This window comes from Styela clava, chromosome 6, assembly GCF_964204865.1.
Source record: "Styela clava chromosome 6, kaStyClav1.hap1.2, whole genome shotgun sequence".
Taxonomy (NCBI): Eukaryota; Metazoa; Chordata; class Ascidiacea; order Stolidobranchia; family Styelidae; genus Styela; species Styela clava.
Genome location: NC_135255.1, coordinates 16,160,626 through 16,221,232, shown reverse-complemented (window position 1 = coordinate 16,221,232; position 60,607 = coordinate 16,160,626). Strand labels below are relative to the sequence as shown.

The 60,607-nt window shown below is 35.2% G+C and overlaps 3 protein-coding genes across 4 annotated transcripts; 1 reads left to right on the top strand and 2 right to left on the bottom strand.

The window, feature by feature from the left end:
- The first annotated feature begins 20,451 nt into the window (after positions 1-20,451).
- Positions 20,452-30,205, top strand: LOC120331032 (kremen protein 1-like). 2 transcript variants are annotated; one of them, XM_039398053.2, is made up of 9 exons: positions 20,452-20,610; positions 22,325-22,496; positions 22,965-23,053; positions 23,848-24,036; positions 24,762-24,926; positions 25,576-25,962; positions 26,341-26,406; positions 27,665-27,859; positions 28,790-30,205. In XM_039398053.2, exons 1-9 carry the CDS (start codon positions 20,517-20,519, stop codon positions 28,993-28,995), a joined length of 1,563 nt encoding a protein of 520 aa, XP_039253987.2. In that variant the 5' UTR covers positions 20,452-20,516; the 3' UTR covers positions 28,996-30,205. The 2 variants fall into 2 exon arrangements, with proteins under 2 accessions (XP_039253987.2, XP_039253988.2); XM_039398054.2 differs by having other exon boundaries at positions 20,471-20,610; positions 22,329-22,496.
- Positions 30,206-32,124: 1,919 nt separating this feature from the next.
- LOC120331946 (uncharacterized) lies at positions 32,125-34,794 on the bottom strand. The gene is made up of 4 exons (XM_039399131.2): positions 34,636-34,794; positions 33,702-33,844; positions 33,164-33,287; positions 32,125-32,539 (listed from the first exon to the last, which is right to left on the bottom strand). The coding sequence occupies exons 1-4, from the start codon at positions 34,700-34,702 to the stop codon at positions 32,334-32,336; spliced, it is 540 nt and encodes a 179-aa protein (XP_039255065.1). The 5' UTR covers positions 34,703-34,794; the 3' UTR covers positions 32,125-32,333.
- Positions 34,795-46,597: 11,803 nt separating this feature from the next.
- On the bottom strand, positions 46,598-54,192 carry LOC120331776 (uncharacterized). The gene is made up of 4 exons (XM_039398922.2): positions 54,064-54,192; positions 50,352-50,455; positions 48,752-49,537; positions 46,598-46,930 (listed from the first exon to the last, which is right to left on the bottom strand). The coding sequence occupies exons 2-4, from the start codon at positions 50,407-50,409 to the stop codon at positions 46,755-46,757; spliced, it is 1,020 nt and encodes a 339-aa protein (XP_039254856.2). The 5' UTR covers positions 50,410-50,455; positions 54,064-54,192; the 3' UTR covers positions 46,598-46,754.
- Between the last annotated feature and the right edge of the window lie 6,415 nt (positions 54,193-60,607).

Below are 60,607 nucleotides of genomic sequence, written 5' to 3'. Positions count from 1 at the left end.
CGATTTGTTTTATCTAGTGGTGATCACGGACAAGCCTGTATATACGAGCAAATTTTTCTCTTATGGCTGATAGTAAATATACACACTGAAAGATGAAATAAATTTATTACTGTATAACATCTTAGATGCATGATTTAAAACGGGGCAAGTTATCTATTTTAAAATTTGCGAATTGTAAACAAATTCTGCAAGTAGCCTTTGTCCTGTAATATGTAAATTTATTGTTATATTGAGTAGTATTTAAAACTCAAGTTATTTTATTTAAAACTAAGTTAATGAAGCTAGTTGTAATGCATAATTAGATTTGTTCACAAATTGACAAAAACATATTTATGGTACCAACACATGAAGCCTATAAAATTGAAGCAATAATTTTTTGTCAATATCCATCAACCTTTCCCTCAAAATAAGAGGAAAACAAAAGTTGTTTATCAACCTTTCCAGACACCTTTCATTACAACTCGTTAGAGACTTTCGCCGTCGTTTCATTGTTTATAATCAAAATTAGCAATGCTTTATATATATTTAGTTTTTTAAACAATTTTCCTATGTATATTTCTCACTATTTTGAACTAATTGTGATATTGTTATCGAAAACTCTTTGAAAGCTTTTTGAAGAAATGCTAAAAATCCGCTTTTCATTATTGACCAACTATGCAGATAAACTATTCCGGAGGTGGGGTCTAGTTTAAACAGACAGATTTGAAAATATATTTCTAAAAATTATCGAAATATCTCATACCCGGTTTTTTTACGAGAAAGACTCATTTCATAATCTGCGGAATAGAAATTAATCGTCTTTGTGTTTATTGTACATAAGTATGCTCAAATACGCATCAAACTGATTTCATCGTTGAATTACGGCGGATTATGTATATATGTTAGACTGTTGAATTTTGATTCCGTCATAAATAAACCACACCCAAAAAAACTTGTTTGGCGTCTTTGAAAAATCGAAATTTTTCAAATTCGAAAAACATGCACATGCTCTATGCACAAGGCTGAACATAAGCAACCTCTTGTGGCTATCTTAGTAACTTTACAGCCGCTGTAATTTGTTCTTACCACCAACATATATATTTCAATAAATTTATTATGGGCAATAATGTCTGAAAGTAAGTTATGAGTCAATAAGATTATGTGAAAGTTGTATTTATTTATTGTTCATATCGTGCAATGATTTTTAAAATTCAGATAAAAACATCGTACAGGATTTAGGAAAAGTGTTACGTTACAATAAACTTTTTTGATTTCTACAAATATTCACATATGATTCAAAAAACGCCTCAGCTCTGCTTCAAACTTGAATGAAATAAAACATTTTATTGCCTATATTAGTTTATATGCGAGCTCCACGTATGGGCGACAAACGCCGAAAGAAGACGGTGTCATAACAAGTCATTGTCGCGTCATAATCTGTGATTTTGTTTACGATTTAATTTTTGCACGAACGAGATGACGGTGTCATATTTATTTGAACTGAAATAGAAAGTTTATTTATTCCTAATCAATTTGTTTTCTGTTTTTAAAATGATTTTCTCTGGTAGTTGAATGTCATATATCAAATGGGCGCATTATTATCATAAATTTATACAAGGTAAGTATATGGGGTATCCATCAAGTCTTAAGAAATTTTACACTTTCAAAGGGAATTTATCGATATTATATATTGTTTTGGCCCCCACAGATGTATTGAATGAGGTATATATATTTAAACAATTACGGATTAGTAAACAACAAACCTGGTTAAGATATATTGAGAACTGACTTCACAACAAAGCTGAAATTGTAAAGGGACTTTACTTATAGTTAGGGAATTAACTCTATGAGAAAGTCTTTATCAGATTAAACACATACCAAAGTGACAAAGCAACTTTCATCACAGCGGAAGAATTGATCAACAAACTCGAAAACGGAGGCTTAAACTTGTAACTTATATGCATTTTCAATGAAAAATGAAATGATAAAGGCCACAGGAACATTTCGTGGACATTGCGACAGTGGAAATATAAGAACTCGCATATAAGCACAAGGAAAATAAAGGAATCTCGCTGCGCACTAACACAAATGTCTTTCTGTAGGGTTTCGTCTGACCGAGATCAGACTTCTTCAGACAAATATATTGCTAGTTGAAATATGCTTGTCCGAAGTCAAACGAGACGTTATACAAATACATTTGTGCTAGTCTGCGGCAAGACTCCTGAATCAAATATAGTGTTCTTATTTATTCGTGTTACAGCGCCCTTGTAGTATACGCATACGAACCCACTTGTGCAAAGACATTGAGCAAAGAAAGGTTGTTAGTCTCGCTTAATCTACCACATTTTTCAGATGAATATACTTAGCCCCATGTTTTAAACTAAACTGATTTACCCATGCAAGAATCTACCTAGTAAAATTGAAATCAAAACAAAGAATTATGAATAAACTAGGACTCTTAGTCATCCCAGATTCACTGGAATCGTAATCAGGGCTAACGATGGTTCAATGCCTTCGTGCAAAAAGAAAGGAACAATTACCCAACGTTTCCCGATGATTTTGCCGTTTGTGGGGGAGGAATTTTAATCCTTATTCAGTACTCCCGAAGTATGTGAACCAAGATGGCGGACACCGGAACGTAGTATGTATACCGGGTTAGGGTTAGGCCATAATTTCAGGTACAAATACTACGGGAGTCACTTGCCCAGTCTCTAAACTTGTAATAGAACTAAAATGGAAAAAATTGGAATAAAATTATAGCCTAACTCTAACCTGGTACACATACTACGTTCCGGTGTCCGCCATCTTGGTTCACATACTTCGGGGGTACCCTTTATTTGCTGTAGTATTACTAATATTCTTTGTTTTTTTATTATTAATATTCATATAATACTTATTCATATGCAAATAATTAACTACAGTAGGGCGACTTATTATATCACTAGCAAAAGATACATTAAAGATTGAGCAAATAAAATATATTTACGCAAAGGGAGGGAGTAGTAATGGGGGGGGGGTCTTAAATAGGCAAAGTGAGAAATTTATCAAAAAAGGTTGGGAACCACTGGTCTAATTAATAGTAAAACAGTACCAAATTTGCCGAATTTTATTAAAAACGCACTTTTTTAAAAATGCCCGGAGGCGAATAAATTCGTGCAAACGATTTGACTTCATTACAAAAGGATTATCGTTACGTCAATAGAATGTGCCAGTCATCGTGAAAATCTAGTTTTGATTTTGCATAAACATATCGTGACCATATTGTACCCTTTTCGCAGAATTTATTCCAGTTTCATGTTGATTAATTCATTGATATAAGGAATAAGACATGATATTAGATGACTCGACATCTTCAGTTAGAATTGAACGAACTTTTGATACTCAGCCCTAACGCCCCTCGAGCAAAGATACTGTCATTTTTTTAAACCACGCTACGCAATTACGCTAACATGAGCTCAAGTATTCAATATTTGTTCCAAAAATATAATTGAAGGGCGAACATTTCTGGACAAAACACTGCGTAACTACCTTATAGTTTTCTGTTTTCTTAAAATGAATAATTTCAATCGGACCGTGAATAAAAAAAAGTTGTAATGCAATAAATGCGATAATTCAAATGTCGTTTAAAAATATTATTTTTATCAATATTTCGTATACCAACTTGTATTAATTTTATATAAGTATGCAACAGAATTTACGAATGTACTGGAAGTGTGCGTGCTATATGCTCATCTCCATCATTTTTTTATATTCAAAATAGACAATGTTGCATGTTTTTGTTATAAAATATTCGGCATAATCATAAATACTTCATGGTTATTGTTAGCGCTGTTAAAAATAATAACATTGGATTGTTATTGCTATTTTTTTCAGTATCTCAGTCTTTTGTGCGACAACAAATGAATCATAGAAAATGAAAATGTAGCATTAATCTTAGCCCAACGTGTATGGCCTACCTTTGCAGTTCAAAGTCTAAAAAGAATAGTATTTTACATTTTCGAAACAACGTTTTTTATGAGGTAACTTTGCTATCCTTTTGTCCAATCAGCATTATTGTACAATTGGATACAACCTTAATTTATTTGGAAATTCGTATGCAAATTATGTGGTATGGGATTTACTGATTCGTGTTGTAATCGCTATAAACCGGCGTTCTAGACTTACAATAATAACACAAAGACCACAATAAGTGAGCAGTTATTTTCTCTCAAAAAGAAATTAATATTAGAAAATGATAATTCAGAAATGATTCAACAATTGGTCGATTTAACTAAACTTCAAAAAGCAATTAAATATAAAGGTTTTCAATAGAAACTCGAAGCTCCAACACAATGAGTTGGAGTTACATGTGAATAACTAACTGCCTAGCCTTCTTTTATGCCTTTATTCTAGCGAAATAGTATGTATGTAATACAAAAATGTTGTAGCAATATGAACATGCTACGTAGTTCAATAGTCTTGCTCACAATGACACAAATCCATTTCTGTCCACGTTTGTATTTGTGTGCTGCAGAACTTGTGAATTACGTACTTGGCGTAGTGTTGCAAATAATGCTCACAGGCAATGATGTTAAAAATGGCAAAACAAATTCCTAAACTTTTTGAGCTCAGAAAAACAGGATTTGTTGTCTGATTATTATTGCTCAAAAGATGATTTAATCACATCAAAGTCGAGTTGTTTGTCATAACTGTCATATTGAGCACAAAATTTCTCTATCATGAATTTTGGATTTTTAGAGAACTATTTTTTTTTGAAGAACGATATAAAACGATGTTTTATATTATATCACATGAAATGTGATATATTATTGCTTCACAAGATTTTTCGTTGCTAGTAAAAAAATTGTTGTTAATAAAAAATTGTATGTCAAGCTAGAGAGTAAATCCAAGAATATCTATAAAAATGCACAGTCATCCAATTTCGTTAGGTTTTATTACTATTTTATAAAGTATATCTAAGTATTACTGTCTACTTATACGCAAATACAGTTTATTACTTATCGATCTTAAGATCGGTAAGTATGTTGATAGGTATTTGTCTGTATGTATGTCTGTCTGTCTGTCTGTTATATGCACGCGATATCTCAGGAAGGCGTGGTTGAATCTGCTCCAAATTTTGCATGTGCATTCATCATACCTCAGACCAGTAGCCTATTGATTTTGGATGAATTATGTCGTATAATTAGCGAGTTATTAATTAATCAGTGATGAAGAGATCTGGAATTTTACAAAGCGAGAGATTTTCGAGAAGCGCTGAATGTGTGTGTGCGTGTGTGATGCGCAAGTTTTCACGCTAGTGAGTCAGGATACACACCGCTAGATCGTATCTCGTAATTAATCTTTGAGCATTGTCCATATCTCTCTTGTAACTTGATGTCGTCGCGATGCGCAAGTTTCCTTCGAGAAATTTTCCACGCTATTGAGTCAGAGCGAAGGATACACGCCGCGAGATCGTATCTCGTTACTTATAATTACTCTTTAAAGTTTAAGCAATGTCCATATCCCTCTATCAGGTTCGGGGTTGCAGAATTCCTCACCAAAATATCGCTAGGCTGAGTTTGAATAGCCGCCGCAACCCGGGTTAGCCCCGTTGTATTTGACACAAAATATAGGATTGGTAAATAGGCTATTGGCTGGAAACTAATCGAAACAATCCAGTTCGGATTTGCAGAATTCTTCATATAAGTATTTCCTCGAGTAGTATTTCGACGACGACATGGGGAGTTGGCTATTGTTTCCTACATTTTTGATATTGGCTGAAAACTATTCAAAGTAATCCAGTTCGGGTTTGCAGACCGCAGTTTCTGTTTTGGGGGATCCCCTAACTTTCGATCGATAAGTCTTCGGTCTCTGACCGATATTCTCGTTTTATGTCTTTGTGCTTTATCCATAAAGTATCTTAACCAGCAATATATATATATATATATATATATATATATATATATATATATATGCTAGCCTGATTTTAATACATATGTAGAACTATATATTCCTATCGGCTACCTTTTTATGATTCAAATTTCATGTCAATATTCCTATTAAAATACGAAAAAAGTGTGTGCGTACTAAACAAAATGTATTCAGAGTAAGCACAATGATTTTGCAAAAATAAAATAGCTAAACTATGATTCAGCAGATATTGCTGCTCCGGCATTTATATATATTGTCGAGTTTCGATAGAAAATAAATAAGCAAATTCAAAGTTTTCCTCAGGCTAGAAAAGAAATGTTATTTTAAGTTAAAAATTCCGCGCTTACTTTTGATTACATCAGAGTTTTTCAGACGGTGGAATTTTATTGTTTTGGGAAAATAAATTTTACTTTTTTTCGTTGTCCAATATCAACAATATTTCTTTTTTAGTATTTTTGAAATACATATTTATGAACACACTATTAACGAGTCGTCTCTCCCGTAGTATGTGAACCAAGATGGCGGAGACCTGAACATAGTATGTGTACCAGGTTACGGGTTAGGCCATAATTTTATTGCAATTTCCTTATTTTAGTTCTATTACGAGTTCGGGGACTAGCCAAGTGACTCCCGTAGTGTTTGTACCTGAAATGATGGCCTAACCCTAATCTGGTAAACATACTACGTTCCGGTGTCCGCCATCTTTGTTCACATACTGCGGGAGTGCCAACTTGTCAATCCGTGCAAAGGTCATAGTACAAATTACGCGTATCACTTGCTAACTAACCAATTAGGATTGAAAAAAAGAGTATTTGTGTGTAGTACGCGGGGAATGAAAGTTTCAAAATAGGCAAAAAAAATGTATCAAAAAGGTTGGGGAACTCTGGAATGAAAAAATTGATTGGGTAACACTGAAATCGTCTCCATTTTCTGATTCTTATGTAAGACAGTGTTTGCCAATCTATGGGTCGCGATCCAATACTAGGTCGCTTGAAAATATTATTGTGTCGCTTTTTTCTTTCAAAAAAAGTTATTAATTTTATTTTCTTGTAAATTTCATTGTTTATTTTATATTTGATATTGAAGTGTTACTAATTAGTAATTGTATACGTGGGAAGTATAAGAGCATAAAAACAGCATTTAATTTATTTTGTTTAGCTGAGCGAAGCTTTCTCACATTGTTTCAGTTTAGTCATTCAATTCTGCGGTCATAAAAGTACTACATGCCATTTAATATTTGAGCATATCCTTGAATCGCAAATTTTAAAAATTAATTTTTTAGAAAATTTGGATTGTCTACGAAAAAGGCTGGAAACCGATGGTCCAAGAGACGATTAAATAGACATCACATAAAACTCCACGTAACGATAATAATCAGATTCTTATAGAACATCCATCTTAAAAGCGCTACATTAACATTAACATAAAAAGTGACTCTACTTTCGATTCAGAAATTGACACTCCATCGTTCCTATTCACTTTCATTCCGCGTTGAAAAATTCGATCCCATATACTTTACATTACGTAAGTATGTGAACTCTAACATCGTGAATTATAAGCAAGACACGAGAAATTGGAGCGCCATTAAAAATCACGAAAACACGACTTAGCCTAAGTTATATATTGTGATATTCACGCGAGTTATTTCTGAACCATATAGTTTCGAGTCTGTTTGCTGCGACAGAATGAATCAGCGACTCTATTTTTATTTTGAAAATTTACATCAACGAGGTGAACAAATGAATATAGCCTTTCTCGTCAAAAATAACACATAATAATTCAATTTGCAAGAATATGCTTTAGCTAGGGCATTCACTTTGTCCATAATTTTAACAATTTTCCATTCCTATGCAATATTAATCAATTTTCGAAACTGATCAATAGTAGTCAAAATGGCTTACAGTAATTTGATGCAACTAAAAAAAAAGTTAAAGTTATCCATTCCATGTGTGATCATATAAAAAAAAACTCGAATCATTTTTTCTCAAACAAAATGACACTTTTTTATGGAAGATTGTGAAACGCGTTGGATCGATAAAAATTGATTTCATAATATCAATATTGGTTGACGTCATCATGTGATACGTGGACCTACGTGGCAAACAATGTTGCCATGTTTTGGGATGGTTTTAGCACAGCTATTAGCTTTTATGTACAACAAATGTAAACTGAATGAATGGTTTGGAATGGCTTCAAAAGGGTGTGAAAAACGAGCAATGTTACAATATGTGAAGACAAGTTCGGCCGGTACGGTTAGGCGTTAAAGAGCTGATTTTTCTGAATATTCAGGATACGAAAAAAAACAGTATTCATCTTTAATTTAACAGCAAAATTTTGAATAGGAAATTGCGTTTAATATGACTCAAAGTAAATTCAAAAATAAAAGTGATTGCCCTCAAGCAACTGCTTTCATCATCAGGTACTGAATTTTTGAATTAGATTGATCCATTAGTTTCGGAAATATGATTTTCCACACGGGCAAAAATCACCCCAGCAACGATAATAATGAAGCAAAGCAGTTCACAGGCCCAACAACAGCCATTCACTGATGTGGTAATTGTCAATTATTTATCTCTATGGTCACTTATCTCAAATATTTTGGTGCCTTTCAATGCACTGTTTTATTTATTATTAATCTTACAATTTATCACGAATTTAGAAGAATAGGCCTCAAACAGTGAACCAACCGGATTGCTTTGCATTCATGCGTTCATAATCAGGGTAATTAACGACGTAGGAACCACAACTACACGTCAATTTTTAAAATTGATTGATTCGTTTGTTAAGGAGAAGCGTGACAATTAATGGTTCTTCAATATTGTTGTGTAGCGCCGCATGCCGGTAGAGAGTCTGCATCGAGAACTTAATATGTGGCCGTAGCCGATTGCAAACGAGATACCAAACCATGAGTTTCAACACGAAGTGGACATGTGGATCGTTTTGTTGTTATGTTGTTCTTGTTCCTGTTCTTATTGTTCTTTGACACTTTTTGGACACCTAGTGGAAATATTAAAAAACCGCTTTTCTCTTTGATCACTGGACCAATTGCTTTGAAATTTTTAGTGGTTAAAGATTAAATTTTTCTCCAGAAGGCTGTTACTTTTATATATTTCAAATATTTCTGTTAGCTCTGTGAGATTTGTTTTTGTTTTCTATGACGTCACCGAACGTTCTGCGGACATCGGACGCCATTTTGTGTCCTACTGTACTGCTTCGCTTAGGGTGAATATATTTGTAGACTGTGGTCTGACGGTACGGTAAAGCGTACTGTACTGCGAACAGACGTGTCCATATATTTGGGCGTAGCTCTCTTGTATTGTTGTTGTTGATTTTTATTTAAATACTGTACCGATTGCTATAAAGTTTTAATGGTTAAATATTGTTGTTGTCGCTAGAATGCAATTACATTAATTGTTTTAAAATGGGTATTATGGAATTCGTTTTTCACCATCAAAATTGAAAATTGCGCACCGTGTGGCGGTTCCGCAATCGTATTCATAAATCTGGTGGTCATGGAAGTCGGTGGTTTTTTGATAAGGAAGGCTGTAAAAGACTGTACTATAAAAGATTTGATACTATATCCCTTTGACTTTCGTGCCCATATATTTGAGCATTGTACTCTGTTTTTTTTATATTGATACAACATGTATGTGTTTGAAAGTGCCTGAATATTTTGTGTGTTCAAAGTGAAGCAAATAAAAAAAAAATTTTGAAAAACAAAAAATGCTAAAGTTTAAGTTTAGATTTTCGTCTGAAGCAACGGACACCAAAATGATCCCTTCTACTTTTTACATTTGGCAGTTTTTAAAAGGCATTAAATAAAACTATGATTGAAGCATATTTAAAACTTATCAAACATATTAACATTCAATATACTGGTCTACACAATGGCTCTGACATTAACTATAACATTCATTTTGAATGAAATAAACAAAATGAGGAATTACAAATTTACATGAAACCAAAAATATAGGCAAAACAGAAAAACAGTTTTCAAATATAAGGACAACTACGCAGAATCACCACCTTAAGCGTTCGTACACGTTAAGGCAGCATTGCGAAGCATTCAAATTGAAAAATAAGAGAATATAAAAATTTGTCATGAAGCCTACAAGTAAGATGGAATAATAGAGATGTGGGTGAAAAAGTCTAATTTGTGACCTCTAAGAGTATAGTTATCATATATGTTGGATTGGTGCAAGAAATTCTATAAGGCATCTTGAATACATAACCGACCTACAATGAAGCCATCTATATTTGGATTCAAATTCATTGACTTGAATGGCAGAAGTATCTGCGACCAACAATCGGTTTTTTGAATCAATCTGCGATGACGAAGAGTGCAGCATCATACATAATCAAATGTATGGTTCCGCGTTCCAGTCAAGTTCTTGAGATGGAGAGGATTGAGGATGTTGTTGATTAGGTAAAACAAACCGACCAAATTCATCGGAAATTTTCAAAAAAACTTTCAAGGACATTCATTCCGATATGAACCATCTTAGTTTAAAACTCATCCCACGCGTATAAATGTAAATTGATAAAACAAAAAATGTGCTTCCGTAGTATCTAAACCAAGATGGCGGAACCTGAACATAGTATGTGTACCAGGTTGGAGTTAGGCCATAATTTGATTCCAATTTTGCTTATTTTAGTTCTATTACGAGTTCGGGGACTAGCCAAGTGACTCCCGTAGTATTTCTACCTGAAATTATGGACTAACCCTGACCTGGTACACATACTACGTTCCGCTGTCCGCCATCTTGGTTCACATACTACGGGAGTACCACAAAAAAACACTGGTTCTCATGTTCATAAGTGCGTAAAATTGCATTATTTGTACTTTCGGGCTAATGGTTCATTGTGAACGAGGGCAATTTCACTAGCGATTCTTGATACTTTTAATGTTTTTAACTATATAAACATGGTCAAGTATTTCAAAAAAAAATTTTCAAAACTTTACCGGCCTCGGTGTTTCCGGTTGGAATTATTACAAATGGCACATTTCATTTTTCGCGTGGGATGGTTTAATTCATCCCTTCGCCCATTTTGCAACACTTTATTTCTCCCCAACGATGCCTAAAACTACATCCTTAGCTGGTGTTACACCCTTTTGTGCAGTTTAAGTAATTTCTAATATGCACATAAATAGGTATAATAGTAATAATAGTAACGAAAAAATTTCTGCTCTACGAGACATTCTGCCTTTCTTAAGAACTGAATTCAAACATTCCAGTCATAATACAACTAAACTCTATTTGACGTTGGTTGGAAAAATGTTAGAGATCAACTACAACACTCATCGAATATGAATTGAATGCATATGCAACAAACTTGTTCACTTTTCTAATCCCACTGATTGCACATGGGCCGGAAATAGTCAAATGATTAATAAACTAAAGCTTTTACATTTTATTTCACATATCGTCACGCTAATAACCGAATTGCGTAAGTCATTTTTAGCAGTTTTGAGAAAAACGTAAAAAACTTCCTAATGATATTGTTATGCCATTGAGAGTCAATAATTTGCCATAATTCAATTTTTTGATCATAGCCGGATTTAAGTTAATTTGTATGGCGCAGTTATATGACGTAAGAATGGCGCACTGTGACTTTGGCAGAAATGTGTCTATGACTTGAGGATATTCGCAATTTTGCAACTTGACTATATGTACCAGTCCTGAAAACCAAACAATCCAAAAACGAATGTAATTCTTAGTATCTACGATGTCTAATCCCCAAAATAGCTAATCTGTTTTAATTACATTATTTTTTATGTTTAAAAATATTTCATCAATATAACACGTTCCGCACACCCACCGAAATAGGACTAAGATTAAATATACAGAATAATTACATGTCCACTGGGACCGGTCCAGCAGACCACATATTGGAACTATTTCACGCTTCAGTGATTCGCCTGCGATTCAAATCCGTGCTATCGGTCAACAACATTATACCATAGGTTCTCAAAGAGCTCCGTAAGGAGCCCCAGGGCTCCGCGAGAGAAACCCAGGGGCTCCGCGAACTCCTCAAAATACTCACTCAAAATTTTGTAACTGTTCAAAGAAGCAATAACAGCTTTGATGAAATCTGACCACAATATAGCCTCGAAATATGGTAAAGAGGCGGAAATAAAATATGACATTATTTATAAGCAGGAGCGCAGCCAGGAATCTTAAGAGGGAGGTGGTTCAAAATTGGAATAGGAAATTTTCGCGCCACATTATTCGCGATTAAGAAAACGAATAACGAGATTTCTGTTGCGTAAAATATTCAATCCATGACCGATGCGAGCATTTTAACGTCCCCGTTGTTATAATGTAGTTGTGCTCATCGTTACTCACGTTTGGTTCGAGATTACTATTAGGATTACTAAAATGAGAGAATACTATTCTAAAATAACATAAAATATGTGATAAACAACCAACTATAAAATAAATTGGAGTCGTATTTTTGCGATCTTGGGATTTGTCAAACTTGACTTGATCTTTCGCACTTGGGATTATTTTTAAGCAAAATATCGCCGTTTAATAAATCACAATATCTGGGCAAAATACAAACAATTGAAATTTATTTTATTGCATTCGGCTCCGTCGGTAGTTTCAGAAAGAAAAAAGGTACATCGCGGATCGCGCACACAATTGATTGCGTGCGGCTCCGTCGGTAGTTTCAGAATGGGGAAAAAGGTACTTCGCGCTCACAATTGACTGTGTTTCGATTTCGCAGTTACTACGATGAAAACCTAACATAACACCAAATTTTGTGATTTACAATGTCTATAAAAGCGTTTTCAATCTGAGGTGAGTCTGCTTAAAACGAAACGTGTGATCTACCATTTTAAGTTCCAGTTTCAGTAATATTTTAGAATGCCGTTTTTCAATCAGGAAATTTGAGTTGCGGATTTACCTCTTTATTAATTATTATTTTTAGCATTTCATCGCCGATGACTATAATATGGTAACATGTTTTCTCACATTGAACTCATAATTCCCCACGAGAACAAAAAGCAATTAACGTCGTCATTGTGTAACGATACATGTATATGCCGAGGGAAATTTTTGATTTAGGGAAAATAATCACCGTCGTAAAGATGCTTAAAGGTTTAGAAACACGCCATGCTGCCGAAAAAAAATCGGCGATTGTAACAAAATGAAATCGCGCACGTTATTAGCGGCCTTTTAAGTCTTCTAAAAATGTCAAAAGGTAAAAGATTCGCCTCCTAATTTATTAATATGTTGGTCAAGTGTCAAATTTACAGCTTTAGTATATATAATTTATGTTTGAAATTTAGATTTATTTATGACTTGTGTTAACCCTATTAAATAAAGTTCAGCATTTAAAATAAGTAAAGTACTCGTCTACCTTTTATGCCTTTTAAATAATTTCTCGTTTTGTTTTTAGATTATGGACAAATTTCAACGGGAAAGCATCATATTCTGCAAATAACTTCACAGAACTTTAAGCAAGAACGTGCATATAATTTTCATACTTCAATTAACATTTGCATTGAATTTATGGATTTATTGAAAATAAAATATATGCAGTGCTTGCAAATCACAACTCATTTGCTTTAGTCCGGCAGCTCTAAAACTATTCGGATCTCGTTAGTTTGAACATGTAATCGAGGGCGCTAAGTGGTCTCCGAGACTACTTTGACATTTCCGAATCGAACCGGTTCACTGAACTGGTTTTGATGGACATGTTATCAGGACTAATGTACCCTTATATAAAAGCCAACTAAGGTGAATTGGACGCAGACAGTGACTATCACAAGTGCATGCCTTCCTATACTGTAGTATAAATTCAAATTTATAAGCGCTAAGCTAGAATCTGAGATGCAAAAACTCGAAAATCCTTCGCGAAGTTATTTTGCCTTTGTGACGTCACAATAGTCCTGCGTTTAACAATGATAAGTCATTATGACGAAACAATTGAACAAATTCGCATGTCATACAAAATCTCTATTTTTATGGGTTTCGGAATTCTTAAAATAAAATCTGAGTTAACAGACGGCTGTGCAGCATTACATAAATACCTATTTTATGAAAAACTCAAACCGCCGAAAATGACTTACGCGATTCGGTTATTAGCCTGACGATATGCTACGGATAAAAATAAAAACGAGAATATCGGTCGGAGATCGCAGACTTATCGATCGAAACTGCGGTTTCGATTCATGACTCTATAGTGACACCGCGTGTCCGATCACTTAATTAATCAATAACTCGCTAAATATACGACATAATTCATCCAAAATCAATAGGCTCCTGGTCCGAGATATGATGAATGCACATGCAAAATTTGGAGCAGATTCAACCACGCCTTCGTGAGATATCGCGTGCATCTAACAGACAGACAAACAGACAGACAGACTGACAGACAAACAGACAAATACCTATCAACATACTTACCGATCTAAAGATCGATAAGTAATAAGTTACCACAAGTTTTAAGTTATGCTGAAGCTCAATCACAAATTTAAGTTCGGTTATCCAAACTTGGGACTCCCCGAGCATTTTAACAAGCGTCTTCGAAGAAATAAAGTGAAATTATGGGTTTTATCATATATGTTATTCCGCATCCATATTCTAACTTCATAAGTAGTATATAAGTAGGTTGCAGATTAGATTAAATGATCAGCTAATCTATAGTAAGATTTTGTTATTTACTCGAGTTGTGTTTCTGTCCCATCCAAGCTCAGATTTAAGTACCAACACACATTATTTGATGTAAATCTGTCGCAGGTTTTTTCCATTCAACTTTCAATCTGCTACGATAAAATCAGAGGTTCACAATGTCCGAATGCGACTATGTTATTAAACAAAACAACGATCCTCGAATGTATGGACACGAAATCCAAAAGGTACCACAAACTTAACGGTATCCAGGCCGGATAGCGACGGTCAAAACAGCGACAATCATAATGGCGACTTCATAATAGCGATGTAATCAAGTAATCGACTGTCAAAACAGCGACTTAACATTTTATACAGGAATGACATAACAAAGTTAGGGTTAGGGTTAGGATTAAGTTGTGTGTGGGGGGGGGGGGGGTAAAAGAGTGCGTGTGCGAAACCGCCACAAAATGCGCAATTTTTTACGACATAATTGAGCCCAAAAAGAATACCATGAAGCTCACAGACATTTTCGAAATGAATTGAAATAAAAGCCTTCTAGAGAAAAATATAATCTTTACCCACTGATATTAAACGATGTAGTTTATAGATGTAGATGTAAATGTTTGTAGTTTTGCGTGTTATTTGTCAGTTTTCAGTTGAGTTTCAAAAACATATTTGTGAATTAAATATCTTAATTGTCGTTATGTCTTCAAAGGAGCATTAATTTAGTTGCTGTAATTAAAAATGAGTCTCGCACATGCTGAGATAGACCAGTCTAAACTAAGCTATCTGTGCCTGTAAGCGACACATGGTTGAATAATTTGAATAAAAATGAGGATTTCAAACTTGTAAACCAGCTCAATAACCTCACAGTGCATGAAATACTCCCATAGTGTCCTGCGAATTGTCCCCCTTCAAAAAGGGCTTGTCGGTGGTACACGGCCAGAGTAAAAAACAGTAAAGTGATACGCGGTCAGTAAACGGTTGAGAACCACTGTAGTATATTTATACTGGGACTTATCTAAGTATTACTGCACTTCGAGTATACCCTGAAAGCGAAGTGTCAAATATTGCTACTGATTACCAAAGGCTAAAGGCTAATTGCCCTGTTACCTATAGCTGCGATTTTCATGTTTATAACCAATGTGAAAAGTTCATTACGACAGCGTAATAATGACGTCACATTTTTCTTCACGTTTGTTGTTTGTTATCCTTCAGGGTGGCAGTATTGTACACACAGATATGTGTATACGCTAACTGTTTGCGTTTCACAGATTGCACCGGCGATATAACTTTCGAAAAATGTGTCAATACGGATCACATTAGGTAATTATTCTGCGGATAGTTCGGGTTTCTCAATATGAAACAACTTGTAAATTTCATTATTAAATTCATTATGAAATTACACAGATCTCCAAATTAGTTTTTCAATTCGTTCATTTCAATATTTTATTTTGTGCAAATGTTGAATCTACTTTGTGCATCATAAAAAAAAATTAGATTGTTTGATATTCAGACATGAGACTAAAAAGCATGCAATTCCAGGTCGGTAAAAATATAAGATACGAAGGAGCAATATTCGTGCCCACTCTCTCGGCATACCAATTATTTACATTTTTATCTCTGTTGCTCTTGTCGATAGTATATTTTTTATCCTTCAGTACCTTCCCAAAAATCACAATATCAATCAATTTTTAGTTTAAAATGTTTTATTATAAAAAATGTTGCGAAATCGCTTATTCCATATTTTGTTGGTGTCGTTACTTTACAAGTAAGGTCAGAAGAAATTTTCCGGTAAATTGTTGACGTCTTTATTGTTTCATAAAGTATAAAAAGTTTCGGTATTACTCAAAAGAAATTCTGGTTATCAAAAAAAAAAGTCATTATGACACAATTCACGTCTGAATTTAATCACCAAAATAACAATTATACAACAAAAATCAACTTTCTAAATTTCTCGGCGACCAATCAAGATATATGCTCCAATAAAAAAAATATAAGCGGCCATGGCATGGACGGGTATTATGTTGGTTGTATATATCTTTGGACCAAACTAGATCAATCAGTTTCTCTTGCTGTATGGTATTTATTAAAACATAGCAGCGTTGAACCTCGGGGCATTTTCTTATTTTGTTCGAGTTCCTGAGTTGCTATGAAAAAAACTTGGAAAATCAATCTGCATTCGGAAGTAATTAAAGTAACTACTGTTGCAGGTAATAACACGGAGAAATAAATCGTTAAGTATATTCGATTGTATGATGTCACTATTTAATTAGTCAGAGGTTGCATTATAAACAAAACTCTATACATACTCTATTGCATAGAAATTCTGGTGAAATACAGGCTTTTTTTATTATGTTTTTTTATTGAATAGTTGAATGATTGAGATGCAAAAGTATTCGCCACTGGCAATGACAAGTTATCAGCGTTGTTTGTGATATGATTGTAAACTTCGGTTTCTGCTTGAAGCTTCTGCAACAGACTTGCGATATTTTGTCCTGTCTTTTTATTCAGATATTTGAGAAGAAGACAGGAAAACTCACTTCGATTTACGTCCGGTCATTGCTGTGGATTGCTTTATTGCGATTTGCTAGAGAATGTGAGTTTCATATGTCAGATAAAGCATCTCGGTTGCCACGCCTACTTGTTGAAGCTTATAGTAATGTATTGATGCAATATACATTATTCATTCAAAAGGCCGTGTCAGCTCGGCTCTGGACTATGAAGGTATTTCCCATAGCTTGGTATAGATTACAACAGGCGTTTAAATCCAGCATAACGTAACTGCATTTCTTAAAATAAGTTCGATATCCAACGTTCGGTTGGAAAGTGTGTATGAAGGACAATCTGTTTTAAACTGAACTGTATTACACGAGAATATTATACCAACCAAGTGGATTGTTGGAGACGGCGTACAGTCTTATTAATTTTTGCAGGTTGGCAATATATTGAAGTCTTAGCAACGTTTACGATGAAATAATCTGAATTTTCTACCTTAGTTCTAAGATAAGATCGTCAGATAGCGGTCAATTCTTTTCAATACACTGACTGCCGATCGCTCGATTATGTTTTTACGATGAACCTCTATCGATGCCCGCTTGCTCTACTATTAGTACTCTTAACACTTTACCAGGATGCTCGAGAAATTTCATTGAACTCGGACAAAACATTTATACAATTGAATGTGAATAATGCACCACGTGTATATGCACAATTACTAATTTCATATTTACGCAATCAATTACCAAGCTCTCTTTTAAAAATGACTATACTCCTAAACGAACTATTAGCGAACAAATTGACACGTGACTTCTCGCATCAATAAGCATTGAGGAGCGGGTACTTGAACAAAACGAATCGCTTTCGACGCAAAGTTTATTTTCCTGGAGGCTATCAAAGTTTGGAATGCTCAAAGCAGATAAACACTACAGCGATTATAGAGAAATGTCAATGCAAAATGTCTGTTCATATTCCGGTAGGCGTGGCTAGGCTTCTTTGCCTATTTTATGAATTTTAGGTGGAACTGGACGTTACCTGGTATATTGCAGCTCACACTCAGATGGGAACGCATATGCGAGATAAACAATCAGAAAATTAACTTGTTGGTAATACTATATATATTTTTAAATACTGTACAATTGGAGTCATGTGTGAAGAAGCTCAGGAATGGTTTCATAAAAGTACTCCCTTAGCATGTAAACTGAGATGGTGAACACCGGAACGTAGCATGTATACCAGGTTAGGATTAGGCCATAATTTCAGTCCCCGAACTCGTAAAAGAACTAAAATAACGAAAATTGGAACAAAATTATGGCTTACTCTAACCTGCTACACATACTACGTTCCGGTGTCTACCATATCTTGATTCACATACTTCGGGAGTACCCTCATAAATAGTATTCCATTTCAATACAGATTGTCGTTAAGAAAATATTGTACAGATGCTGGAGTGTCTTTTTGTGCGTGATTAAAAACGGCAATTTGTTTGCGTTACTTATTTTATAAGTCTCAAGAGTTTTTTCATTAGTCATTTCTGGCCTCTCAGAGGCATTACAAGCAAATATTCATAAGCGAGGACAAAAGTTACTAAATCGCGTTAGTTTTTTTACATAAATAAACATTTGAAATTATCACAAGTTAGCTTAGAAATTTCATTGAAAGATTAGTCATCTCGTGCAATTCTGGCAGCACAGATCTTTATCTTACAGACGTATTGCCTTGGGTTACATTTGATATTTTGTACAGCTCAGTTTTAACAAGAAAATATGTAATTTTAAAAGTGCTTATTTCCAGTGTTCGGATTAACGACTCTATCAAAGCGAGTAGAAATATCGATAATTTTACGAAACTTTCGGTTTGTGTTAAAATGCTTCTATTATGCATAAATCATATTTGATAATTTTTGAACGCAGACAATTTATTGTATAATAATTTCGTTCCCAGACCCGTATTTTCAAAACCCGGTCTAAAATGGTTAATATTGTTAGATAGGTATTCAGATTACAGACATACCTAAGAATAGAGTGTTTATATTATTGTAGTAGTTTAGATTTTCGAATAAATTCGTTCTAGCTACCAGGGTATCGCTATTACTTGGTCTCGTATGCAATAAACATGAGCGATCTGTATATACTCTCAGCATTTTAATTGCATTCGGGCATAAGCGAAGATGTCAAGGTGACTTAATTAGCTTGGTGGGCGCTATGGCTCTGTGGTTAGAACGTGCACAGTTTTCTTGTCATTGCAGATTAAAATGTCGGTTTTAATTTTTATACCCAATACTTCAGCCAGAGAGTAATAAATATATTAGGTAAAGCTTGAATCAGGAATATTTTGATATTTCAACATGCAGTGACTTCTTATCTCACAGTACATGCTTGCACAAAGTGGAAAACATATAAAATCGTCGTTTAAAGTACTCGATGCTTTTGGATTCGAAACCAAAATTGTTTACTATAGTAAATTAGTTTGAAAACTCTCAGAGGAGTAGCAAACCGCGCTACAATTAGGGCTGAACATAGATTTAAAATGTTCGCCCCAGGCATAAAGTTTTTTTCATTTTACATAAGCTTAGTGAAAAATAAAGCAGTGAATCATAAATTTATATAATACTTGTGAAATCATTTCTTGCTGAAGACGATAATGGCTATTATCACACGGCTGTTACAAAAATTCAGTATTTTTAGTTTTAGTTGCCTTAATGATTAAGTCCATGTTCAAAATTAAGTGTGTCCCGGGTATCTGCAGACTGTGGGCAAGTTATAATGCCAATGGGATTTGAACCCAGAATATTTAATCTGCGATGACAACATAGCTATGTCCATCATGTTTACTACACGGCAAGCAGTTCCCAACTTTTCTCAATAAATTCCTACATGCGCATAATTTGGATATCTTTATTCCTCCCTCGCGTTGCATTAAAACTCTGTATTTGGGAGAGAAGGAGAGAGGGAGAAAGGGAGATAGAGAGAGAGATTCATTGATTTGTCAACTAAACAAATATAAAAATGAAAGCATACATGAAATAAATAAATATACATTATTGGTAAAGATTGGAGGGAGCGATACGACCATCATCCAAGTCAGCTCCGCCCCCCCCCCCCCCTCAAATTCAATGTTATTATTTGTTGTTTGTTCATTTAGCTAGAGCTACACACAACCTGTATATTGACTTTTGCACAGATTAAAAAGTTGTAATATACTCATGATTACGTTTTACAATAATACTAAATAGCTAAACAATATTTGCGAAACTACATCAAATGCAAAGTGATATTTCCTTCTCAAAAACGTCAAAACTTCCCCGGCTTCAAAACGTTGCATTAGGCCATAGCAATTGAAACGATGCTCTAATATTTTCTAATTATAGTATCAAAAAAAAATGTCTTTGAAAATAAAACAAATGAAAATGTTTTTAAGACTTTCATTGATATAGAATAAATATTTTATAATTTTTATGTAGATATGCAACTTTATAGATATTTTATGTAAATAGTAAAATTGAAAATGGATGATGTTTTTGCAAAGTTCCTTCGCTTGTGGATCTCTATCTTTTGTGTTTCTACCTTATCAAATGGTCAACAATCAAGAATGGGAAAAGGTATATTTTGAATTTGTTGTTATAAATTAGTTAAACTTTGATTGCAGTAGCAATGAATGATAATCCTGTACTAAGCTACTGAATGGTAATTCATTTTTGAAATATATATATTTTTTGTTTTTTGTAGTTTTTCCCTTGCATGAGAAAGTTAATAGGTCACAAAATTTTTTGTGCCACGAAAGTGGGCGACGAGCGAAAAAAGGTTGAGAGAGATAAATAAGTTTAAAATGAGTAGATTAAACTAAAAAAAGATAGACATGTTGCACGTAAAAATTGTTTTTTCACTTTGTGTAAACCTCTGTAAAGTGAAATCAATCTATTCACACTGGAAAAATAGTGTCTAAGACAGTGGTTCTCAACCTTTTTTCTCTCGAGGCCCACTTCCGTTGCACAAAAAAATTTGTGACTCATTAACTTTCTCATGCAAGGGGAAAATTATAAATATATATATATATTTCAAAAATGAATTACCATTTAGTAGCTTGGTACAGGATTATCATTTATTGCTATTACAATCAAAGTTTAACTAGTTCATCAATAAGTCTTGTAATTTTTAATATGTTTGTGGCCCACCTGGAATAGTTTCTGTGGTCCAGCAGTGACCATGGCCCAGTGGTTGAGAACCGGTGATCTAAGACAAAGTTTCCCAAACTTTTTGGGCCGAGGCCCTTTTGTTTATGATAATTATTTGTGACGGACCCCCATTCTACGCCGTATCAATTACTGCGCACAACGAAAAACGTTTTATTCACAACACAATAAAACAAACGACATTAGTGTGATGGATGAGGTTGCTTTTCACTGCACAATTTTTTCTTTCTTCAATAGTTTTTTTTATTTTTCTGGGATAAAACAGGTTTGACTTCAGATTCAGAAACAGTCGTCCTTTTATTCCGTTCCAAAAATCTAGCCATGAGTTCTGATCTAAATATAATAATTAGATTACAATTTAAGCTAACTTAGAATTCACGTAGCGACTCAGAGCGGGACTGGTGGTGTGGGGAGGGGGCAGAGAAAGTTTTATAACCTACATTTTTCACATCTCCATAGACGAAAGAAATTTGAATCAATACATACGTTTGGGAAACCCTGGTCTAAGACATCGAGTGTCTAAAGTTTCAAAAATCACATGCACTAAAGTTTGTAACAATGTTTATTATGAAACATAATTTACTTTACTATTCGGTGGCTATGAAGATCGTAGTTTAGTTGTCCTTCAAATTGTTTTTATTAACTGTCTTTGTGTTGAGGTTTTTTTGTTATTGTTCTCGACGGGAAATATCAACTGATATACCAATTAATTACAAAGTTTCGTAACTTGAAGGTGGAATTAAATGAAAGCCACTGCTACTCTTTTTACATTTCCTATGGGGTACGTTATTTCACCCAAAATTTTGCTGCTTGATGTTAAGTAAAAAGGAATTCTTTTTTATCAAACTTTGGAATTACATTTAGACCTAACTCTATAACAGAACTAATACTGTTGCTCATTTTCAATTTGTGGTATTGAGACGTTATAAACAATCTCTAGGTATTTTACAGCATTTCATTTTTGTATGCATGATTGTACTTCTGCATAGAAATAATCAAGATAAAGGTTTTGCGACAAATAAAACTTCTTCATAGTGTTGATGTTTCGTATTATAACTCAAAAATCATACAGTAATCTTTCTGGCAGTTATTTTGAATATATTTCTGTCTTATTTCTTTTGAGATAGCGAATGCTACACTCCAAACGGTAGAGATTACACTGGGAAACAGAACACAACATACGTAAAGGGAAGTGGAATGTATGAACCAACAATTCCGAATGTTGAAGTTTGCTTGCCTTGGAAGGATCAAGATACCTCACAGTTCAATGTCACACTTACAGGGAACTATTGCAGGTAAGCGAATAATTGTTGTTAATGAATAAGCAGGATTTGTTTTTGAGTGTTTTACCCAGAAATGAAGTAATGCATTTTGTGTATGTAGTGTGCATTTTTGATATGCTTGAAAACTAAAAAAACTACTGATTACTAATTTTAGAATTCAGTATTTTGTATTGCCCAAAACAAGGATTTGTACACTCTGATACATAGAAATTATTATTTCCTTTATGAATTATCATATCATTTTTTATATTGATTGGGTTTATGCAGAACTAACTACTTATTCTTCCTCTAAGCTTTCATGACGGTAGATCCGCATTGCAGTAGTAGGAACAAAGATGACTATTCTATTCAATTCAAGGGTCTTGTTGGGCACTAAAACAAATATAATTTTGTTTCATCTGGCCCTGGTCTATAACGTTATAGAAATATATTTGTGAGAATTCCTTTGAATTGCTGAAAACATTGATCTTTTTCACTCAGAAACCCAAACAACCGACTATTTCCTTGGTGTTATGTAATGAAGAACGGAGCCCCAGGATGGTCTTATTGTCACATACCGACTTGCAGTAGTAAGTGCTAGTTTTTAGTTCATATTGGATGCTTCAACCCGTGTTTTTCTTGATGTTATATTACGTAATCCCTATTTTCTATATTTAATTTTTTGTTAATTTGTTGATTAAAAATTTAAATTTTCGTTGAACTTGAATAAATATACAGGCAATTCGAACAGGATTCTTTTGACCTCAGTGCCTTCATTCAATAATGAATTTAAATTGTTGATGTCTCTTCACAAATTGATAAGTGGACAAATGGCATGCACCATTGAGCTTTTTCCCATTCTAGCCAATGCAATATTCTTACCTGGTATTTCCATATGCTTACTTGCATTGACTTTGGAATCACGACAAAATACAGGATGTCTATAAAGTCTTAAATTTTTATTTAAATTGCGAAGGAAATTTATCGATGCCATATATTGTTTCGGCTCTCACAGATGTATTAAATAGAGTAATAATATTTAAACAATTACTGATTAAAAAACAACAAACCTGGTTAAGATATATTAAAAACTGACTTCATAACAAAATTGCAATTGTAAAAGGACTAAGAACGATTCGTCGAATTATTCAAGTTTTGTGGAATTGAGACGTTCACTAAAATATTATAACAAGACAAAACCGTTTTCGTGGTCATGTTCATGACTAAAATTAGTCATAAAAATTTCGATGCGAGAGGCTATTTTTAAAGTATAGTCAAATCTATAACCGGGTCGAACAACTAGATTCGATTTTGTTTTATTAAATGTATACGAAGATCAATAAATTACAAACAATATAATATATAAATTCAAATTCTGTTTCAGCTCCTGCACTGATTGGTTGTTTTAAATTATACGTCAACGATGACGCACCGCCAAAAGGCCAGAACGTGACAACCACAGGTCCTCCTCCCGACCTCATATTAGACGGAGAAGATAGTATAACTCTGGATTCGCAAATGAGAATAGCAAGATGTTTGAATTTTTGCAGGAGCAAGAAATACGATTACGCAGGTCAGCAGATTCAAATTTTTTAACAATAAACTTATAACACAAGCATTTCATGAATACAGCATTTCATGAATCATTACCTCGTGTTATGTGCAAGTCGCAACTCTGCGCTTGTATTGTTTAAGGGATTTATATTGTGTGCACAAATATTTGTTTTAGTAACTACAGTAATAAAGAACTGAAGCATATTAGTAACACATTACGATGCAAAAATCCACCCCAAGAATGATTAAATGCCCCCAGATAAGAAATCCTCCTCGTTGGAAAACATGGGGCTAAAGAGATTTAATCAACAATGTACAGACGTTTAATCATACATTGGGTTGATCACTAGCAAATTGTATAAGCATTAGGCAGATTAATCTCGAAAAAACGGAATATGATACATTTCTGGACAGAACACTAAAAAGTTGTTGTTGGCAACAAAAAATCGAATCAAAATTTCTACAAGATTATATGCATTTGGGACTCAATATTAATTTATACGCACCAACGACATAAACTGGTAACTGTTTGAATGTCCCAAATACCATGCACAACAATTTTACACTTTTTAATTCTGTAACGTTTCAAAAGCAAATTATAATTCATCCGGCCACTTGTTTGGATTATTGCTACAGCATCATTGCACTCATGCATACCAATCCACTACTATTAAGGCAGCAAGAAAATATGAAAATATGTTACTATAATTAACGATAACTGAGAAATTTGTAACATTAATACAGGGGTTACCGGAGGTGATTCGTGCATGTGTGGTACGAATAAAGATGACGGGGCACAGATGAGAGAGTTGATCAATCATCTACATCCACATATGTGCTTGCAGTATCCTTGCGCTGACGATCGAATGCAGGCTTGTGGAGGAGATAATGCAATTGCTATTTATGACGGTATTTTTTTTTCTTTGTGCCTCCCTTTCCCCATAAAAATTTTAAAAAAAAGTAAATAAATTTCTTAATTTCTTCTACAAAAATCAAATTTTTTAACAAATAAACACTAAAACTCCTGTTTATGTATGATTGTACTCGAAAGATCAAGCAATCTAGGACGTTCTGCGCAAAAGTTATGGAGTCTCTGGAATATTTTCATACGATCTTGATTCTGACTTTTTTGTTTCACGTTGTATTTTGTCACAGTTAAGGGGCGCAAAATCTTGTTGAGCAAATAATAGCCCCTTTTTTTTTAAAACTAATCAAAAAATTTCAGTACTTATAACTCATTCTAAGAGATAGTGGACTTAATCTGTGCAAAACCTAAGAGCAACTCTCACCTCAACTTCGTAAGCACCATGCTCATAAGATCGCAAATTTTTGGTATAAACAATTACGCGACCTCCAGAAGTATGCGCACCAAGGTGGCGAACAACATGAACATAGTATGTTTGTACCGGTTAGGCTTCAGGTTGTGCGACATCTTGGTGTGCATACTTCTGGAGCACCAAATTATGTTATGATGTCTGTAATAGTTCTTTCATTTAGAGAATTAATATGGGTAATCAGCACCGTTGTAGCGATAATGTTTTATCTCTTTATGTTACAGTGGAAGCGGGATCCTGCGACGGAGTGTTCGACAAACGTGACGTCGGCGTAATTTACTCCCCACGATGGCCGGGGAATTATCACAATGAGGCAAAATGTGGTTGGACAATTTACGTTCCGGAAAAGTACATGAAGGACGAAGAAACACGAAGAAAGCACCAAATGCACGTCTACTTCTCGTACTTCAACTTAGAAACAAAAAATGACACTTTGAAAATTTATACGTACGCCAATTCCACCGATACCAACTCAGTGAGGGTTGCGTCCTACTCTGGAAGTGACCATCCCGCCCCTATCGTACTGGAAGTGTCGGAAGTCTATGCGGTGCACATTGTGTTCAATTCAGACCCAGACCATAAGAAAGAAGGATTTATTCTGCATTATAACAGTAAATATTGAAAATCAAAAATGCTATATGTTTAGCTGCTTAAAGTATTTCAAGTCCGTTGGGGATTTGTTTTTCGTTCCCAATGGATTGAAGGATTAAATATTGAAATCGATTGATAGTACCCTAAACTGTTTCTTATCTAATTGTTCCGATTAAATTACAAATTTTATGCGAACAGGAACATTTATCACGTATCAGTAACCACTGAAGCCCTGGCTTAATATTCTTTATTGTTAGTTTTTATCTAACAAAGATGACTGCTTGTTTTAACTTCGAAAGCGCGTCTCAAAACTCAGTTTAAACCTGATATGTATATTATAAGCTAGCTCTTTATTTTATTCCATGATCTAAACGTAAACATGATATTGTGCATTTCAGTAACTAACTTGGAAGGCCAAATGGAAACAACGTTGCCTGATGTTGTCATAACCGAAACCACTACAAGTAAGTATTGTTCACCGCAAGTATATAGGATGTCCATCAAGTCTTAAAATTTTTTGAAATTGCAATGGAATTTTATCGATACCATATATTGTTTTGGCCGTCACAGATGTATTAAATGAAGTAAAAAACTTAAAACATTTACTGATTAAAAAACAACAAACCTGGTTAATATAAATTAAGAACTGACTTTCATAACAAAATTGAAACAGTAAAGGGACTTTAAAGACACCCTGTGCAGTATTATAATTAAGTCCCAGAGGTTATTCTATGTTCGATATATATATATATATATATACAAATATGCCTTAATATTTTTTATGAAGTTCCATATCCTGAAAAAATTAAACAAACTTTCTTTTAATATATATTTTTGTTTTGCTGTGAATAACCTTTATAACGTAATTCGCATGTTGTTTAGTTATAACTGTTCGACCGCGTAATATAGCATAAATGACAAATTAGAATGAAAACGAACATTTCGTAAAATATTTATGGATTTCATGACGTCGTGTAATGCATCATTGATTGTTTCATTGTGAGTGTACGGCGCTCCCGTAGTATGTGCACCAAGATGGCGGACACCTGAACATAATATGTGTACCAGGTTAGGCTATAATTTTATTCCAATTTTTCCCTATTTTAGTACTATTGCGAGTTCGGGGACTAGCCAAGTGACCCCCGTAGTATTTGTACCTGAAATTATGGCCGAACTCTGTCTTGGTACACATAATACGTTCAGGTGTCCACCATCTTGGTTCACATACTTCGGGAGTACCGAATAAAACTGTAGGCAAATTCAGAATATTGTTTCCGTAGGAGTATAAATTGTGGCTTATTCTCAGTTTATTTGCAATATCATGTACTTCACTGAAATGAAATTATTTGAGTAAAATTCATGCAAAGTGTTAAACCTTATTCATATATTTCAATAAAAATAACAAGAATCAATAAGATTTGGCATCCATGATGCTACTCGATAACCATTACTGGTTATAAGGTCTCTCTTCACACTATGCAATTTGCAAATTTCATTTTTTTCCTCCCCAATCCTGTATGTACAATGTTTACTTTCCTATTGTGAGAAATACACTACTGACTAAATGATGCACGCTAGCAAAATGACACAAAACTAATTTCGCTCCGTGCATATCAACATCCTCAGATCGGCGATGGTGTGTAACATGTAGCATTTACCGCTACTTCAATTCCATACTAGAAATTCTCCCAACTAGAGAATTTACTTAGAATTAATTTTTAGCATCAACAAGACCAACAACAAAAACTACGACAACAACAACTAAAAGCCCTCAACATAAATCTACAACACAGCCTTCTTCTGCGAAAACAACAACAACCACTAAGGCTCCTGTCGAATCTCCTTCACTCACAGCAAGTACAACAACAATTATTTCCGGGGCAACAAAATCAACGACACCTAGTACAAATAGCTCAGGTTAGTTAAATGAGTTGCATTTTTATTCAGTTTGATATCCTTCGATCAGGTTTCTTGATGATAAAGACGAATTCGCGTCAACTTTTTTTACGGGTTGATATAATGAGTTAGATCTGACATGGGCAAACTACGACCCGTTGGGGAATTCAATCTGACCCGCCTGATGCTGCCACAACCAAACTAAAACCGAATTTTGATGTTTTAGCTAACAAATAGCTCAAGGAATTTGTTGAAATTGCGATTAAATTTAGTTTCGCATGGGACTTATTGTTTTCCACTTTTGCTTTGGTAACAATGTGAATACCGGTTCCAAATTAAATTTTACATCACACTTGCATGGACCGCCAGTCTAGACGAACAAAATTTCTGTCCCTAGTCCAAAAACCTACCCCTTGGATTAGATCGTTGGGTTTGGGTCCATAACTAGATTGAATTTGGGGGGGGGGGGTTCTAGGGTTCAAAACGATTTCCATGATCTCCACCAACGTTTATAAAGGCTAGTAGGTAATGCTGAAACGAAAAATTTCCGTTTTTTTTTTTAAATAATATTTGAGTTCGTTTGATTCTCTTCTACATGTATTAGGATTTTACAAGGCGTTTACCATTGGACTGCATCGGGTATTTTTGGGCTGAATGTATCCGTACGGTACTATTAGAACCATCAGTGACATACATGAAGATCTTAATTTTTATATTACTTTCACCTTATCCCAACTCTAATCCTAAATTTGGCAACGTGATTTTGCGACTCTTATTTCATTTAACTGCTAGCCACAAGAGAGCAATGTTATCTAGTACAATGATAAGGTTATATACATATTTGGGCATACAAGTTTCTACATCCCAATCTCTAAAACATTTACAGTGCTGAATTGGACTGCGCCCATTCCATTGAGCCTGAAAACAACATTTTTTCACTTAATCTTTTAGCTGTTCAAGGCAAGCAATCCTCTGGTGCAGATGGAGGCATGATCGCAGGAATTGTGATAGGAATCCTTGTGTTCTTAGTTCTAGTTGTTCTGGTAGCGTTGTATCTCATAAAATGGAGAGGTAAAGAGGCAAAAGATGAATCAACTCCAAACCCACCAGCGATGTTCAACAATCCTGTTACATTTAACAGCGATACCACGTTGTGATATGTCGAATGAAGTCGGTAAATAAGTTTAGAAAACTAATATGTGAAGTATGTTTACTCAATTACATTCAGTCTGTCTTATACAATGCAGCAATAGCAGAATGTTTGCAAAATTTCTACACGGTTAAAATACGGAAAAACGTTGATGACATCACCATGTACTTGCAAATTAACTTGAACCCTAACTTGGTACACAACCTGAGTTCAGGTTGTGCGCCATCTTGATGTGCATACTTCAGGAGGTCCCATCATGTACTTGCAAATTATCCCTGAGCTTCGCTAGGTATACCTCATATTCTTAATATTGGGCGAGTAATCCGATTCAATATTGTTATATTATATTGCATGGCTGTTTATACTTTATTAGAGTTGTACAATGGAGTTTCAATGGCATAAAATGATATTAGAATCGCATTTGATAAACTCAACCCGTCTCGTAGAAATGTTTAAAATCTTGATCGAATCGTACATAATTAATGATTCACGAGTATTTTTGACTCGTTTCTGTTCATCGAAATATTAGTTCTTGGATCCTTACTAACATAGCACTTTATCATACATATTGGTCGTCTTCTAAAGTCTTATACTATAATATATATAAAGCATCATATCAATATGTTTTCATAAAATTTCAACTGAAATTGCAAAAATAGCTAGAAAATCAGAAAATTTAAAGCTCAGATGAGATCACGAATAAAATGCGTGCTTTTTCATTTCTTTTTCGATATGTTTTTATTTCATTTAGGTTCTAGATTGTTTCAGGTAGATAGATACCTTTTAGGTTCTTTTTGATTTCTGTAATATTTGTGTAATATAACAAATGCCGTTAAAAAACTTTGTAAATAATATTCTTTGTAAAAATAAATAGCTGTTTGACAAATTTTCTGTTTTTCTAGCGACCACCCTGTATATTCAATTATAATAACGTTTGTGTTTTTAGCTGAAGTTTGAATAATTTTTGTTGAAAATGAAACATGTTGTATTTACAGGTCGCTATGAAAATTTTAACAACCTTATAACCAATACAGTCGTTTTTATTATAAAACTATATATGAAGCAAATGCAAACGCAGTGTAGTTTTATTTTTCGTCTATTTAGAAAAAAAGAACAAAATGCAATTTTATGACGCTACTAACTTGCCAAATATATATTTGTTTGTTTCTTATTGTTATCTACTACTTTCATGTATCGAATAAAACAATTATATCTTGTATATGTTACTCATTCACCACAGTCGACCAAAATCTAAACTTTGACACTATCGCGTATAGTATAAGACAATGGTTCTTAAAGTATGGGTCGCGACCCAAACATGGGTCGCGGAAGGTTTAAAAATGGGTCGCGACAAGGTCGTCACTGCAAGGGCAATCTAAGAGGAGAAAGAAGAATTTCCAGCTTTCCCAGTGTTTCAATTTAGCTTCTAAACTCTGGTATTTAAAAATAATGAAATATAAAATTTCATTCACGGAAAGAACTGTCCTGAGCTCATTGTTACATCACAATTCTGATATGCCAGTCACGTGTATTATTTTTATGGTATCGGTAACCATGCACGTCGCTTGTCGTTGTGTTGACCGCGTGGAATGTCGTCTTAGTGGATTAAAATAACCAAAAATGGGTGTCTTTTTGGTAATGTAAATTGTAATAGACGACGCAATGAAGAAGGTCGCTTCTCGACATTAGATTATTCAATATCTAGAGAAAATGTGACTTCATCTCGAGGCACCATTTACCGCGAACGAAGCAGTGTGTGCACATTTGACGAGTAAAAAGTTGTATATTGCGAGAGATACCGAAGGCCAGCTAGGATGTCGTGCTTGCGACGGACTGCTACAATTCGCGACAAGGCACTTGTGCGAGCGAGGATATTTGGCACTGACGGTTATCAAAACTAAGCTCGCAATCGCCTCGATACCCGTGACAACTTGCGTATTGCGTTGGGTAAAATAGAGCTGTGTATTGAAGATATATTGAAAAGGAAATTTCAGTTTCATCAATCTCACTGAGTCAATGGACTGTTTCTAATAAATAGTTGTCTGTATTTGAGTCAAACTGTACTAACATTAAAAACACATTTTGCGTTGTTTAGGATTGGGTCGCGAGTATTCATAAAACTCAGATTTGGGTCGCGCTCGAAAAAGTTTAAGAACCACTGGTATAAGAGCTGTTACAAAATTTGTGGAACATTTTGTGTGAATCGTTTACAATGTCATTTTAGTATTTGCAGGGGAGTCAAATATCTTATTTTCTGGCATATCGCTTTAGGTTTTTGGAAATATCTCCAAAAAAGTCATACATCATCACTCGTAAAGGTTACTTGAAGTCACGAGCGATAAATGAAATTCCAGAATCTTCTGAAACCATGCTGATTTAGGGTGGTGAGTTTTACAAAAGAAAACACCAGTCAAGACGATATATGAATCTGTCAAATGAATTTGACCACAAATATAGTTAAACGAAAAGGTAATTAATATACACACAGGAACATCGATTCTGCTATGATGGGAAAGAGTATTTTTTGCAAGTCGGACGCCAATGAAAGACCAATTCTTCTCACACCAAACCTCTTGTCAACTTTCTTGTCATTTTTACTGATATTCTCTGAGGTTTGAATTAACTTCGTAGTTCTAGTCTATTTCATTCGAAAAATCTACCAAAATTTAACTCTCGGCAAGACAAATTCCAGATTCACTTGCCAAACATCAGTGATTTTCAATCTTTCTTCTCTCGTGGCCGACTTTTGTTGCACAAAAAAAACTCTGGCCCATAAACTTGCTCATACAAGGCAAAATTACTAAAAAAGTTTTTTTTTTTTACATACATAGACGCTTTGATATTTAAAATAAGAATTACTAATCAGTAGCAAAAACTCTATCGACATTCATTGCTACTACAATCAAAGATTAACTATAGAGACACAAATGAAACTAAAGTTATCAATGACTTTGGCAATTTTTAATGGATTTGTGTCCCACCTCAAAATGTTTCTGTGCATGGACCAGACGTGGGCCATGGTTTACTGGTTGAGAACCGCTGAACTAGAGGTTTACAATTGTATATCAAACTTAAAGTATTATAAACTTTCTCAAATAACTATTAACATTTGCCAACGCTTACAACTTCAACGAAACCATTTCCGATTTCCATCATATATTTTTGCATATTTAAATAATATTTACATTTAATTGCATCAAAAATGATAAAACGATGTAACACCTGTTGATTTCTTCAGACATTCAGCATTCTTTTTCTTCCTCACACAGACTGTGTATACTGGCACATATTTCATTTCTAGTCAGATAAAACGTTATCTTGGTGTCATCTGGTATATCTTCACTATTATACAGATGAATCTACGTTGCCACTGAAATCTACAGGATTGTTGAAATTTGAAGGTGGTTCAGGTTTTTCTGCCTTCTTTATTGCTCGCCTTCTCAAGTACTTTTGCAATGCGGTTCCCCCGATTATTAACAATGCTGTGAAGGCCGCAATGCCAAGCATTACGCCGACAATTTTACCGGCAAAACCTGGATCGTTTGTTATACCTGAAAACGGAAAACAAAGTGATAATTTATAGAAGTTCGACGCAAAAATCGGAACTGGCATCAAAGCCAAATATGGCAATAGATTTTGCGGTGGATTTATGGTTTTTGATCTACCGAAGCAAGTCACGAGGCCTTTGTAATTGTTCAATAATATTTGCTCTATGGTGATTTTTCATCTTTCCGAACCTTAGAATATTTCCTTCCCGTTACGATCCTCGAATCTAAACTCTTAGAAAACTCCAACATAACTACAAATTTTCGCGTGAGAGTGATTATAAAATCATGTCATATTTAATAGTTGATATAATAGAGTCGGTCTCAACAAAAGGACGTACGTAGATCGTCATAAAATTCAAACTGATTTGCTCAAAAACAGAGGGGTCTGTGTTCAATTCTTTTAATTCTATTAAGTACATAAATTCCTTGAACATTTAAATGGTTGTTTGACTACATCGAACAAACCTATTGCTATGTTTATGTGAAAAAAACAGTAAACTGTTAGCCATTGGTCAAATTTAAATTCAGACATATTAATGGAATAATTTAAATAAAAAAAAAGTTAGACCTATGAAGATAAAATTAGCAATTACTGCCAGGAAGGTTGTAGCAATATTGAAAAGAGACCTTTTTTATTAGTAGTTAAAACTCCTTTTGTCGATATCGTCGTCAAATCGTTCGGCAAGGAATTCGTTGATCGTTTGGATATTGGATGAGTTGCATCATTATCGGTTGTAGGGGTTTGTGTTTGCTGAAAATAAAGTCGACAAATGAATATATAGAAATGCGTTACTGCAAAATTGCCGGCGCTTCCGTAGTATGTCCACCAAGATGGCGCATACCCTGATAACCCCTACCCTGGTACACATACTATGTTCAGGTTGTGCGCCATCTTGGTACACATACTGCGGGAACATCAAATGGCCATGTTGTCATTAAAAGTTTGAGAATGAGGCTAGAAAAAAGACGTCACCAGAATTAAAAATGAGCACAGTGTAGATCTTCTGTGTTCGCATTCCGGCGATCTGTTAGCCAGGGAGTTTTTCATAAGGATAGATATACAACAGTTACTGTAAAAGATTTGATACTACTTCGATTTGGGCTTTGTGTTCATTTATTTGAGCACTGCTCTATTGTTTGTTTTTAATATACTTTCAAAATCTACCTGGGTCAATATAGGCTTCGTTGTAAGTTCTCCGGAATCTTGTGACACCGGCACTGTTGTTATCGGTGTCGTTACACCCGTTTGAGTGAACAATTGAGTGGTGGATTTCGATGCTTCTGTCGTATTAATGATGGGAGTTTGGCCTGTCGAAATAAATATGAACGGTTATTAACAATTACGGCGGCGTTATAGAAAAATTAAATATAAAAAAATACGAAAGAAATATAACTAACGCAGACAATGCAAAAAATATAGTTCCGTATAATTTTAAAATTTTATATTTGAGTTTTTTAATTTTTTATTTTTATTTTTAAAAATTTAATTTTTTTATGACAAGACAAATATAATGAACCGACGGCTGTAGATTCATGATGATATTAAGGTGGACAATTAACTTATTGGTATGTATGATTCCTGACTTCGGAAAAAATGTTTTTGTAATTTGAACTGATTCGTGCGAGAGTATTGTATACTGAGCCCCAAAACAAACAAATTATGAAATCAATGACAGACATTAATAGAACGAAGTATTAACCGAAACAACAATAAAAATTGCGACATCTGGTAAGCGGTATCCAGGTTCGGGACATTCAGCGTAAAGCTGCTTGACATATTCAGAGCGAACGTGACTTCGAAAATTCACTCTAGCGTCACAATTCACAGTAATTTATGAAAAGTATATCAGGTATAAGAAAGTAAAACCACACAAGCGCCTGATTTTTTATTGTTTATCTCCAAAAAATTGCTAAAAAAGAAATGGGATTTTATATTGATCTCAGTGGAGAAGAAAATTAAGAAAAAAAATTAATTTCATGGCTAATTCAAGACTTTGTGTTTGGCTTCCTGGTTGGTCATTAGATATAGCTATTGCTGAAAATATTTGGATGGCTCAGAAACGATTTTTTGTAACAATTCACAAAAAAATCTCACTCACCTTTTACAAGTGTAGAGAATGTGACGCTGGCAGTAAATATCACGTAACTAAATTCTAATACCTTCATATTTTCAATAATAAAATCTGTTCGAATATAAAATGGTGAATTTCGTTGATCTTAATTATTTGTAAAAGCAATACTTAATATTTTAGTTATTCAACATCTATGAAAACAATTTTTACGAAAATTTATTACTCCATACAATAGAGGTATCTTCGTTTCCATGTTAAAATTCTAGACGTGCTGCGGTCTATGGTGTCCTGGGTAAAACTTTTGAGCTTAAAACAAAACTCACTGTCTCTTACTTACGCTGGCCGTTATTCGAGATATTAATTCGAAGCGCAAACCCCAAACGTACCTATTGTCGAATGGTTTTTGCATCAACGTACTGTACATGAATCACTGACTTAGCCCCTGCAGTACATATTCTTACCTTTAAATCGGGGGTCGGCAAACTTAATAATATACTAATTGACCAAATACATAACTTTCAGGTAGCAATAAAAAATGAAGTCGTTCGAGAGCCACAAAAAAGGACCTCCTGAAGTATGCGCACCAAGATGGCGCACAACCTGAACTCAGGTTATGTACCAAGTTAGGGCTCAGGTTGTGCGACATCGGACCGCGGACCGTAGTTTGCCACTGCAAGAATCTGATTTTTGTGTAGATTGACGTCAATAAGCCTTAACTAACGAGATTGCGCGGGGCCTTTTCTGAGTACTAATAAGGATAATAAATGAAAATAAAGGTTTTAAAATAAAGAATGAATTCGTCCTTACATTTCATTACCGTTTAACTAGATACTGATAATAATTTTACTTTACGAGTCTTGCATGTGCAGAACAAACACGCTGACATATACATGGTTGTAAATATGAATGTTTAGGTTTAATTATTTACACCTAGAATCCGCGACGAACCCATAGGTTGTGTTGGCACAAAGCTGGTCCTGGACATCGAGTTGTTATCGTCAATGTGAGTTACACAGAAACTACGAGTCAAAAAAAGATTTACGCTATTATGTCGAAATTATAGTCAGCTGTACGTATCTCTGCTTCAACTCTGATAAATAATTTGGAAGAAACTTTGCTAGAAAACAACGCAGCATTATGATATCATAGCACAGTCGTTCAGTCATTATAACATCTAAAGATGACCTAATTTTAACATGTCCGGAAGTAATTTGTACGAAGACAGTGATATGACACGCAGATGTTTGATTCGAGTAATAAAGCATTCAACACGACGTTTTGAAGCATCTTCAGGCTGCCTACACTGTTCAAAAACACTTACTCGAAATCGGTCAAGAAAAATTCACTGGAACGTGCGGTTAGGAATAATAATAGATACATCAGTGGCTCCCAACTGGGGTTCCCCAATACAATCCAGGGGTTCCGTGAGTTCTCATTCAAATTCTAAATTTTAGATTAGAGCCTATATTAATGTATATATATGTATACTGTTTAAATTTAATTTGATACATATTACATTTAGTTGCTGACTTTAAATATCACTTTGTTTCGACAGAATTCAGATATTTATAGTTTATAAAACTCCGGCAATAAAAGACAATTAAACTGCAGCACAGGGGTTTCTCGAGCTTCTGGAATGTCTCATTGGGGGGAACCGCTCCCCCATAGGGGTTGAACACCACTAATATCTAAAATAATTTGAATTTTTTTTTGCAAATAAGTGTACCAGTCTACAGCAGCAAAAATGACCACCTGGTTTTAAACTTTTTACATTCCACTTACTGCTAGCATGAGCAATATCTATCGCCTCACTATCTATTGATCTACACAACTATGCACCTGCATGAGAGTTTTATAAAGCGCATCAATATACGTGCGTGTTCTATATCACGTAATACACTAACCAGCTGATCATTCAAACGAATTCGACATCGTGCGATGAACTAATGAACGATCGAATCAGCATACAAGGTACTTGAATAAAAACATTTCCGCTTCACAATCCCCACTGTTATAAAATCTTCGTAGTGCTTTGCAAGGAGGATCTTTCCTGTCCGGCATGACATATTTCCATATTATTTTATTTATCTACAACCTCCCTCCCTCTCTTTTTCAATAACATGGTATTACGTTGTCTAAATGTACCACTGAATTCAAATTCTGCAATCTTTTAAGTTATCACCTCAAATAAAATTATAATGAATATTGAAAACACGGCTGTGTCATAATATTCAGAAATCATCTGAAAGCATTACACCCTAGGTGTCTGCAATCCACTACAAGTATTTATTCTGTTTACACAGCATTTGCGTGTGTTATCATTCTTGCAATTTCCATAATGAACATCTCGTACTATAAAAAGACACGCTAAAACCACGTCTGGGCGGTGTAATTCTTATATTAACGTAACTTGTATTCATACTGAAATATACGCTTTTATACAATTGCAGAAAATTGTTCTACATTCTGTTATCATGCCATTGAGCAACATTTCAATTGTATTTTCATTCTTACACATTCAAGTCTGTCCCCGTGGCATTTTCACACAGTTATTGACACGTTTACCACTATTAGTCATTTAGGCTGAAGACATTTGATAACAATAAAAAAAAGTATTTACCTTTGCCTTTGACTGGCAATACAAGTTTTATGCAGCTCACCTAAGATCAACCCGTTTTGTAGCTCAATATGCCTAAAAGGCGTCGGGTGAGAAAACCAGTAATTAAGCGTTGGCATGTGTGATGCTGATCATCCATTGAACGGGCACCACGCTTTGCACATGAGTAAATCACACAGGGTACGCGTGGACCAGCAAAATTATTCTATTAATTATTGTTATTAGACGGCTTCCCCTTCACATATTTAGATATTACATGAAATATTGGAAACTACTCGATATTTATGCGAAGCTTGCTTATTTTCAGAACCGGAATTATTTTTAATGTAACTTTATCATTTATTCAAGAACTTTTACCGTTACCATGATACTGTTATTACTTATCGGCTTTTTGCAATCATGTGAGCAATGATCATTTCCAAATTTCAAGGGATTTTGCTTCGAGAATCTTATCGATGTTCTAAAGCAGTTACATTTGCGGAAGCACTTTCTCCATTGTGAAGAGTTTGAAAGCTAAATGTAGATATAGAAACACTTTTGCACGTTTCAGTGAATTTTTTGGTGTTTTTTGCATGTTTTAGCTTGATACATGACAAATAATGATCAATTCGTTTGCAAAATATAGGTGTTTGGGTGCTCCCGAAGTATGCGAACCAAGATGGCGGACATCGGAACGTAACAGGTTAGGGTTAGGCGATAATTTTTTCCCAATTTTCCTTATTTTAGTCCTATTATCAGTTCGAAGACTGGCCAAGAGCCTCCCGTAGTATTTATACCTAAAATTATGGCCTAATCCTAACCTAGTACACATATTACATTCCGATGTCCGCCATCTTGGTTCGCATACTTCGGGAGCCCCGGTGTTTGTTTAGTATCGGCCCGTTTACCTATTCTTGGCACTATTATGGCCCGCGAACAATGCATAAATATTTTTGTGGCTCTTGAAGCCGACAACCTTGGACCACCCTGCATAAAGCATCAATAATTTTATGGCAATTCGAATACAGATAGACAGGACTAAAAATGCAGTGCACCTTACAAAAATACAGACCGATAATTATTTCGTATTTCCGCTTCCAATATATGATAAGATAAACTGCTTGGCGTTGACGCCCATATCAACTCACTAGAATGTAACGCTTAAAGTATGACTGGAGTTTAATCCGTTGACTTGCATCTATATAATACCGCCTCATTGTCTCACATTTCGCAGCTATCCTAATAAATGGGAAAAATATTATAGTATGACCACAACTGATAGGCTATATGCTGTCTTTCAAGCAACAAAACTTCACGACGGTCTTTTTACAATATCGCTACAAATCAGTGGCGCGTGAAAAAGATGTCATAAAAGGATACCCCGCGGCTCCTAGCAAATCGTTGAAGCGTGTCTGAGTGTTTGTGTCTAATAGAGAATCATTTATTAAACTGGATCATGAGATAGATACGTTTCGATACGAAATATATTAAGATAGATAATTTTATTTCGAGATAGATGACCGTGTGCTGGTCCTCCTCCTGACACGCGAGCCAAACAAAGACCAAATCTGAAAAGAATGCAATTGGTTTTACCAGTGATGTATCTACGTAAAATAGCGCCAATGGCGAAGTGTAAAAATGCGCCCACCTGGTGGTTGGTTGACAATTTTCCTTAACGGTTGTTGTGTAAATGACACAAGTAAACGTTATCATGTGACTAAACATATAATTTTACTCGGTTCTAAATTTAAGTTGGTTTATGGAAACATTACAATGATTACACAGATAAAACTTTTCTCTCTTTTTGCGCCCCTACCCACTCAAACGGCAGCCATGGCGCGAGGTATTACTGCCATACCCTGGATTTCACTTCTGTTCTTCATATCTAACGCTCTGCGACAATATTTCCAGCATAATATTAACTCCCGATGATAATGCCGCTTAATAATTTACTTCGGACAATGGTCCCAATGTATCTGCCACCAATGGAATTATATTCACTGCAACTTAAAATTGAAGAATATGAGGCGCTATATTCAAGGAACCATGTTTAAACGTTTTTCGTTGTTAGACGCTGAATTACATTTACAGAAAGCTTGTTGTGCTGCACACATTATTGACTGTGTTTGATAAATCGACGTCGAAAATAAATAATTCTCAGCTAAACAAACTAATGGTTCGTTTTGAAACGTATGTGAGGCATATTGATGTTTCATTTTAACATATATACTGTAAACTATTTAAGAGGCTTGTTGTTGAAGTCGGAGTCGAGCTCCCAAACCCCAATTTCAACATTTTGTCAAAAGCAATTTGCAGTGAGATATAAATTCTTACGTCTTTCCCAGCACCATTTTATTCTATTCTTGAACGAATTACAGAAAACTGATCATTTCTGTGTACATTGGGTAACTTCTTTAAGCGAAGTATCGGAAGGGGGAGAAAAAAGAAAAAAAAATTGGGCTAGCTACGTTATTGCAATTAATGATACTTATGATGACCTTGACAAGTTTTGCATAGATGAATCGAATTTGGCTATTTGTTGAACAGGGTGAACAGAATCTGAACAGAAAAGAGATTGCGAACCGCTACTGCGAAATAAACACACGATTTTTCATAATTCAGGTAATCGCTGGGGCCAAGCTGTTGATAAAAATAACGCATGCTCGATAACGATTATTGATGCCATAAAATGTGAAAACGACCTATACAAAAATCGGCGCTTCTGAGGTATGAGTACCAATATGGAGGTATCTAATTTTGTTCGCCTATTTTACATCAATTTGTGTAAACGGACTGAAACCTATGTACTGGACTACTGGAGGATATTCACTTGGCTAACACCGGCAGTTCCCGAGCTCGCAATAGAACTAAAACAAGGGAAATCGGAATACAATTATGGCCTAACTCTAAACTGGTACACATACTTCAGGAGTACCCAGAATACTGGGTAGACAACAATCACGTTATTGATTTTCAAGACTTCGCAATACCGTGGGGCATCCTGGACTTTCCACAGCGCACGTGTTAATGAGTGTAGTTATTATTTATATCAGGGGTGTGTAACCTGCGGCCTACGAGCAGTGGCGTGCCTAGAGGGGGGCGAAGGGGGCAACCGCCTCGGGCAGCACATTGTAGGGGGCAGCAGAACCAAGCTGTAGAGTTTGCGTTATTACACATGCTCTTCTAGATGTGTTCTTATTTAATTTAAAGCTAACAATATGTGTTCTGTGGTGATGGTTATTCAACAAGGATTGTTTCCCCGACCATTGCTCTCGGGAAAAAATTTCTTATATTTTACAATTGCAACATTTTTGATGCTTGGTTTAATAAATCAAACGTTTCTCTCTTACTTGACCTTTATTTGATTTATTTTCGTGTATGACAACACCTATAATCTGTTTATCACCCAAATTTTTTTAAAATTTAGGTATAAGGGGCAGCATTATCAGAAACTCGCCCCGGGCAGCAGACTAGTTTGACACGCCCCTGCCTACGAGAAAAGATTTTGCGGTCCGCGAATGAGTGCCAATTTTGAATGATGTGCGGCCCGCAAAACGAGTTGATTTAGTTGAATCTGATACATGCGAGTAATTCTACGTTGCTTTGCAAAGCCTATACCGGAGTCCAATTTATTATCTATGACGTTACAATGCCGTAACAGCTAGCTTGTGCGGAGCGACCAACGCCTGAAACTACTAGAAAATCGATGTTAAAAGGTGCGGCCCGCGGTTTCACTCAGTTATTTGTATCTCCTGTATCAAAAGTCGCACACCCCTATATATAGTTTGGCTATATCCGAGGGTTTCAAAATGCATACCACGAATTTTTTCTTATTTTGTTTATGAAGAAGTGAAATGTGAAACTTATAAAGAGTCTAAACAAGTGGTTCTCAAACTTATTTAGTCCCAGAGCCGCATTTCAAACCTCAAAGTTATGAAGAGCCGCACACAAACAACGCAAGTTAAAATAGCAACAAAACTTAAGCGCGTATTTAAAATACCAAGTAATCGTATCAACAACACACGTAACAACTAGGTCTGGGCAAAAATATTCGAATAGTAAAATATTCGAATGGCATTTCGGATATCCGGTACCACGTGACCTGCGCCGCTCTGCTTGGACACCGAACTCGCGCGTCTCCAACTCTATCGTGAATTTTGCGAGATTTCCCGTCGGCGCCTGCTATCAAAAAAAAAGACAAATTTGAAAAGTCGTTGTCTTTGCGTTATGGTGTTATATGCTTATCTTTGCACTTAACGTTTCATTTCAATTCCATATTTTACAAAAAGACGTACCGACCGTTAGAAACGCCAAGCCAAATTAGGTATTTAAAATAAATTTCCCAGATTTTAAACTCCGCATGCTTGGTGACATAACATTTGCCATTTCTTGCAGTACCGAACATAAATTCGATTTAAATTAAATGTTAAAACGACTTTTCTGCGTTTCATTGTGAAAAAGGCGATTTTAGGTCGTTAGAAAACTCGAGTTATATAAATTGATTTAAAAATGACCAAAAGTTTTTCCAAAAGCTTTCCAAAAGCATTAAGTTGTAACATGATAAGAAATGTCATGTCCTACTCCTTTTAAAGCACTTTGTATCAGATCTTTAGTGATCCCTTCCATCCTTGGCCAAGTAATGTCTCGAATATGTAAACATTTTACTCGACCATGCGTGGCCGTTGAGCCAAGAGTAGAACGTAAAATCAATCGTGAATTTCGTTGTTACAATGCACACTGACTCGTTCACGAACTGTTGGGTTTATTATCATCGAAAATGATTACGATTGTTAAATTTTGAATCATTTCGGCAGTAATAATTGAGCCTTAATGCATAACATAATCAAAATTATTAAGTGAAGTGCTGAATTTGCAAATTCCGTAGAGAAAATTGAGCATTACGCAGTAAGTATTTTAGCTATAATAACCATCGGGGTGTTGTTTTCAAAACTTGAAGGAATTAGTTATAATTAGCGTCTGACCCTCTATTATTAAGCACAACGGCCTAGAAATGCCTTCATTGTCAATTTATTTATCGCTATTTATCAACATTCAGGATTCACACAATCGTAAATTTGCTAGGTTTATCTATCTAATTCTGAAATAACACGAACACCATGGAAAAGCATGAGAAACTCAATTATCAATTTAATAAATATCTGCATCTCGGTTACCGTTCACTTTAAACGAGCACGGTTAATTTAGAAGCGGGATAAGGAAGATCAAATCCAGAGGATAAAACTCAGAATAAAATTCTTTTGGTTTTGAAATCAGCCCTTAATGTATTCAACAGCTGTCGCTGATGTGAACGCAAGGGTATACTAGAATTATGAAACTTCGATATCCGGCGACCCCTTATTCTTGCAAAAAACAAGAAAGGGCGGGAATATAGAATACCAACTATAGGATATCGCCGCCGAAACGATCGCGGTGACAAAGACAATCAACGACTATGATGGAAGTAACCATTAACCAGTAAAAAAACGATTTATTGCCGACTTTTCAATGTTTCTATTAATTTCCAAATGGAGCATCGATCTCCGACGTTCTCGATCCTGCGGGTATGTATAAAAAATATTCATTATTCGACTATTCGGTATTCGTTAAAAATATTCAAATTATTCGATTCGAAAAAAGATTCGATTTTGCCCACCCTAGACTAACAGCTATTTAATTTGGCTTTTATTCCTAATAAGTTTGTCAAAGCGTGTCGTAATCGTGGAGGATGCAAGGTGCAGTCGCTGCTTGAGATGATCGCCAGATATTTCGGGACTATTTTTGATTACTGGAACAAAATTAAAATGCTCTAAAAATTGAAATATTCATTGAGTTAATTGATTTATACATAATATGAAACTCCACGAAAGCAAGCCAATGATTACAGTCATGTCTAAAATCTTTCCAAGTGATAAGTGTCCAAGTGGCCGCGAAAACGCTTATTGTTGCGTCACTATTACATCTTGTAGATTAGTCAACGCTACGCAAATAAACACGGGGGAATCCATCCGACTAACTAATAGACTTCCGCATTTTGATTTCAAGTCAATGATTAGTTTTCAATAAAAAAAGACTAAATTTTCTTTAAAAGTAATCAATTTTTAAAGCATTAACAAGAGCCGCAGGAAAGGTTGTTGAGAGCCGCATGCAGCTCTCAAACTCTAGTTTGAGAATCACTGGTAAACCGTCTAATCGCTACTTACATCCCATGCCTATCTTCCGAGAGCACTAGAACCAAGAGGCATTCAAAAAACAAAATATAGAACGAATTTAACAGTTAATAAATAAATACAGTTCATAAGATCTGCTCTAATAAAGGTTTGCCGATATACCAATATTCCAAAGCCGTTACGTTTCACGAAACTATTACAGAAATGATAGAAACTCAAGTCCATAAAACAAGAGAGCAATGCACAAATAAATAGGAAGGTTGCGCACCTGCACCAATACGGTAACGATTAAGTTGTCATCTGAGCTTGCAGGAAAAGATCGGAGGACAAGCGTAGCAAACAAGATGGAATAAAAAAGGATAATTTGTGTAAAGCCCTGCCACTATTGAAAAAATGTGACATTTGAGAAAAATACCCTCGCCACGTTTTAAATAAAAAATAGTTATTATCCAGTTAGGGTTATCGTTAGGAATGATTTGAAATTTTGAATTCCCAGCATAAAATGCTTTCCTAACCATCACCTTGAATTTGAACTTACTATTTTACTTATTTTAAGCGTTGGAGGGGATTTTTCTTTTGGCGGGGGGCTTTGCGAAAAAGATCTTCGGGTTTTCTGAAATGATCGGAGACAATTGTGAGCGAACGTATTGGAATACAAATCGTTCTCATGCATCAAAATTAAGCGTCAAATTATTTGGGTTGAATATCGGGGCCCATGGCACTCTGGGAAAATTTGAAAAAATAGCTCTCTAGCGGCTTTATCCATCTTGAACTACTGAGAATTTGAAATCGATGGGTCCATTCATTGCGGAGAAAATCATCCTAACTACACAACAAATTAATGAAATGTACACGTTGAGCCGATACCAGCGAATGGAGATTTGCCAATATTTTATATCGGTAGTAATGAAAACAAGTGATATTTGTGATTCAAATTTTTTAGCAACATTCTTGCCATATGACGAGCATAATGAACTTGGACTACTAAAATAAAAGCGAGGTCAAACATCGATAAATGCAAACATATTACCGTATAAAGAATGACAAAAAATTCCAGTAATGGAACTTGTGACGATGAAGTATGTGTACCAATATGGGGGTAACCAATTTTGTTCGCCTATTTTACATTAAGTTGTTTAACCTATGGTCAGGGGGTATATTCACTTGGCTACACAGACAGTCCCCGAACTCGTAATATGACTAAAATCCATTAGAATTAAGGCCTAGCCCTAACCCGATACACATACTACGGGAGTAGCGAAGTCAGTACTACACTGGATCATATGCTGTCAATGATTAACTTTCAAGCAATTGTTTCAGCAAACGAAAAAGTAATTTATTTCTCCCGTATATAAAATGCGGATTATTCAAGTCAATGCCAGTGGAGGGGCTCAGGAGGTTCACACGAATCAGTTACTGTATTGTCAATGTCAAAAAAATGAGCGAAGCCGTTCTTGAGCTCTGACTGCTAGTGTTATATTTTGCGTTTGGAGAGTTGTGTATTAGTTCTTTGTTAAGCGTGTCACGTAAATGTATGTTACGTCTTGACATACAATAAGACAAACAGTGATAAAGATATAAGTACGGCATAGATTTCTTAGAATGCGGGAACCTGTTGCTAGTCAGTCAGAGACAAAATGGAACCTGTTCTTAGAATTTTGAATTCCATCGCTGATGCATTTTCATAATCTCTATGCTAGAACAGCAAAAATCATGCATATTTATAAACAATAAATGAAAATCGTTTAAACGAAAATAGGAAATTTGTTGAGAAGAAATTACGTAAAGCCACATTAACAAATGGAAATTTTTGCAGAACTGTTTTCAATTTAGAATATTGATTTCATCCGGGGCAGGCAAAAACGTAGTTGTACGCCATCATTGGTTTTCAAACGGGGTTCCGTGGCATCCTAGAGTTCCGCAATTAGAGTCCAGGGACTCTTCTCCAGAAAAAGTTTGAGTAGGACTGTAGTAGACAATAGATGTTTTACATAGTAGAAGTAGACAATAGGAAAACTAGAATTCCGTTGGAAACCGAAGACTTATCGATCGAAGGTTAGGGGATCCCCCAAAACAGTGGTCTTACTTTATAGTGACACCGTGTGTCTCATCACTAATTAATTAATAACTCGCTAATTATACGACATAATTCATCCAAAATCAATAGGCTTCTGGTCCGAGCTAAGATGAATGCACATGCAACATTTGGAGCAGATTGAATTTCGCTTTCGTGAGATATCGCGTGCATCTAACACACAGACATACAAATACATATCAACATACTTACCGATCAAGATCGATAAGTAATAACATCATTATTGTCTAAAATAAAATATTTGTGACTCTAATACCTCCCACTCAAAGTAACACAGAGTCAGCAAACAGTCTCCCGAATTGAAATGATTTCATGGGGATTGAGTCGATTTAACATATATAGCTAGAGATACGCATATACGCCATATTTGATAATAACAAATGGCTATTGCTGAGTGGTAATATTTCACAAATAATCAACTTTTAAATTGAACTTCACGAAATTTCACGAAAACTAACAGAATATATCATAAACGATTCAAGCGAAAAAATATTGGCGAAAAATGCAGCACACTGATAAAATCAAGCAATAAAAGAAATAGAAAATGTTTGCCAATAAAGTCAAAAAAGTTTAGGGGAAAACCACAATCGGTTATCAAGTCATATTCCCAGTGTAAATGACCAAACTGTATTGTTACGTGTTAAAAAAATATATCCTCATTTTTGCAGTGAAATATTTTTTAATTAGTAAAAATGTTTGTCTTCTATTATTCTGGATACAATAGTTTATTAAAACTGTTTCTAAAACGGCCATTTGCTCTGCTAGCCTTATACGCTACCAAAGCTCAAAATCAGCCAGAGGCTAGTAAACGAAGCATATAAAACGAAATCATAATCTTCTTGTGTCGTCACAATGCTTAACCAAAAAAATTTGAAAAGAGCAGTTTGGTTGTAAATATATAATAAAATGTTCAATTACAGACACATACCATAAGAGTATATAAAATAGAAATAAAAATCAAAAGGAAATAAAAAATAGCTTTAGATATGACCCGGACACGGCTGTTTGTATCATTAGCACTACTTTCGATTTTAAATACGCCTGAGCACCCATTATTCTTGGAACTGCGAAAGCGTTAACAACCAAATACTTTAATATTCATTTATCTTTTCCTGATGAATGAGTTTGAGATATATTATATATTGTAGCCCAAGTTCCGAAATATTTAAGTGCCGTTTGTATCAAATGTAATGTAACTGGAAGAATCGTATTACCCAAATTTGACCATTTTTTTTCAAGTTCATTATAGACAAAGCAATTGCTCAATTTGTATTTCACCGGATGATCTTTACAACACGGAATCTTCTTGAAATCTTATTGGATTATTAAACAAACTCTGTCTCATTGAATCACGTTGTCTTGTTCTTCTACGCCTGATAAAACAAAATCCAACCAGCAGAACAACCAAGGTTAATATAACTCCAGCTGCGATGGCACCTCCGTGACTTGCTTTGGCTGTAGCGCCTGTAAAAAAATAGAACGTTTTTATACACATGAGCACGCATATGAAATTGAGTGTTTTCACAAATCAAAATAAATCTTGGTCAATATCGAGTCCCATGGCACTCAGAGGACATTTGGAAATAGCTTTCTAGCGGCTCTAACCACCTTAAAGTGTTAAAAGTTTGATATCGATCGATCCATTCATTGCGAAAAAGGGGCCAACAACAATAATATATCAATTCAAGGTTTTAAGTTCATCTCCAGAGAGTAAAGTCGATAAGACGGATTAATCATGTGACGAATATCGGCTGGTCAATAATCCAGGTCGAGTAGTTTAGTAGTCAACCGGTTTATTGCTCGATGAGCACCATGTTTACTATGGTGGCGGAGGAGGCCGAAAACCGATTACATGAACAACCCGTGCGTTGGCGAGGAGTCAAGAAGTCTTCCTGCACAAAAGTATCCCCTGCAGGATTTGGGTTTGCGTAACCATGCACACGGAATAATCTTAACACGATGCGGCAATAGTCGAGACGAAAACAATAGATGCCAAATCAGCTTGTGTATGAGAATTTCTGTTCATTTTCACACATATTTGATTGACCAACGACAATATGATATATAAAACAGTGACGTCCAAAGGATTACGAGCGAAACCGAAATTAAACAATTCGGAGGCTCGAGGAACTCATATGCAATTGCTTAATTGTCTTTTGTTGTCTGAATTACATAAATCATAAATATATATAAAAGCAAACCGCGCAAAACAATATGATCTTCAAAGTTTAATAATAGTGGCGTACTTTTAATACGTATATATATAAATACAATATTATATTATAGACTGTATGATTAGAATTGGCACTTGCGGAACCCTAGGGCAGTGCTACTCAACTATTTTTGCCATAGATCCGCATACAAAACATCAAAATTATTTGGGTCCGGTGTTTCCATAATTTATATTTCGGCATCCGTAAACGCGCACTCCCTTGACCGGCTGATGATTAATATCAGCTAATCAAGATTGTTCATTATGATGTTACAGTTTTTTTCATATATATTTTCAAAACAGTAAAAGTTATTTTATAAAATAAAACTTTAAAAGTGGGGAAAATGATTCAAAATAAAGAATAGGGTGCGGTCCGAATCAAAAAGACGAAAGGTCCGGATTCGGACCGCGGTCCGCCAGTTGAGTAGCCCTGTCCTATGGTGCCGCAGAACCTCGATTAAAACCAACTGACATAAGGAAATTCAGATTGATGATCTACTGCTGCTGCTCAAGAGGGGTTTGCGTAAAAAGGTAACGCTCCGTTGAAAATTCATTAATATTTGCATTCAGGTTTTTTCAAACAAATCCACCCTTTTGCGTTCAAATTGAGCTTCGATTAGCAGACTTGATATACGTGTGCTTTCTATATATAAATTGTGCCTAGGAGTGGAAAATTTAAGAAAAGTGACATCTTGTATCTATTAATAGAATTTGTGATTCCTAATGATGGACATCTTCAAGTTTGGAAGTAATTATACAATTTTATTTGAGACAGCGTCGGTTAAAACTTAACCAAGTCTAAGTCTTAGTGAATTTTCATAGCGTGTTCCTATTCCAGTCTTTGCCCTTCCAAGCAGTAGAATTTTGTGGGCAACAGTGAAATGCATAGATTGAGCTAGCAGTGATAGAAGTGAATTGAGATGCGTAGTAATTGGTATTTCATCTGAGCCCAAATTCGAGTTGATTCATTTTGCCACTTTAATAAGTGATTCGAGTACTGGCAGAACATCTTTATTCGACATGTAGCCATTGGTAGACTTGAAAAGTAACTTTTAAAGTACCTAACTACGTACCCTTTAAAGTTGTTAAAATAGTTTTGCCGCCTTTTGTAGTTGTTGATTGACTCTTTTTAGTGGTTTTTGATAATTTGGTGGTCTTAGCTGGCTTCTTTGTTGTTGAGGGAGTTTTCCCTGCTGGTGCAACACTTTTGGCTGTGGAGCTCTTTGATGTTGATGGAGTTACAGCTGTAGATTTGGTTTTTCCATCGGGTGTTTGAGCTTTATTTGTTGAAGCAGTAGGCTTGTTTGTTGCTTTAGGGGCTTTTGTTGTTGTGGGGGCTGGGGATGGCGACGATTTGGTTGCGGTAGAAGGTTTAGGAGCTTCTGTAGTTGTAGTAGTGATTGAACCTTTTACGGTTGTGGTTGGAGCAATAGTTTTACCGGCAGAAGGTAATATTGTAGATGGGGTAGTTGTGGTGGTCGGAGCTGGGGTGGGTGCAGCTGTAGCGATTGTTGTGGTGGTCGGAGCTGGGGTGGGTGCAGCTGTAGCGATTGTTGTAGTGGTCGGAGCTGGGGTGGGTGCAGCTGTAGCGATTGTTGTGGTGGTCGGAGCTGGGGTGGGTGCAGCTGTAGCGATTGTTGTGGTGGTCGGAGCTCGGGTGGGTGCAGCTGTAGCGATTGTTGTGTTGGTCGGAGCTGGGGTGGGTGCAGCTGTAGCGACTGTAGTAGTGGTCGAAGATTTTGCTGCTGCCGTTGGGGTTGTGCTTGTCACTGGGGGTTCTTTCGTAGTACTTTTCAGAGTGGAATCAGTTGATTGGGTTGTTGTTGTTGGCGATGCTGTAGTAGAGGGAGTTGGTATGGCTGTGATAAAAATAGATTTACTGTTGAAAAGTTCATTGAAATTAACCCATTCCTCAATTTGATATAAAAATATTTTTATGCTGTATTGCCAGTGGTTCCAAACTTTTTAATATTGTTACCCCTAAATCGAACCACCAGAAACTTAATAACCTTTTTCAAAATAAAAAACAGTATTCATATCGTTATCACTTTTTCTTTAGTCAAAAATACAAATAATATACTAACACCCATGGCATTGCATCTTTCAATCCGACTTTAAGATGCTAAACTAGCTCAGCTTTTCAGTCTACGATATGTACGGCGAAGTATTGGTATTATGTCCTTACCAAGTGCGTGACTAAACGACAACGACTTCAGAAACGCCCTTGAAAATTGCAGTTGGCGGAAATTGAGGGAACTACTGGTGTATTCTATAAACTAGGTTTCAAATATATATAAATAGTTGAACTAGGAATTTGATCCGTATATCGCACACAAACCATATTTAAAACTCGGAAAAAAGGTTTTCAAATTACGCGCATAACTCTGATCGCAATCTGATCATATATACCTCGAAGGACTGGAAAGATCTCTTTGGGAGTTTGACAGTGATAATGAGGATGAATTTGAGGGATTTCTGGACACTTTTTACCGTTATTTAAAAAGTAAAACATAACAATAATGGTTTTCATTTTCATTAAATCTCCTCGGCAACCATTTTCTGTGATGGTGCGTACGACGTGTTACAATTTGTAGGGTAATATGCAAAATCGGCAAATATACGCAATTGTTGTACAATTATGTTTCTCTTAAACAAAAATTGAAATGCTCTTACCAAGTGAAACATCCAATAACAAGAGGAAAGCGATGAAATGCAGTACCTTCGGTACCATTTTGTCTTGTCTTGGTTTTCAGAATTTTTTCTATAAACTTACTATGCTAAAAGAATAAAATGTAATTATAAAATAAATATGGTTTTCTGAAACGACATTGATCGAAAACAAAATATCTTATGAATCATGTCTCGAAGACTGCGGGATGCCGCAGTGTGGTTCACTAGACGCTAGTCGGTTACGGCTTCCTCCACCATCAAGTCTATGCTTCAGAAAACAAATAACTGGTTGACTAATCTTATACCCGACATGGACGGGTAACCGGACGAGAGGCCGTCGTTCGCCATACGAGTAAGCTGTCTTGTCGGCTTTCCTCTTCCCGAGATAAATATGTAAATCCTATCCTTTATCACCCCTCAAAAAAACATTCAAATTCGTCAACAAGGTGTCAACTTTCTAAATAGTGGAAACATAATCAAAACAAGAGAGCAGTTTTTTAAATCGGTACATCAGTGCCTTATCTGAGAACGAGTTGGCTGAAAATATTGGAGAACAAGTGTGATGGGACAAACAAGGGCGCTCCGGAAGTATTTGCACCAAGATGACGCACAACCTGAACAGCTCTAACCTGGTACGCATGCTATGTTCAGGTTGGGCGCCATCTTGTTACGATTACTTCGGAGCACCCAACAAGTGTGACCCAATGAAGTATTCATATTCCATAAAAGGTGTTTCCATAAATAAATAAAATTGGGGTAAAATGTTGGGATCTATGGGACACAAAGAAAATAAACGTAACAAGCTTCTAACGGTTTGTATAGTTCAATTAAAAAAAAAATTGAAATCAATCAGTCCATGAGCTTTTCCCAGCCACGGCAATACGATCCATATATGTTCACCTCGTGTCCAATAATGTAACTGAGACTGATCAAAAAAATACATCTGAACAGATAACCAGTTGATCGGTTATCGTTCCTAGATGGTTAACGGTTACAAATAATTTTGTCCGTGAACCGTCATCCAAGTGTAGGTGACCAAAACTGTTACTACTGTACCTTCGCCCATTTGATCATACATTTTTCGATACATCAATTTCCCATTTTTTAGTTTTTCAAATTTTTTTTCACACACTCCTATTCACAATATGTCATAAGGTTAGATCATTCCAATTATAAAATTGTTGCCGGGCTATTGAAACAATATTTTTCCTTCTATTCAGCGCAATTGAAAAAATTCAAAAATTTCAAAATTTCGCATCTTTCAAGCGTGACCTCTGAATAGATTGATCATTTAGGGCATGGCCCACCTACAGCCACATTTTAACAAATACGCTACAATTAAAGCATGGCTGCAATGACAACAGCATATCTTACATAAATAATCAAGGAAATAACAGGTGAGTAAACACGCGCACACGGCCTGATAATTATACATCGCCAGAAAGCTTGGTGGTTCAAGTAGTTTCTAATATTCCAGCGTTAGCCCGTAACTCGAATCAAAGATAAGTATTCTTTACTTTTAAGTGAGAGCGTGTGCCCTAGCTTGTAGCGCAGTCACTAAAATGCATAAATCTGCAAGGTCAATCAATTGATCGACATGCAAAAATAAACACGCGTAGAATAAGGAATTCACCTGAAGATTTTTAACAGACTTTAATAGAGATTTTTGCAATTGCAAGTGTATCGGTAAAACTATCCCCAAACATATTAAAATACGCCCCCAAAAGAAGAATTTCTAAATCTAAAAGAAATATCGACTTTTGTTAACGAATGGTTGTCTGGAGAAATCGTATATTACAGATGACTATGAAAAATTTACAATCAACGTCAGCGCACAACTAAATTGATCAATTAGCTTTGCCCTAGACGCTTCCTATGAACGCTGAATTTCTTTTGTTAAGATAAATATTCAGTACTCCCGGAGTAAGTGTACCAGGTTAGGGTTAGACCATAATTTTATTCCGATTTTCCTTATTTTAGTTCTATTACGAGTTCGGGCAATGTCTGCGTTAGCCAAGTGAATAACCCCCTGCCCATAGTAATCAGTCCCTTTATAAAACTCAATCTAAAGTAGGCGAACAAAATTAGTTACCCCTATATTGATACACATACTTGTGTAGCGTCAAATATTCTACTATTAATTCTCATCTGCTTATAACTAACCCAAATCCCCGAAATCGAAAAACATAAAATATACATTCAAAAAGCCAAGTTAAGCTAAAATCGCTATGCTAAGCTAAAATCAACATGCTCAGTCATATAATACAAATCATTATATATGAAACCTACAACATTTATTTGCTCAATCGTGCGAGCCAAACAATGAAATATACCTATTTCCACGTCTTCGTTGTGAAAAATATTCGCTACACTGGTATCGCTCAATGTGGTTATGACGTAACAGATATTTTGAAAGTATTGATTATTATCGTAGTCGAGAGGTGTCGCTTACAGATTCCATAATTTTGTCAAATTTATCTTTTCGTGCTGAAGCAAAATCGTTAAAAGTTCGCTTTCGCGGTGGAATAGATACATTGAAAAATGTTTCAAGAAGCCTTTCACACCTTCGCTCAAAATAAAAATCTCTTAACAATAAGCCACTGATAGGTACGGGCATACAGTTCTTGAAAACGCCAAGAAATGAATCCACGGCTTTGCTTTGGCAGTATTTCATCAAAATGGGAGGCATATAAAATGCTGGTAACAAACTTGACGGCTAGTCACATATTTTGCAAAGTTACTTGCTTCTTTGCTCAATAGATTCATCCTCAGTGTCATTTGATTACGCGGTAATTTAAAAAATCTGACCACATTCTAAAAAGGAACAACGTCAAAATCTTAACTCACACAATCCATCTAGGACTATACATATATGCTCGATTTGGGTATCAAATTCATTCAATTTTATAAATAAACGTTGAGTATTGGTGTAACATTTGCTATCCGTTACACCAACAAAGATAATATAATTATCGTAACAACAAAATATGCATGCTTACTCTAAAAAACTTCCAATTGCTAGCCGAATATAAAGCGAAATGAATACCCTAATACAAGTTTCTACACATTTCACAAATACTTCACATTGCAAAATCGATAATGGTATGTCGTGCCAAATCGACATCCAAGCTGCCTGCAGCATACTAATGCAACATTAGCGAAAGTGCCAAATCGGCTTTCCCTTGCAAAGTGAAAAATTACCTTATGTACAGTATTCACATAAAACCTAGATTTAACTCAGTTTGCCAAAAATCGGAACATGAATGAATCTTAGATGAAAATGATAAGATTTTACTACTGATTCTTAATAATCAGCATCTCCAGAAAATCTTTCTCCATTTCTCGAAATTTTAATATTTGGATGTTAGTTAATCACTCCATGGGAAGTAAGTATATCGTCACAGTAAAACCAAAAGAGCTTATTAAAGTGCACTTTTCAGAAATGGATTTTTTTCAAATCTTCTGTCGTATGGACCAAGGGTCATCTTTTGGTCAGGGTTTCAAAACTGTACTATTTTAGATAGTGCCTTGCGTCCACTGTTAGGTTTGGCTATATAGATCTGAAAAATACAAAAATGCAATTTTCTCGAAACCCTAAAAATGTGACATAAGCCAAATTGCTTTTACCGCGACAATATACATAATCTGAATATCAATAACGTTAGCCACAAAATCCGCACAATGATGAAACATGTAAATAAACTGTATTACTCACTAGAAACCAATGTCTAATATCCACAGAAAAGTGCCCAATCTTCCTCATAAATTTTAATATTGTTTGTTCCATTGTGCGATATTAACCGGTGACAATGCCTTAGTGATGCCAATATACTAATGAAAGAGAATATTACGAAACACATTAAATCAGCCACAAGCAGTTATAGCTTGCTGTATAGGACACGACGATTATTTGAAAATTTCGACTTCGATTGATTGGAAATCTTGGCTATGAAATACTTCATCTACCGTTATGCATTACCACTTCCCTCTAGATAGAAATGTCTAACAAAGTAATAAAGCAAACAACCTAAATCAGTACCAACCCTGACAATATTACCACCGACTCACTTCCGTTAATATTGAATTTCAGTCTACCAATCGATAAAATCATAAAACTATAAACCACTGTTTACATTCAGTGTACTAGAAAATCTCTTCTAAAGAATTATACCCTTTCAGTGATAATAGAGAGCATCTATGTGTGTATTACGGTGAATGGTATCAGGATATGTAAACGGATTACTGAAAATGGTATGAAAATTGCGCGAAATTTTTCAACAGTATGTGCCTGATTTGAGTAATTTCCTGCATGTAGTTTAGTTTCGAGGTCTATCGGGTAACGAGTAATACAATGAAAACAACACAATAGATTTTCCAGAAAATTTTCTGCGCCTGAGACGTATTTGTACCAATACGAAGGTAACTGACTCTGTTTGCCCAATTTACATCAAGTTGTGTAAAGAGAGGGAAGCCTATGGGAAGGGGGACTTGGCTAACACAGACAGTCCCCGAACTCGTAATAGAACTAAAATAAGAAAAATCAGAATGAAATTACGGCCTAACCCTAACCTGGTACAAATACTACTTGAGTACCAAATTTTCGACAACACGACTATGAAATAGCAAGGTATCCGTTCCACATGATATCTGCTTAGTTTGGGACTAATAAATATACAAATATCAAAAAAAAATTGCAGCGAACTGTGGGCAAAGTGTGAATTTGCGGTTTTAAAATGGATTACAATCAATATCAAAGGGTTCAAAAAGCAAAATATATTTGAAGCAGATGAGCTGGGCCCACATTACATATTGTCCAAAGATGGCTAATTCGTGCAATTTTTAGTTTGACATCAAATCACTTAGCCAACTTCGACTGGCGACATTCATATAGGAGTAATCCGTTAGGAGCAAAACCCTTCGTTTATTAATTTTTAGAGAGATTTCTTCGTAATGTCTGTTTCCCTAACGCTATGACGTAATCCGTTCAGATTCTTAGGGGCGCAAGAAATGGAAATTTTTCGGATTTCGAAACTTGGATCAGCATTGGCCAATAGAGACTCGACCTCAGTCGTCATTTTTGGGATGTAAATTCAAGCAAAAGACGTTTCGCAATTCTCGTTCCTATCACATATTAAGCAAATAAATTACGAAATAGTGCTATTTCCTTGAGTATAGCACAACCAATATCGTGACGCACATTGTTATTTCGGACATGCGTAACACATGTTTAGACTGGCTGATGCTATTTTCTGTAAACAATAATTGCTTTAGCGGCGTCAAAAGTTCGGAAATGATTTAATTCGAAATAAACCACTCGGCCATATCTATTCCTCATAGTTAATTACTTGCCAACATTCATAGTGTTATGGATGTTCAGAAAGCAGTCCTATACATATTTACACAAATTTTTCTGTGCTGTTGGTCAAAAAAACAAGTATGAATCCCAGCAGCATCGGATAAAACATGGCAGACCTGTTGTGCTTTATTTATCCTGGTAGCAATCATGAGCTATTTTGGACCTGTGTAAGTCTATCTTTCTGACATATCACAAACAAATAATAAATGGCCTAGTTATTGACGATGCAGTTCCCTATCCAAAATGTTCAGTTTTCCAGAAATCTGCTTTGCAATCAATATCCATTTTAAATATTCCAAACTAACATATTTTGGTGCCACTTTAGTGTGTGATATCACTCGCTCAACGTGACCCCAATCGCATAAAAACATTTTCGTAGAAAAAATGATTTTTCAACCCTAACTAAATTCAATAAAATCACACAAATGCTCATATCGCATACCGGTACCAAAGTAGAAACCATATGTTGCAGTAAAATTCTGACATATTCCGCTTAGTTCTAAGTTACACCGCTATACTGTAAAAGACTATACAGTTCTACAGCTGCCTAAATATCTTCACTAATATTAACAAAATTCCTATAATTCTGATGTTCTATAGCCTAGCAATAAATTCGTGTTGGAAACGCGCTAACCATCATTTCGACATAACACGTGTGCGGCGCAGAGGGATTCCCCGATATCAATACTTCACTTCTGAGCTCGTTTAATTACTATGATGTCATAGAAGATTTATTTTACTTTCAGTATATTTCGCAATGCATGGCCTAGGTTTTTTCTGGGGTCAAGGGTCGGAAAACATCCACAATCCAAATTTATATACTGAACGGCGAATGACGTATTGAACCATTTTCCGTTTCGTGGACATTTTTGTGCGATCGTATGCTATTGTTCGAGGCATCGGTGCATTCACCCATAAAAGTTAAGTCTGTGTCCGACGAATTACTGTCAATTTGATGGAACTGGCTTTTACAACAAAATCGTTTAAAACGGATGTGTGAAAATATCTAGTCCTGAGCTGTATATATTAATTTGTCCACATACTAAAGAAATGACTTATTGTAATTTGTTGTTATATTTGGCAATAACAAAGAAGTGCGAAACGGTATTATCGAGTTTTATTACTGAAATATACCTAACTTGTCGGCATATTGCCTTGTGGGAAACCAAAATTCAATTCAACGATTTATGCATTTTTACCAGTAGTATATACGGTTGTAATCTAGTTAAGTGCATGTCAGATAACTTCACGAAATTACAAATTTCTTCATCTGCAGTTTATATCCAAGATGTTTAGTTATTGACAACGATTTCTATGCTGATATTATATATTTCTGCACATATTTCTATACTTTTCTAACTGACTGGCCAGAGCTGTTTTGCGTTTGAATTAATTTGACATACTAATTCATGCTCGTCAAATCTCTAGGGTATTCATTGAATACGAGTCTTTGTCAACGACTCTTAACAGCTTAAAGTGCCACAGTCTGCTGCGTTATGCATTCTGAGGTTTTATATTACTTTGTTCAAAAACAACTAAAAAACGATATTCACCGAAAAATATAAATTTTGTCAAAATTATTTGCCTGCGGAAACCTGAATTTGCGAGAATTGAAACCAAAGTTATTTATTCGACGAGAACGACTATTTTATGTTCTTTGTTATGAAGTGATGTAATAATTTATGTTTGGAAATTCCCCAAGAGTACATTTTTATGTGATTTGCAGTTCAGTAAAACTTGCGAATTCAAGTTATACATTCTCCGAAAAATAAATCCGTTATATTATATTATTATTAGGTTGTTCAAATATTTTTTTAAATTGAAAGTGATGTTTATGATACAAATGCGATTGTGTTCAACTATGAGTTCCCTCGACAACCTATGATAATCTGCACATAGAGCAACAAGTATCAGAGAAACTTTCATATTTAAAATTTGAATTTAAAAGGCGAGTCTCGCTTTGGATCTGAGATGAGCATGCCATGACCGCCCATATGCTAACCTGTAAATGAGGCAACAAATATCAGAGAACGCTTTATATTTAAAATTTAAACAACAAGTCGAACTTGAGATGAGCAGACTGACTTTTCGTGTAAATTCAAATTTGCACACAATATTATTGGTTGTTTTACCTTTGCACCTCCATAAACAAATGAATAAGCTATTTTTGATTTAACAAAGAAAGGAAGGATAAAGTTCGACCTACTGTTTACATACTATTGTATCTGGCTAATCGTTAGTACGGCCTCGTGGTTAAGCAGGGGTTACAAATTAGTTTTTTATTGTACTTTGGAAATAGGGTTGATATTTCGAAAAATTAAATAGAATAACCTATATATTTCCGCTGTTTCTGAGAGAGGAAATATGGAAACCTAATTCAAATATTGCTTATATATATATACTCTTTTTGTGATCTTCATTTATGGCTGCCCTGCACTATAGCAACGTTCATAAAATTAAACACAGCGTAACATGGTCTTTCAAATCTTGATAAACAGAAATCAGCAATATATATCTAATATATACCATATACAATACAAGTCATTTTGAGCTACTGGGCTGCCTATTAGGAAATAAACATGATTTGTCTCCCAAAATTGAGACCCATGGCCGACCTACCCGTTTACCCTTCTTCCTATTATCAAATACTTTAATCAGACTCCGATCATCTGGTGAAATTCTACCTTAAAACTAAAAGTGGATTGCAACAATATCTATCCAAAATATAGGTAGGATTACAACATAATCATATGATATAATCTTACTAACTGCACCATTGAGCAAAGGTTACTTTCTAACAAAGAACTTCTTGGTATACCCAATTTTCACACAAAGATACAAAAGACACGCTTGCTTGACAGAAATAATCTTTTGAATAATTTAGGATTCATTTGTAGCTGAAGTACATTGTCCTTCGTTGTAATTTGCAAAACTTTGCCTTGAACAAACAAACGAGAATGTGCGAAAGAAAGCGAGCCTTGTGACGTGGCGTCACAACCGGGAAGAATATAAGGTCGAGAAAACGCAAAACTATCAGAGATTTCGTGTGTTTTCTACGATTTTTAAGTATTATTACAAACACCAGAAATATTAGCGAATTGGTCGAGCATACCACAATAGGTGCTACGATACGTTAGTGTTATTACCGACATTGCACACAAATTTAATCCATGTATCGTTATGAAAAATAGTAAACGAATTAATAACTGTCAAATTAATTTTTATTAGTAAGAGATGGGGTTGTTTTTTACCAAGCCCTTATTTTTTTCCAATTTTCCCGGGCACCTCGTTTCCAAATTTAAATAAGCCTTAACCTAACGAACGACGTATGGAGGTACAAGTACCAATTTCACGTCAATATACTTGAGCACTGATTTTTCAATGTTCAATTAAACAGTCAAGTAATGATAGATGTACCAACAACTGTACTTGTTCCTACGATCGTTCTCAATATTATACTAATATAGAATTACTTTCAAGGAAGATTAGTAATAACAAGTATTAATAACTGATAGTCAAAAATATTGCTCAGGCTCATATATATTTTCTGATTCAGTAAGGATTTATATAGAAAGACAAAATACAACGGATAACATATTTTGGTAAAACTACGAAAGTTATTGCATAAGCCTCAGTGTTTGGTAATTTTCCCACCCATCCACTCTCAGCCAATATACTGACAACATGATTTTAATCATATCGATATCTACTGTAAAACAACAACGTAATTCTGTCATTCTATCCATCCTACTGTAACTACAAATGCGACCATGTGATATCTCAAAATATTACGCCTCGAGCCAAAACTTTCCACGTAAGCTATTGAAAAGACGAGTTAGTTTATTTAGGTTTTCTATAGTTATTCGGAAACACAGACTGGATTTCAATGCGTGGACTTAGTAATCTCATACGTAGCCCATGCTTCTTAGCTATTCGTATCCATCTGTAATCTTGTCGACTGTTTTTGTTAAGAAACTTCATCTACTAAAGGCTTATAACTACAAGCTCGTATTTTTAGGTACACGTTTAACAACCACGTGCTACATTTAGGTCTCATTATACAAGCAAAATACGCAGTGGCGTCAAATATTAGTACTCTCGAAGTATGTGAAACAAGATGACAGACACCGGAACGTAGTATGTGTATTAGGTTAGGATAGGTCAAAATTGTATTCCAATTTTCCTTATTTCAGTTCTATCACGAGTTCGGAGACAAGCAAGGTGACCCCCGTAGTATTTGTACGAAATAGACCTGTACCAAAACATAAAAGAAAATCAAGTTCACGGGCTTAAGCGTTCGCAGACAAGAAAGTCATTTCAACAAGAAACTAAATTTATCGAACTCAATCCGATGTATGCATGTAGGCTACCCATTCAATTTACTTGTACTGGCTTTAAAAGTTTAAATTCTCTAGCGCTTCTGATCGACCGATTCACATGCAAATGGTACACCCGAACGTGTATGACTACAGCTATCCGGTTTCTAGAAATCACTAATGTGGAACAAATACTTATCCCGCACTTAAAATGGTCTTAACCTGAGTCTACACTGCAAGAATAAATCGCCACGATGTTAATCTCACGCTGATACAGAAAAATAGTTAGTTACCTTTTTAACTATCAGTCTTCGTTAATGCATAAATATTAGGTGTTTTATATCAGCGTTTCAATCGAAGTACTGTAAAAGTTTTCACGACTTCCACTCAGATACCTCTTTCAGTTAATACTATGAAAACAAATACAGACAGAACACACTGAAAAGCTTTATGCGTATACGGCGTAATGATAACTATGTTATGAATATATGATGTCTTTTCATCCAATAACGTTCAGAAAACACGTGGATTTTCATTCTGATGAAATACAAAAAATACTCACAAAAACTAATTGATACCATCAATCG

Bases quoted from the DNA above. Each gene is read 5' to 3' on its own strand.
- LOC120331032 (XM_039398053.2), top strand. From the start codon at position 20,517: ATGGATGATGTTTTTGCAAAGTTCCTTCGCTTGTGGATCTCTATCTTT. The intron at 24,927-25,575 runs GTATTTTTTTTT...TTTATGTTACAG, and splicing joins TGCAATTGCTATTTATGACG to TGGAAGCGGGATCCTGCGAC. The intron at 27,860-28,789 runs GTTAGTTAAATG...TTAATCTTTTAG, and splicing joins ACCTAGTACAAATAGCTCAG to CTGTTCAAGGCAAGCAATCC.
- LOC120331946 (XM_039399131.2), bottom strand. From the start codon at position 34,702: ATGAAGGTATTAGAATTTAGTTACGTGATATTTACTGCCAGCGTCACA. The intron at 33,288-33,701 runs GTAGATTTTGAA...CTTTATTTTCAG, and splicing joins CGAAGCCTATATTGACCCAG to CAAACACAAACCCCTACAAC. The intron at 32,540-33,163 runs GTCTCTTTTCAA...TTCCGTTTTCAG, and splicing joins TTTAACTACTAATAAAAAAG to GTATAACAAACGATCCAGGT.
- LOC120331776 (XM_039398922.2), bottom strand. From the start codon at position 50,409: ATGGTACCGAAGGTACTGCATTTCATCGCTTTCCTCTTGTTATTGGAT. The intron at 49,538-50,351 runs GTAAGAGCATTT...TTTTTATCACAG, and splicing joins GTTATTGGATGTTTCACTTG to CCATACCAACTCCCTCTACT. The intron at 46,931-48,751 runs GTACGTAGTTAG...ATTTTTTTACAG, and splicing joins TATTTTAACAACTTTAAAGG to GCGCTACAGCCAAAGCAAGT.